Source organism: Myotis nattereri (assembly GCF_964212035.1).
Source record: "Myotis nattereri genome assembly, chromosome: X".
Taxonomy (NCBI): Eukaryota; Metazoa; Chordata; class Mammalia; order Chiroptera; family Vespertilionidae; genus Myotis; species Myotis nattereri.
The window spans coordinates 100,390,693-100,462,781 of record NC_138078.1 but is presented as its reverse complement, the minus strand read 5'-3'; the positions used below and the strand labels follow the sequence as shown (position 1 = coordinate 100,462,781).

Sequence of the window (72,089 nt, the reverse complement as noted above, 5' to 3'; positions counted from 1 at the left end):
GTCTGAGATTTTGTTGCCTTTTGGAGTCTTCTAGTATTTTTATGGTTTCCCATCATACATTTAAGTCCTGTATCCATTTTGAGTTTATTTTTTTGTATGGTGTAATTTGGTGGTCTAGTTTCATTTTTTTGCTTATCTGTCCAATTTTCCCAACACCATTTATTGAAGAGACTATCTTGACTCTATTGTATGTTCTTGCCTCCTTTGTCAAATATTAATTGAGCATATTGGTTCAGGTTGATTTCTGGGCTCTCTAGTCTATTCCATTGATCTATATGTCTGTTCTTGTGCCAGTACCAGGCAGTTTTGAGAACAGTGGCTTTGTAATACAGCTTGATATCTGGTATTGAGATCCCACCAATTTTGTTCTTTCTCAGGATCACGGCAGCTATTCGGGGTCTTTTTTTTATTCCAGATGAATTTTTGGAGAGTTCGTTCTAGGTCTGAAATATGCCGTTGGTAATTTAATGGGAAGTGCATTGAATTTATAAATTGCTTTGGGTAGTATGGACAATTTAATTATGTTGATTCTACCAATCCAACAACATGGTATGTTCTTCCATCTGTTTATGTCTTCCTCTATCTCTTTTTTCAACTTCCTGTAGTTTTCTGAGTAGAGGTCTTTTACCTCTTTAGTCAAGTTTATTCCTAGGTAGCTTAATATTTTTGGTGCGATGGTAAATGGGATTGTTTTTTTAGTCTCTCTTTCTGTAAGTTCACTATTGGTATATAGAAATGCCATAGATTTCTTGGCATTAATTTTGTATCCTGCTACATTGCCAAATTCATTTATTAAGTCTAATAGTTTTTTGATGGAGTCTTTAGGGTTTTTAATGTATAATATCATGTCATCTGCAAATAAGGACAATTTTACTTCTTCTTTTCCAATTTGGATGCCTTTTATTCTTCTTGTCTAATTGCAATGGCTAATATTTCCAGTACTATGTCGAACAGGAGTGGTGAGAGTGGGCATCCCTGTCTTGTTCCTGTTCTTAGGGGAAATGGTGTTAGTTTTTGTCCATTGAGTATGATGTTGGCTGTGGGTTTGTCATATATGGCTTTTATTATGTTGAGGTATGGTCCTTCTATTCCCACCTTGCTGAGAGTTTTTATCAAAAATGGGTGTTGGATTTTGTCAAATGCCTTTTCTGCATCAATTGATATGACCATGTGGTTTTTTTTCTTTCAATTTGTTTATGTGATGTATCACGTTTATTGATTTGTGGATACTGTACTATCCTTGCATCCCTGGGATAAATCTTAATTGATCATGGTGTATGATTTTCTGATATACTGCTGGATCTGATTTGCTAAGATTTTGTTGAGGATTTTGGCATCTATGTTCATGAGGGATATTGGCTTGTAATTCTCTTTCATTGTGTTGTCTTTACCTGGTTTTGGTATTAGGGTGATGCTGGCTTCATAGAATGAGCTTGGAAGTGTTCCTTCCTCTTGAATTTTTTGTAGTAGTCTGAGTAGGATAGGTTTTAGTTCTTCCTTGAATGTTTGGTAAAACTCCCCTGTGAAGCCTTCTGGTCCTGGGCTTTTGTTTGCTAGAAGCTTTTTGATGACTGCTTTAATTTCTTCTATAGTTATTGGCCTGTTGAGATTTTTAGATTCTTCCTGATTGAGGTTTGCAATGTTGTATTTTTCTAGGAATATGTCCATTTCCTCCAGGTTGTCTAGTTTGTTGGAGAAGAGCTGTCCGTAGTATTTTTAAACAATCATTTGTATTTCTGTGGGGTCTGTTGTTATTTCGCCTCTATCGTTTCTGATTTTGTTTATTTGGGTCCTCTCTCTTTGCTTCTTGGTGAGCCTGGCTTGAGGTTCATCAATCTTGTTTATCCTTTCAAAGAACCAGCTCATGGTTTCATTGATTTCATGTATTGGTTTTTTTTTTGGTCTCTATGTCATTTATTTCTGCTCTAATCATTATTATCTCCTTCCTTCTGCTCACTCTGGGCTTTTCTTGTGGCTCTCTCTCTAGTTCTTTGAGATGTAGAGTTAGATGATTTACTACCATTTTTTCTTGTTTTTTTTGAGATAGGCCTGTAGAGCTATAAACTTCCCTTTCAGGACTGCTTTCATTGTGTCCCATAGGTATTGGACTGTTGTGTTTTCATTTTCATTAGTTTCTAACATGTTTTTAATTTCTTCTTTGATCTCATTGGTAATCCAATCAACATTTAATAACATGCTATTCAGGTTTCAAGTGTTTGAGTATTTTGGGTTGTTTTTATATTTATTTCTTTATTTATTTTCTTTCAGTGGTAGGTTTTATTTTTTTATTAATTAAATCTTTATTGTTCAGATTATTACACTTGTTCCTCTTTTTTCCGGCCAAAACTCCCCTCCACCCAGTTCCCACCCCACCCTCCTCCCTCACTCCCATCCCACTTTCCTCATCCATAGGTGCACGATTTTTATCCAGTCTCTTCCCGCATCCTTCACACCCCTTTCCCACCCAAAAATAGTCAGTCCACCCCCTTTCTATGCCACTGATTCTATTATAATCACCAGTTTATTCTGTTCATCAGATTATTCACTTGATTTTCAGATTCACTTGTTGATAGATGTGTATTTGTTGTTCATAATTTGTATCTTTACCTTTTTCTTCTTCCTCTTCTTAAAGGACACCTTTCAGCATTTCATATAATACTGGTTTGGTGGTGATGAACTCCTTTATCTTTTTCTTTTCTGTGAAGCTCTTTATCTGACCTTCAATTCTGAATGATAGCTTTGCTGGATAAAGTAATCTTGGTTGTAGGTTCTTGGCATTCATCACTTTAAATATTTCTTGCCACTCCCTTCTGGCCTGCAAAGTTTCTGTTGAGAAATCAGCTGACAGTCGTATGGGTACTCCCTTGTAGGTAACTGACTGTCTTTCTCTTGCTGCTTTTAAGATTCTTTCTTTGTCTTTTGCTCTTGGCATTTTAATTATGATGTGTCTTGGTGTGGTCCTCTTTGGATTTCTTTTGTTTGGGGTTCTCTGCACTTCCCGGAATTGTAAGTCTATTTCTTTCACCAGCTAGGGGAAGTTTTCTGTCATTATTTCTTCAAATAGGTTTTCAATATCCTGCTATCTCTCATCTTCTGGCACCGCTATAATTCAGATGTTGGTACGCTTGAAGTTGTCCCAGAGGCTCCTTACACTATCTTCGTATTTTTGGATTCTTTTTCCATTTTCCTTTTCCGGTTGGGTGTTTTTTGCTTCTTCGTATTTCAAATCGTTGACTTGATTCTTGCGATCCTCTAGTCTGCTGTTGGGAGTCTGTATAATATTCTTTATTTCAGTCAGTGTATGCTTAATTTCTAGTTGGTCCTTTATCACAACCTCAAGGGTCTCATTAGATTTTTTGTAGGTCTCATTAAGTTTATAGGCAGTTTCTAGAAAATTCTTGAAAAACCTTAAAAGTGTGGTTTTGAACTCTATATCCAGTCGTTTGCTTTTCTCCATTTCTGTCATTTGTGTCCTTTTTCTTTGTCTCCACATTTTTTATGCTTCCCTGTGTTGATAAAGTGTTTTTCTGAGCTAAGTGTCGTCTAGGGCCCTGTGGTTCAGCCTCCCCAATAATCTGAGGAGGACACTCTTGGTTCACCCCCTCGTGGTCTTTGTGCACAGTCTTGTTGTAGTTAAGCCTTGATTGTTGTAGGTATCACTGGGAGGAATTGACCTCCAGGCCAGTTGGCTGTGGGAATCAGCTGTGTCTGCAGTGGGAGAGCTTCTGTGGTGGAGACACCCCTCTGGGGCAAGACTTGCTTCAATGGGGCTTTGGTGCTCACTGAGTCTGCCCCCTGAGTGTGTCCTTTATGGTTCTACGGAGTTGAAAACTGGATGGTCCCACTCTGACCTCTGGGTACACTGGCTCCTGGATCTCTAGGGAGGTGCTAATCTAGCCTCTCCCTGAGGCTATCCAGAAAAAGCCTGCATGCAGGGCTTGGGCGGGGCAGGTCCCACAGGATCAACAGAGCAGGGCTAGCAGTTATGGCTGCTCTCAGAAGCCCAGCTTCTCAGTGTCTCGGCAATCGTTGCAAGCCCCTCAGAGAGAAAGCTGTCCTCGAGTTCCCACTGATGCCAGACAGTCCCGCTTCTCCTGTATGAGTCTGGGTTCCCAGAGACTCGCCTGGAACTGGAGCTCAGAGCCTGAGACTCCCTCCTGATTGAAAACAACAACCACGCCCTCAGTCGCCAGGCCGCTCCGTTTGCGCCTCTGTACCTTAGTATTTTACTTCCACACTGCACCTCCTCTGAGTCTTGGTATGCTTTTCTCTTTCCTTCTAGTTGTGGAATTTCCACTCAGCCAGCCTTCCTGTGGTTCTGGATGATGTCCGTTCCATCTTTTAGTTGTATTTTTGAAGTGGTTGTGAGAGGCAGCAAACTTCGGTGTTTACCTATGCCGCCATCTTGGTGTTGTTGTTTTTTCTGGGTTGTTTTTATTGTAGTTTATTTCTAATATTATGCCATTGTGGTCTGAGAAGATGCTTGGTATGAATTAAATCTTCTTGAAATTTTGGAGACTTTGTTTGTGACCCAATATGTGGTCTATTTTTGAAAAAGTCCCATGAGCACTTGAGAAGAACGTATTTTCCATGGCTTGGGGGTGAAATGTTCTGAAGATGTCAATTAAGTCCATCTGATCTAGTGAGTCATTTAGGATTTCTGTTTATTTGCTGATTTTTTGTCTAGAGGATTTATCCAGTGATGTCTGATGGTCTTAGGCGACCCCTGTGAAAGGGTCGTTTGACCCCCAAAGGGGTTGCGACCCACAGATTGAGAACCCTGCTTTAGAATATTTTTTTTTAAGTTCCAGAAAAAAAAGTTAGGTTTTTTTTTTTTTTAAATGAGGTGGTTATTTTAAATTTGTATGGGCATTGTAAATTCTGTAACTAATCAGATTTCTATCCTTGCCTTGGATGCCTGAAAGCTTAGAAATAAATTTGTGGCCTACCTCTTCTAGGAGCAAAAGAATCCTTTAGCAGGGATTTTTTTTAAAAGGTCAATCTTGCCTTCCTGGATTTCTCTGGTTTTTTTTTTTCTCTAATTCTGATTTTCTTTTTGCTATGATTATTATCATATATTTGTGGTGGTTTTTTTTTACCCTTTTATATTTTGAAAACTATCACAAATACTTTTCATAATAAAGTATAATATAAAAGTAGATTAATTATGAGACAATGAAACTTGAAGTAACCTTGAAAGGATGAGTTTATCAGATGGAAACAGAAAAGGACATTTGAGGTGACATGAGAAGAGGAATGAAGCCATGAGAACTGATGGTGTGCACTGGAGAAATAAGCTGGACTAGAGAGTGGCTTCAAGCAGAACCTGTGGTCAAACTGGTTGGTGTCTCAGCTACACAATTTTTACGACATTTATTTAATGTAGCCAAGCCTTGGTTTCATTCCTATAAAATGCAATTATAGTTACACTTATTTAATAGAGGATTAAATTCATTCAGGCATAAAAAATACTTATTGAGGGCCCTCCATGTGCCAGGCACTGTGTTAGACACAGTGGTAAATAGGTAGAAATGGTGGTCTTGCTCCTCATGCAGCTTATGCTCTGGTGGAAATAACAGATGTAGGATGTTTAGCATATGGGAAGTGCTCAATAAATAATATAATCATCCTATCTAATAAAAGAGAAACATGCAAATTGACCATAACCCTGACACCCTTCCCATTGGCTAATCAGCAGGATATGCAAATTAACTGTAAACCAAGATGGCGGCCGGCAGCCAGTCAGCTGAAGTGAACAGGAGGCTTGCTTGCTCCAGTGATGGAGGAAGCCAACGTTCCCGGCCTGCCACTGCTGGGCTCTGAGCTGCACTCTAAGCAACTATGTTGCAATTATAGAAGCTAAACAAGCTCCAGAGACCTGCTTTCAGCCAGCTTTGGCCTCAGAGCTTAGAACTGCAGTGATGCCAACAGAGTTTCAATTATAGAAACCAAACAAACCTAGAAACCTGCTTTCAGCCAGCTTCTGCCTCAGAGCTTAGAGCTGCTGTGATGGCAACAGAGTTTCAATTATAGAAGCCAAACAGACCCAGAACCTGCTTTCAGCCCTCAGAGCTGGAGCTGGCTCTCAGCTCCAGTGACAGCTATAGAAGGTAAATAAATCCCAGAATAAAAAAAAAAAGAAAAAAAGGAGAGGCTGGGATCTTAAGTTGCCCTCCAGCCTGAAAACAGCTCTCAGGCCCTCACCCAGACTGGCCAGGCACCCCAGTGGGGACACCCACCCTGAAGGGGGTGTGGCTAGCTGCAAACAGCCATCATCCCGTCATCCAGGTTGGCCAGGCACCCAAGCGGGACCCCACCCTGATCTGGGACACTTTCAGGGCAAACCAGCTGGCCCCCACCGGTGCACCAGGCCTCTATCTTATACTACAGGCAGGGCGGGACAGCGCAAGCTGCCATCCGGGCCCCATGTGCAGCCCTGGGAAGCGGGGCATAAGCCCCGCCCCCAGCCAGGACTCCTGTATGCCACCTGAGCCCCCAGCCGGGACCCCTGTGCCGCCTAAACCGCCTCCCCCCACCCCCTCCTACCCCCCCCCCCCCCCCCCCGCACTGCTAAGCCCTGCCCCCAGCGAGGACCCTATGACTATTGGGAGCAGGAAAGTGCCGCTGGGCCCTGGGTTGCTGTGGTGATCCAGCGATTGGTAAGTAGAAAAGTGCGGCCTGTAGGCAGCCCCCAGCTGCGCCTGATCTGGGAGCAGGAAAGCAAGCCCGGCCTGCGGGCAGCCCCAAACTTTGCCTGCTCCCCAGTTGCCATGGTGATCCGTGGGCAGGAAAGCAAGCCTGGCCTGAGGGCGGCCCCCAGCTGGGCCTGATCGGGGATCAGGAAAGCAAGCCCAGCCTGAGGGCAGCCCCCAGCTGTGCCTTCTCCCCAGTTGCCATGAGGATCCGGGAGCAGGAAAGCAAGCCTGGCCTGCTCCCCGGTCACCATGGGGAACCGGGAGCAAGAGAGCAAGCCCAGCCTGTGGGCAGCTCCAAGCTGGGCCTGCTCCTCAGTTGCCATGGAGACCTGGGACCCGGAAAGCCCAGCCTGTGGGCAGCCCCCAGCTGGGCCTGCTCCCTGGTCGCCATGGTGATCCAGGAGCAGGAAAGCCCAGCTTGCAAGCAGCACCCCCATCCTGGCCATAGCTCAAGGGGGAGTACAACATGCAGTGGAGGCCAGGAGCCTGAGAGATCAACACAGAGGGGCTCCTGCTCCAAGCCTCCATGGTGTGGCTGGGGGCAGGCCCCCAGCAGACAGACAGACACACACACAGTGCCTGCTCTGAGCCTCCAATGTGGCTGGGGCAGACCCCCAGTGGGGACACACACACACACACACAGCAACTGCTTCAGCCTACGTGGCGCGGCTGGGGGCAGGCCTTAGCAGACACACACACACACACACACACACACACACACACACACACGGGACGCCTGCTCCGAGCCTCTGCTGCCAGACTGTGGCCATCAGTAGGACATCTACTGAGGGCTGCCGGACTGTGAGAGGGGCAGGCTGGGCTGAGGGAACCCCACCCCCCAGTACACGAATTTCGTGCACTGGGCCTGTAGTCTATGTAATAAAAGCCTAAGTGATCATTACAGTGGAACAACCAGAACGACCTGTCACTATGATGTGCACTGACTACCAGGGGGCAGATGCTCAATGCAAGAGCTGCCCCCTGGTGGTCAATGTGTTCCCACAAGGGGAGCGTTACTTAGCAAGAAGCCAGGCTCACAGCTGGCGAATTCAGTGGCTGTGGTGGGAGTCTCTCCCGCCTCTGTGGCGGCGATAAGGAGCAGCAAGCAGAGCAGTAAGGAACAGTGAATAGGTGGGTGGTAAGGAGCGAGGGATCCTGGACTGCGAGAGGGATGTCCACCTGCCAGCTTAAGCTCACTCCTGGAGGGGAGCAGGCCTAAGCTGGCAGGTGGACATCCCCCAAGTGGTCCTTGACTGCGAGAGGGCACAGGCTGGGCTGAGGGACACCTCCCAAGTGCATGTATTTTGTTCACTAGGCCTCTAGAGCAGGGGTCCTCAAACTACAGCCCACGGGCCACATGCAAATACAAATATTGTATTTGTTCCCGTTTTGTTTTTTTACTTCAAAATAAGATATGTGCAGTGTGCATAGGAATTTGTTCATAGTTTTTTTTAAACTATAGTCCAGCCCTCCAATGGTCTGAGGGACAGTGAACTGACCCCCTGTTTAAAAGGTTTGAGGACCCCTGCTCTAGAGTAATAATAATAACAGTATAAATAGTGCTTCATGTTCAGGGCATAAGAACTATGGGAAGTATAGAGGAAGGGGATGGGAAGACAATGACTCTGGAAAAATATGAAGGGGGTAGAATCTTAAAAGGCTTTGAATGCAATACTGAGGAGTTTGGAGTTTATTTTTTTATTGAGGCAATATTGATATATGACACTGTATTAGTCTGAAGTATATAACATAATGGTTCAATATTTGTGTGTATTGTGAAGTGATCACCACAATAATTACATCAACATTCAGCCCCATATCTACACTAATAAAAGACAAAGATGCTAATTTACCGTACCCTCGCTATTCCCATCAGCCAATCAGAAGAGTATGCAAATTAACCCAACAAAGATGGCCATTAAATTTGTATACTGCAGGTAGGGGGGGCAGCGCCATCTGCCATCTGCCCTGACGCCATCCCAGCCTGCCATGGGAGACCCGGGGTGGCGGGGCGGGACAGCGACATCTGCCGCCCTCCCCACCACAGGATCGGGCTTGCTGGGCGCTGACCACCCCACCACGGGATCGGGCCTGCCGTGGGCGACCCGGGGAGGCGGGGCAGGCACCATGGGATAGGGCCTGCCATCTGCCACCCGGGGAGCAGGCCTAAGCCTAGCAGGAGGTTACCTCCTGAGGGGTCCCAGACTGTGAGAGGGCACAGGTCAGGCTGAGGGACACCCCCCTCTGCCAGTGCACAAATTTTTGTGCACTGGGCCTCTAGTTTAGTTATAAAATCCACTTGTGATGATAATTTTCAAGATTTACTTTTTTGAGTCACTCAGTTCTTATGCCTGAGCCAAATCTCTCTTCCTGTAGTTTTTATTTACATTTCCATCCCAGCTCCTCCTCCTTCTCCTCTTCCATTACTATACCTACTCGCTCTCATTTCTTGAATGATTACTATACTAGGCACAGTACTAGGTTCTTAGCATGTACACATAGGGTTATGAAGATTATCTTCATTTCAAAGATGTGAAAACAGAAGTTCAAAAAGGATAAGTAACTTGCCCAAGATCACATGGTTAAGTGAATAGTGGAATTAATTTCTGAACTCTGTGTATCTGCAATAAGGATCACTATTTAATGGGTGCTAGGCACTCACTGTGCATAACTTTTTCTCATTTTATCCTCATGACAACTTTGCTAGATGATTTAATTATCCTCATCTTGTAGATCAACTGAGTCTCAGAGAAGTTAAATAACTTCTCTAAATTCACACAGCTTATATGTAGTACTAGAGGCCTGGTGCATAGGTAGGGTCCCTAGGCCTGGCTGGTGATCAGGGCCAATCAGGTTCCCCCCCTCTGTACCTCTTCCTTCCCTTGCCGCCTCAGCACCCGCTGCCACCTCTGGTTACCTGTCATGTTCTGCACCTCTCGCTGGTGGTCAGCACACTTCATAGTGAGCCATCAAACTCCCAGTCTCCTGGTTGAACTCCCGAGGGGACTATTTGCATATTAGCCTTTTATTTTATAGGATAGTTTTACATTCAAATTTTTGAGAGTACTACTATTTAAATCGGCATATTTATAGATTATACTTAAATTCTAGATACTATAGCTTACATACTTTAGGTCAACAGATAGACTAACTGAACAGTCATTCTTATTTTAATGGGGCCACCATTTCCTGTGTGTCCTGGGAAAGAATGATAAGCAATATCAAAGTTGGCTTCCCATTGAAACAGCATTACATCAGTTCCGAGGTGTCTACCTTTTAATAGAGGTCATAAACCAGAGCTCATTACCAAATCAGCCTTGTCCCCCGTCTTACCTACAAATAACACCTTCCCCCAGATATCCTGATACCATAAAACAAACTGAAGAAGGGAGGAGTTGTGCACAGGAAGTTCTGGCTTGACTGTTTATCAAAGAATCCAACAGAGACAGAAACTAATGAATCTGAATTTGACAGGTCTCTTTCCACCAAAAAATAAAATAAATAAATCATTATAAAATGTTGTTTCTTGAAGCCTCTCATCCCAGCTCCTGATTCATGGGAGATAAGCTCAGAGTTGCAAGCCTGCCACCTTATTGCCACACAAAACATTAATCTTTTGTGTGTGTTTTTCACCACCCTTCCCCCAACAGCACAGAGTAATCAGATAGAATTATAGCTCTGAGACATTCATGATGATAGGATTTGCACCAAATAAACTGCTCAGGTGTTGACATCAATGGCCAACTACAGCTTTTTCTTTTCCTATCTTTTTAAAAAAAATTTCTGCATCTAGAAGACCAAGGGCACCTTTCTACAATTCTATTTCACATACATTTTAAAAAGCTTTGACTCTCCATGAGCAAAATAAGTTCATTTTTATTGCCAGAGCTAGCATTTGCAGATATTGGGACAAACTGGGGTCTGGTTGTAGCCCTGGTTTATAGGAGCTTACCTTCTAGGCTCTGTTTGCTGAATGTGTGGACAAGGTGTCAAACAGGAAAAGAGAGCAGAGTTTGTGCTGAGTAAACACAAGGCCTGTGTACAGGCAGAATAGGAGATATGACTGCAGAAGGCTCAGGAGGCTCCTTCTCCCTCTCTCTCCATGGACTGCTGCTGCCTGAAATCTCACCATGCATGTCTGATTTCTTTGGCTTCAGGTTCACTTTCCTGTTTGAATGCATATGTCTTTGGGAAAAGCACATTAATACAGCAGTTTTGCCCCTGCCCTGAATTACAGTTGTTCATATGAAAAATAATATAATAATCCTATCTAATAATAGACAAACATGGTAATTGACCGTATCTTCGCTACACCTCCCATTGGCTAATCAGCAAGATATGCAAATTAACTTCCAACAAAGATGGTGGTTAATTTGCATACATAGGCATGAAGCAGCGGAGCGAAGACTGAAGGCGGCTCCAGCCAGAGCAGCGAAGGCTTGAAGGTGGCTCCAGCCGGAACGAAGGCCTGGGTCCCGGGTGCTGGAGGAAAACCAGTGCCAGCAGCCAAGGAAGGGAAGGCCTGGTGCATGAATATTCTCGTGCAACAGGCCTCTAGTTAATAAATAATAATCCTATGTAATAAAAAGATAATATGCAAATCGACCCAATGGTGGAATGACCAGTTGGTATGATGTGCAATGACCACCAGGAGGCAGACGCTCAATGCAGGAGCTTCCCCCTTGTGGTCAGTGTACTCCCACAGGGGGAGCACTACTTGTCCAGAAGCTGGGATGAAGGCTGGCAAGTGCAGCAGTGGTGGTTGTGGGAGCCTCTCCTGCCTCCGCTGCAGTGCTAAGGATGTCTGATGCCCCACACGGAGCAGGCCTAAGCTGTCAGTTGGACAGCCCCCTCCCTGAGTGCTTGCTGAGGGACAACCCCCTCCCCGAGTGTACAAATGTCGTGCACTAGACTTCTAGTACAAGAATAAACTCTGTGATCACGTGCTCACAACCCTAAATCTACTTTTGCCCCACGCTGTATGTTTCAGGGAATGAGTTTGTCTTTTCAGATGTGTAACTAGCTAATTCTTGTAATTTAATGTTTTTAAATAGGTAGTACATTAACATAATTCAAAATTAAAAACTATTTAAAAGGGAGGCATTAAGACATCTTCTTCCCCCCCTTTTTAATTTACTCCATTCTTTGTCCAATCCTCTTGCCTCTAATTGGTAACCAATTTTATTAAGTTCTTATATAATCCTGTAATATACAGTGTATGTGCAAAGATATGCTTATTTCTTTTTCATATTTTCCTCCATTCTTCCATGAAGGTAGCATACTGTATACTCTTTTCTGTACTTTGCTTTTTTCACTACTGTCTATATCATAAAGACATTTCAGTGCCAGTACAGAGACGGCTTGTTCAATCATCTTTTTAGCACTTATACAATAAATACTACATGGTATAAATTGTCATAGTTTATTTACCCAGTTCGCTGTACATGGACATTTGGATTGTTTTCAACTTTTCATTATTATAACAACAAGGCAACAAATACCCCTGTACATGATGTTTTATAAATGTGGAAGTCTACCTGTAAGATAAATACTCAGAAGGGTAAATATTTTTATTTTTTAATATTTTTCTGGGAAATATAACTATGGTTGCTGCTTTGTTTAAAATGAAGAAAAAAGTTTTTAAAAAAGAAAACTCCCCAAATGTGACCTAGAAATTACTCTGGGAGAAAAAACAGAAGGAGATTCCCTTCAAATATCTAAAAACTTGTAATTAAAAATGAATGTATTAGGCCTCAAAAAATTTTTTTTGTTTATTATTGATGGTATTACTGGTGTCCCCCAGTTTCCTCTCCTTCCCCCCCACCTCCACCCAGCCCCTGCCCTACCTAAGGCCTTCCCCACGTTATTTTCTGTGTCCATGGGCAATGCATATATGCTCTTTGGCTAAACTCTTCCCATCCCCTCTAGAGATCTGTCATTCTGTTCCACGCATCCATGTCTCTGGACCTATTATGTTTGTCAGTTTATTTTGTTCATTAAAATCCACATAGAAGTGAGATCATGTGATACTTGTCTTTCTCTGACTGCCTTCTTTCATTTAACATAATACTCTCCAGGTTCATCCATGCTGTCTCAAAGGGAAAGAGCTCCTTCTTTTTTACAACTGCATAGTATTCTATTATGTACCACAGCTTTTTTATCCACTTATTTACTGATGGGCACTTAGGCTATTTCCAGATCTTAGCCATTGTAAATAGTGCTGCTATGAACCTAGGGGTGCATATATTCTTTCTGAATGGTGTTTTGGATTCTTAGGATATATTCCCAAAAGTGGGATCACTGGATGAAATAGTTCCATTTTCAAAATTTTCTTGAGGAAATTTCATACTGTTTTCCACAGTGGCTACACTAGTTTGTATTCCCACAAACAGTGCATGAAGGTTCCCTTTTCTCCACTTGTTGTTTGTTGATTTATTGATGGTAACCATTCTGGCAGGTGTGAGGTGATAACTAATCATTGTTTTAATTTGCATCACTCTGATGATTAATGACTTTGAGCATTTTTTTATGTGTCTATTGGCCATCTCTATGTCCTCTTTAGAGAATTGTCTTTTCAGGCCCTTTGGCCATTTTTAAAATTGGATTTTTTATCTTCCTGGTGTTGAGTTGTATGAGATATTTGTATAGTTTGGAAATTAACCCTTTATTAGATACTAGAGGCCCAGTGCACGAATTTGTGCATGGGTTGGGTCCAGCCGGCCTGGGCTGACTGGAGCCTGGCCGGTGGGGGAGAGGGGCCATGGGAGGTTGGGGATGGCGATAGGGGCCCCAATCTGGCCAGTTGGCCACCGCAGTGCATATCATAGCAACTGGTTGTTCCAGTCGTTCTGGTTGTTCCATCGTTCCAATAGCTTGGCTTTTACATATATATAGACTACAGGCCTGGTGCACAGATTTGTGCACTGGTGGGTCCCTCGGCTTGGCTTGTTGGGATCGGGCTGAAACTAGTTCTCTGACATCCCCTGAGGGGTCTTGGATTGCTAGAGGGCTCAGGCCAGGCAGAGGGACTGCACCAGTGCACTATTGGGACTGGGGAGGGACCACAGGAGGGCTCCTAGGCATGTCCAGCCCATCTCACCCAGTTACGATTGGCTGGACCCCAGCAGCAAGCTAACCTACCAGTCAGAGCATCTGTCCCCTGCTGGTCAGTGCATGTCATAGTGACCGGTTGAATGGTCAAACGAACGGTCAGACATTTAGCATATTAGGCTTTTATGATATAGGATATCATTGGTGAATATGTTCTCCTATACAGTGGGTTTCCTTTTCATTTTCTTTTGCTGTGCAGAGCTTTTTCATTTGATGTAGTCCCATTTGTTTATTTTTCCTATTTCTCTTGCCCTAGGAGATGTATCAGTGAAAATTCTGCTACATGAGATGTCTGAGATTTTACTGCCTATGTTTTCTTCTAGTATTTTTATGGTTTCACGACTTACATTTTGAGTTTATTTTGTATATGGTGTAAGTTGGTGGTCTAGTTTATAACTTTTTGCATGTATCTGTCTAATTTTCCCAACACCATTTATTGAAGAGACTATCTTTACTGCACTGTATACTCTTGCAGTCTTTGTCAAATATTAATTGACCATATTGGTGTGGGTCAATTTTGGGGGTCTCTGTTCTGTTCCATAGGTCTATATGCCTGTTCTTGTGCTAGCACCAGGCTGTTTTGATTACAATGCCTTTGTAGTATAGTTTGATATCGGCATTGTGATCCCTCCAACATTGTTCTTCTTTTTCAAGATTGCTGAGGTTATTTGGTGTTCTTTTTTGTTCCATACAAATTTTTGAAATGTTTATTCTAGATCTATGAAATATACCATTGGTACTTTAATAGGGATTGTGTTGAGTCTGTAGATTACTTTGGGTAGTATGGACATTTTAATGATGTTAATTCTCCCAATCCATGAACATGGTATATGATTCCACTTGTTTGTATCTTCCATTTTAGTTTCCACAGTCTTTCTGCAGCCAGGGTTCAGAAATCTGGAGAAGGGGCTGATGCATAAATGGATAGAGACTAGACAAGACATATAATTTGGAAAGCATGGGGGAAAGCCAGTCAGAAACTTAGCTCTAGTGACAGAGCTCCCCGAATCTCCAGACTCACGGCTTTTTATTAACACATTTTGCCCTTTAGCAAAGCAGATATACATGTCAAAGGTAAGGTTTGGTAAACAATAAAGGATTATCAGGTTAGAGGAATTACCCTCAACTGTTTGGCAGCAAGCGATAATATGCAGATCTTCAGCCCTGCTGAAGATGTCCATCAGTCTTCTGATGAACTTCTCGCATTTATTATGCTAACTACTGTACTTAGCCTGCAGCATTTAGTGACCTATAATTTTCTGAATACAGGTTTTTTTTACCTCCTTGGTTATGTTTATTCCCAGGTATCTTCTTTTTTTGTTTGTTTTTGCATTGGTAAATGGGATTTTTTTTTTTTTTTTTTTTTTTAGTTTCTCTTTCTAGTGCTTCATTATTGGTGTATAAAAATGGCATAAATTTCTGGATGTTAATTTTGTATTTTGCTACTTTGCCAAATTCATATATTAAATTTAGCAGTTTTTTGGTGGACTCTTTAGGGTTTTCTATGTACAATATCATGTCATCTGTGAATAATAACAGTTTTACTTCTCCTTTCCAATTTGGATGCCTTTTATTTCTTCTTATTGCCTGATTGCTGTGGCTAAAACTTCCAGTACTATGTTGAGTTAAAGTGGTGAAGGTGGATATTCCTGTCTTGTTTCTGATATTAAGGGAAACACTTTGGGTTTTGCCCATTGAGTATGATGTTGGCAGTAGGTTTGTCATATATGGCCTTTATAATGTTGAGATATGACCCCTCTATTCCCACTTTGCTGAGAGTTTTTATCATAAATGGGTACTGGATTTTGTTGAATGTATTTTCTGTGTCTATTGATATGATCACGTGATTTTTATACTTCATTTTGTTATGTGATTTTTATATTTATTGATTTACAAATATTGTACCAGCTTTGCATCCCTGGGGTAAATTCCACTTGGTCATAATGTATGATCTTTTTAATATATTGCTGGATCTGATTTGCTAATATTTTGTTGAGGATTTTAGCATTTATTTCATCAGGGATATTGTCCTGTAGTTCTCGTTCTTTGAAGTGTCTTTACCTCGTTTTGGAATAAGGATAATGCTAGCCTCCTAAAAAGAGCTAGGAAGTCTTCCCTCCTCTTGAAATTTTTGGAATAGTTTCAGGAACATAGGTGTTAACTCTTCTTTGAAGGTTTGACAAAACTTCCCTGTGAAGCCATCCAGTCCAGGGCTTTTGTTTGCTGGGAGTTTCTTTTTTTAACTATTGCTTCAATTTCATTAAATATTATCTGCCTATTCAGGTTTTCTGATTATTCCTGAGAGAGTTTTGGAAGATCGCATGTTTCAAGGAATTTGTCAGTTTTACCCACATTGACCAGTTTGTTGTCATATAGTTGTTCATAGTATTTTTTAATAATCCTTTATATTTCTGTGATATCACTTGTTACCTCATATCTTTCATTTCTGATTTTATTATTTTTTCTTTCTGATTTTATTTACTTGGGTCTTCTCTCTTTGTTTCTTGATAAATCTGGCCAAAGGATCATCAATCTTGTTTATCTTTTCAAAGAATCAACTCTAGGTTTCTTTGATTTTTTTTTTTTTTGGTCTCTATATCATTTATTTCCACTCTGATTTTTATTGCTTCCTTCCTTTTACTTATTGTGGGACTTTCTTGTTTTCTTTCTAATTCATTTAGTTATCGGGTTATATTGCTTATTTGAGCTGCTTCTTATTTTGTTATGTAGGCCAGTAATGCTATGGATTTCTCTCTCAGGACTGCTTTCACTGTGTCCCATAGATTTGGGTTGTTGTGTGTTCATTTTAATTTACTCCCAAGATTTTAAAAATTTATCTCTTGATCTCATTGGTAACTCACTCATTATATAACAACATGCCATTTAGCCTCCAGGTGTTTGAAGACTTTTGAGTTCTTTAATTATAGTTGATTTCTAATTTCTTGCCATTGTGATTGAAGAAGATGATTGATATGATATCAATCTTCTTGGAGTTCTTAAGACTTATTTTGTGTCCCAATATGTGGTCTGTCTTTGAGAATGTTCCATGTGCACTGAGAGGAATGTATATTCTGCTGCTTTAGGGTGAAAAGTTCTGTAGATATGAATTAAATCCATCTGATCTAGTGTGTCATTTAAGGTCACTGTATCCTTGTTGAGCTTTTACCTAGATGATTCATCCAGTGATGTCAGAGGGATGTTAAAGGCTCCTACTAAAACTGCATTGTTGCTGATCTCTTCCTTAAAGTCCAAAGGTTTTTAATATATTTAGAAGCTCCTATATGGGCAGATATGTTTATATACCTGCTTACAAGTGTTATAGCTTCTTGTTGGATTGTTCCCTTTAGTATTAAGTAGTAGTTACCTTCTTTGTCTCTTGTATGGCCTTTGTCTTGAAGTATATTTTATTAGATATAAGTATTGCTACCCAGCTTTTTTTTTTGTTGTTTGTTTCTATTTGCATGGAATATTTTTCCATACCTTCACTTTAAGTTTGTGTCAGTCGTTTGTTCTTAGGTGCATCTCTTGTAGAAAATATATATATAATGTTTTCTTATCCATTCAGCTACCCTATGTCTTTTGATTGGAACACTTAATTCATTTACATTTAAGATTATTGATAGGTACTTATTTATTGCCATTTTTTTCTTTATACCTATGTTCCTCTGTCTCTCTATTTCCTCTTCTTATAGCAGTCCCTTTAACATCTCTTGCAATACTAGTTTGGTGGTAATGTACTTTTTTAGCCTTTTTGTTTGTTTGTTTGTTTGGGAAACTCTTCATCTCAAATGCAATTTTTAATGATATCCTTGCTGGATAGAATAGTCTTGAGTTCAGGTCATTGCTTTTCATTACTTTGAATACTTCATGCTAATCCCTCTGGTCTGAAGATTTTCTATTGAGAAATCAACTGACAGTCTAATGGGAACTCCCTTGTAGGTAACTTTCTGTCTCTCTCTTGCTGCCTTTAAGATTCTTTGTTTGTCTTTAATGTCTTTCATTTTAATGATGATGTGTCTTTTAGTGGGTATCTTTGGGTTCATCTTGATTGGGATTCTCTGTGCTTCCTGAACCTGTGTGACTTTTTCCTTCACGTGGGTAGGGAAGTTTCTTCAAACAGGTTCTCTATCCTTTGCTCACTTTCTTCTCCTTCTTGTACCCCTATGATGTAGATGATGTTGCATTTCATGTTGTCCCAAAGTTCCCTTAAACTATCTTCCTGCTTTTTAATTCTTTTTTATTTTGCTGCTCTAATTGGGTGTTTTTTCTACCTTGTCTTCCAAATCAATGATTTGATCTTATGCTTCCTTCTCTCTAGTTTTAATTTTTTCCAGTGTGTTTTTGAGGTCAGATAGAATATTCTTCATTTCTGACTGCTTCTTGTTCATGGTTTCTATTTTCTTTTTTATGTTGTTGTAGTTATCAGTAAGTTCCTTGTAATGCTCACTAAGTTTCTTGAGCATCCTTATAAGCATTACTTTGATCTCTGTATCTGATAAATTGCTTGCCTCCATTTTATTTAGCTCTTTTTGTGGAGATTCCTCCTTTTCTCTCATTTGGGGGTTGTTTCTTTTTTTACTAATCATTGCTGTTTGTGTTTGTTTCTATGTATTAGATAGTACTGCTATGACTCCCAGTCTGGGTGGGCTTATGTAGTTAGCGTCCTGTGGGACCAGTGGTGCAGTCTCTTTGATCTTCTGAGCTGGATTCTCTAGGAATGTCCCTTGTGTGGGTTATTTGGGCTCTCATGTTGTAATTGGGTCTTGATTGTTGTTTTCCAGTTAGTGGCTGGGATCTCCCCTCAGGCTGGCTGGCTGTGAGGCTCAACCCCCACTTTGTCATGTGAGCTCATGTACAGGTGCTGATTTTTTCAAGATAGTTTCTGCTCTTTCTTGTTAAAAGTCTCCTATTTGGCTAGTCTTCAGTTGGTAACTTGGGATGAATGTTACCCAATTTAGTTTTATTACCAGTTTGATTCTGGGAGGAGGTGCAAGAAGAATCCACCTAGAGGAGGAACCAAGATGGCGGCATAGGTAAATACCTGCCTGAACTTGCTGCCTCGCACAACCACATCAAAACTACAACTAAAAGACAAAATGGATATCATCCGGAACCACAGGAAGGCTGGCTGAGTGGAAATTCGACAACTAGAGGGAAAGAGAAAAGCGTATCTAGACTGGTAGGAGGTGCAGAGGTGTGGAAGAAATGGGTTGGCAATTGGGTATGCTGTGGTCTTTTTCAATCGTGAGGAAGATACAAACTCCCAACTGCTCTGAACTCCAGTTCTGGGAGAGACTCTGGGGACCCAGACTCATATGGGGAGAAACTGGACTGTCTGGCATCAGGCTGGAACATGAGGGCGACTTTTTCTCAGAGGTGCTCACAGCATTCATTGTTCCTGCACCGGGCCGCAGGACACAGAGACCCAGGGACCTATTTGGGACCTGACTGGCAACCACTGCTATTTGCACCACCCTGTGATTCCCTGTGACCCTGCCCCAATTTACAACCCCACCCAAACTGTGCAGAGAGGCTTTTGCATATGAATGGCCTGTCCTTTTGCAATCTAAAACCTAACAAACTGCAGCTTGCCAAAGAATCCCAAAGCTTCCAAAAGAAGGCCTAAGGCTCGTCAGCAGCCTGCATTGATTCACAGCTGCACCTCATCTAGGCACCTCCAAACCACAAAAAATTGGAGGAATCTACAGATCTCTGTAGCTACTGCTGGGTGGCCTCAGGCAGTGGCTGACTTTACACCTTCTAGAAAATCCAAGAGCCAGTGTATCCAGTGGTCAGAGAGAGACCACACCAGATTACAACTCTTCAGATCCATAAGAGATACACTCAGGGGGCAGACTCAGTGAGCAAGTCCTGCCCCATAAGGGTGTTTCCAGCAGAGCAGTTCTCCTATTGTAGACACAACTAGCCCTCACAGCCAATTGGTGTGGATGTCAATTCCTCTCAGTGATATCAACAGCAATCAAGGCTTAACTACAACAAGACTGTGCACACAGCCCACAAAGGGGTGCACCAAGAATGTCCACCTAAGGTGACTGGGGAGGCTGAGCCACTGAGCCCTATAGGACACCTAGCAAACAAAGCCAGTCTATCAACACAGGGAAGCAGCCAAAATACGGAGACAAAGAAACATGTCACAGATGAAAAAAAATGGAGGAAAGCAAACTACTGGATATAGAGTTCAAAACCACAGTTATAAGGTTACTCAAGAATCTTCTAGAAACCTTTGAGAAATTTAGTGAGACCCTCAAGGATATGAAAAAGGACCAATTAGAAAGGGCGGGAAGAAAAAAGGACACATATATAATACCCTTTGTAATACTTTAAGCAATAAAAAAAAAAGCCAAAAAAAAAAAAAAGAAAAGAAATGGAGCATACACTGACGGAAATAAAGAATAATATACAGAGATCCAACAGCAGACCAGAGGACCCCAAAAATCAAGTCGAAGATTTGAAATACGAAGAAGCAAAAAACACCCAACCGGAAAAACAAAACGAAAGAAGAATCCAAAAATAGGAAGATGGTGTAAGGAGCCTCTGGGACAACTTCAAGCGTACCAACATCTGAATTATCGGGGTGCCAGAAGAAGAGAGAGAGCAAGATATTGAAAACCTATTTGAAGAAATAATGACAGAAAACTTCCCCTACCTGGTGAAAGAAATAGACTTCCAAGTCCAGGAAGTGCAGAGAACCCCAAACAGAAGGAATCCAAAGAGGACCACAACAAGACACATCATAATTCAAATGCCAAGGGAAAAAGACAAAGAGAGAATATTAAAGCAGTAAGAGAAAAACAGTTAGTTGCCTACAAGGGAGTACCCATATGACTGTCAGTGGATTTCTCAACAGAAACTATGCAGGCCAGAAGAGAGTGGCAAAAAGTATTCAAAGTGATGAATGCCAAGAACCCACAACCAAGATTACTCTACCCAGCAAAGCCATCATTTAGAATTGAAGGTCAGATAAAGAGCTTCACAGATAAGAACAAGCTAAAGGAGTCCATCACCGCCAAACCAGTATTATATGAAATGCTGAAGGGTATTCTTTAAGAAGAGGAAGAAGAAGAAAGAGGTAAAGATAAAAATTATGAACAATAAAGTGACAACAAATACATATCTATCAATAAGTGAATCTAAAAATCAAGTGAATAAAAATACGATGAACAGAATAAACTGGTGAATAGAATAGAATGAGGGGCATAGAAATGGAGTGGATTGACAATTCTCAGGAGGAAGAGGGTGTGGGAAGAGACTGGACAAAAATCGGACACCTATGGACAAGGACAATGGGGAGGGGTAAGGGCATGGGGCGGGGGATGGGAACCGGGTGGAGGGGAGCTATGGGGAGAAAAAAAGAGGAACAACTGTAATAATCTGAACAATAAAGACTTATTTTTTAAAAAAGAAAAGAATACTAAAATTTAAAAAATCCAGTTATATGTTGTGTAAAAGCTAAAATAAAGTTTTCTGAAAGACTAAAGGGAAAATACATATATGTATACACACATATACGTTATGATGTGCGTATTTTAATAAAGATCAAATTGAATATGTTATACATATATACACATCTATTAAAAAAAGGGAAGAAGAATCCACCTACTCCACCACCATCTTGAAAACACCCAAGGGTAAATATTTTTGAGATGATAGATATTGCCAGATCGCCCTGTATGATGTAGTACCATTTTCCATTCCCAACAGTAATGTGTGAGAGTGATCATTTCAACAGTGCTGTCAATCATTTAGATTTTGGCAAATTGACTAAGAAGGAAAAAGTATATAAGTTTTGTTTTAATTTATACTTATTATGAATGTATTTGAGTACCTTTTCAAATGTTTAAGGGCTGTTTGCTCTGTTTTTGTTTCTTCATTAAATCTTCTACAGCATTCAACAGACACTTATTGAGCACTTATGTAGCAAGCAATGTGATAGACTTTTGGGGTACATCAGTGAACAATGATCTCTGGCCTCCCTAAACCTTATATTCATTCACCCATTGGTTCATTCATTCTATGAAGCCTCTAACAGGCACTGAGGATTTGTCGATTAGTAAGACATAGTTTCTCCTTCAAAGTTAAGTTTGGTTGGGCAAGGAAAAGATTTATGATACTATGGTGACGTAAATGTTATGAAAGTGGTGTGTACAAAGTGTTAGTGAAGCACAAGGATCCAGCATATAACTCGTATTTGAAGCAATTTTCCACCTTTGAGGAAGACTGTGAGTGGTCAGTACAAGAGAGGAAGAGGATAATTCTGGCAGCACAAACTACAAAAACATGAAAACTCATGTCACCTTTTGGGAATTGAGGGATAGTTTCTTGTGGTTATGGGGGCAGAGGGGAGGGAATTAAGAGAGGGTAGGCAGATGTGCAGTTCTCATATTTTGTACTCATTACATAGTTATTGATTGGTTGAATGAATGAAGTTTGAGTAAATATACTAGAGTGGTATATTAGTTATCTACCAGTGTGTAATAAGTTTCCTCCAAACTTTGCAGCTTAAAGCAAACAAACACTTATTATCTCAATCTGGAAGTGGTTTATCTAGGTAGTTTGGGCTCAGGTTGTAATCAAGTTGTTGACTGGGCCAGTCATCTCAAGGCTCAACTGGGCCTGGAAAATCCAGTTTCAAACTAACTCACATAGTTGTTGCAACATCATTGGATGTTGGTAATTTATATTTCAGAGGAATACCTAACACATATTAAGTACTATATAAATAAAAGCTATAATTATTATTACCTAAAAACTATAAGGAGTTGTCACAATGTTTTAAGCAAATGAGTAACCAAATGATCTTTGTGGGGAGTGGACTGGGGAAGAAGAAAGCAGGATTAAGGGAAGTCCATTAGAAAGTTATTGCAGGTGAGAAGTGATAATAGCCTTGATTAGGGTGGTAACAATGGAAGCATAGAAAAGTAGATGCATTCAATACTCTAGGAGTAGAATTATCAACAACTTGATTAGATGTAGGTGATGAGGAAGACAGAGAGATAGGGAACATAGGAAGAGGAGCAAAGTTTTTTTTATTTGCAGAGGTAAGGTGGAGGTGGTAAGTTGAATTAGGACCATGTAGAGTTTGAGGTACTTGTAAAACATCCATGAGGAAATGTCAAGTTGGCAGTCAGAGTTACAGGTATAGAGCTCAGAAGGGAGATCTGGGCTAGAGATTTAAGAGTCATCAACATGTGTATCACTGAAGCCATGGGTGTGGATAAGATTATCTAGGGGAGTATATGTCCAGTAGGAAGAGAAGGGTGCTCAGGAAGGAACCTTGATGGTCAACAGCAGTTAAGAGGTGAATGGAGGAAGAAGTGACTGAAAAGAGTGTCAGAGGAATGGCTAAAGAGATAGGGGAAAACCTGGAGATTGTGGTGTCATATAAATAAACACAATGTTTCATGAAACAGAGAAGGAAGACTCAACAGTGTCAACACTGACTGCTAAAAGAAAAAGGTCACAGAAGATAAGGGCTGAAAACCATCTGTTGAAATTACCAAGAAAAAAGTAATTGATGATCTTAGTGAGAGTTATGTCACTGGAATGGGTGCCTCAGCCTCTTTCTGTAATCTGTGAGTGCACTCTCATATGATTTACAGACCTTGGTGTTGAGTACCAGCTCTTTTTCTTTTTTAAAAAAATATATTTTATTGATTTTTCACAGAGAGGAAGGGAGAGAGACAGAGAGCTAGAAACATCAATGAGAGAGAAACATCGATCAGCTGCCTCCCACACACCTCCCACTGGAGATGTGCCCGCAACCAAGGCACATGCCCCCGACAGGAACCAAACCTGGAACCCCTCAGTCCCCAGGCCGAAGCTTTATCCACTAAGCCAAACCGGTCAGGGCCCAGCTCTTTTTCTTAAACAGAAGCTTTAACTGCACTGTAATTAGATTCTTAGAGATATATATTCAGGGGTGGAATTCACTAGAACTGGGATACTCCTTGACCAAGGTGATAATAATAAAAAAATAGGAGCTAATATTTATTGAGTGCTTATCTCTTTACATGAGTAATCTGATTTAATCCTGAAACCAATATTATGAGGCAGGCACGTAACTACAGTATTTACTGTGTGCCAAACAATGTTTTAAATACTTTACACATGTCAACTTCTTTATTATTCCCAGATAAATATCTAGTGACCCACATCATAGTATAAACCCTGGGTGAGCTGGTTTAGGGTAGAATCACCAAGAACCAAGGGCACTGAAGAACTTCTACTGCCTTTTAACTCCAGGAAAACTTTTCTCTGAGGAATGCAGAATTTTGAGGGCATTTTCTTGTGTGGATTATTTGGGCAGTACTGTCTGGAGCAGGGATGACAAGACAGGGAATCTATAATAATAAAAACATAATATGCAAATCAGCCAAACAGCAGAATGACAGTCTGGATGACCTTCCGGATGACCACGCTATGACACGCACTAGCGCTAGGCCAGCCAAGGCTGGTGTGATGTGATTGGCTGGGGGGCCGCCATCGCCCCATAATCGCCCCGCAAAGGGAGGCCCAGACCACCAGCCAGCAGGGTGATAATCAGGGGGCTCCGGGATCTCCCCAAAAAGGAAGGCCCAGGCCACCTTATGTGGGGCAATCGATGCGGGGGGGGATCTGTGATCAATCTCCCCACAGAGGGAGGCCCAGGCCACTGGTGGGGGGATGACAAGTAGGGGGGGTCCGCGGAACTGGGGAACTGAGGGTGTGTGGTGGAGGACATGGGCAGTGCCAGGCCAAGGCAGGTGTGGGCAGGAGGTGGGGCTGGGAGGCAGCCGGGGCCACAAGGGCCCTGGCAGCTGGGGCTGTGAAGGCCTACCCTTGCATGAATTTCATGCATCGGGCCTCTAGTATTTTAGAATATCATCCAGGAGACCATTGTAACTTGCCTCAAGGGGCCATATAAGATGATACTTATTAAGCACTAGAAGGCCCCTAACTGCAGTCTTCCATTGCCCTCCTTCTTGAGCACAGAGGAAGTTCTGGGTATGTTAGGAATTTAATTTCATGAGTATCCAAGCTCCCATAGGTTAGGAAGTAGCAAGAGCAGATTGCCATTTTCAATTGCAGCAGTGTGGTGACTGCAATAATTCCAGCTCCGCTCTTAAGAGCACCAAGCACGTACAGGTGTCCATATGCCAGAGAATGTGCACATCTGCTTAGAGGTTTCATTGCCCTTGGTGCCGCTCCTGTGGCACTCAGCCTATTAAATCATAGGAAGGTGTGAGCAGCTCATCCCTTCCACCAGACCATGAATTTGTCAATAGTAGAGATGAAATTTTGCTTACCTCGTACTTCCCATGGTTTCCTAGCTTCTAACATGGTGCTAGGTTCATGGTAATCCTCAATAAATACTTGTTGAATTTACTAATAAAAGAGTAAATTAATTTTCCCTAAGACCAGCCATTGTTACTGCTTAACTATTATTTATATTAAAAATCATACTAACCTCCCTAACCAGCAGAGCATCTGTTCCTTTTCCTAAGGCAAGGATAACAAATAATGAGTGTCGGAGTGCTATATCAAGTTTATTCAATTCAATAAGAATTTAGTAAGCCTGCTATGAACTTAGATCTGTGTCATCTGCCCTGTCAGAATAGACATGAGCTTATGCAATTAGAAGGTTTCAAAAAATTAATATTTAAAATATATAAGAAATTATAAACCATAATATAACAAACACTCAAGCACCCATAACCCATAGTATAAACCCTGGGTGAGCTGGTTTATACTGGTTAACACATAAGCGGTATGCATAGTTCAAAAGAGCTTTGAAAGTTAAGAGGTTTTTTCTTTTTTTAAAAAATACATTTTTATTGATTTCAGATGGGAAGGGAGAGGGAGAGAGAGACAGAAATACCAATGATGAGAGAGAATCATCGATCGGCAGCCTCCTGCATGCCCTCCACTGGGGACTGAGCCTGCAACCCTGGCATGTGCCCTTGACTGGAATCGAACCCGGGACCCTTCAGTTCACAGCTGACACTCTATCCACTGAGCCAAACCAGCCAGGTCAAGAGGCTTTTTTCTTTTTAAGTTTGTTGTCAAAATTCTTTTGACGGCAAAACCTAACCCGAACTGTTTTTCCTTAAGCAGGAAGGATTATCACCCATTCTCCACTAGATGGCAACATTAAAAAAAAATCCTATGTTCAAAAGGTTTATTAAACAACTTTCCCACAATCATTTTTAGTATTGCCATAATTAATTTTAGCTTTACCATAGTATACTACTATATACTCTTTTCATTATCTTTTAAAGGCTATTTCTTATGACAAATCATACATTTTGCTACAGAAATATTAATAGGTTTGATTATGTGGTGTTATCTCAGACCACACTGGGTATGCTACTTAATGCCTGGTATATATTTACATTACCTTTCTAAAATCCAAACAATTCTAAATTCCAAAACATACATGGTTACAAAGTTTGTAGGTAAGGCATGATGAGTCTGTGGACTATTGGGTCAGAATTTAGGGCTTGGTTACCAAACAGTATTACACAATGCTCACCAAAGCAAGGAAGAAAAGGAGGGGGCATGGAAACTGGGTACACAACCAAGAGTGTCTGGTACGCCCCCTCATTATTCTCCTCAGCCCCCATTTTCATATCTCTTCCTTAGGCTCTATGCTTCTTTCAGCCTCCAACTTGCTTAACTCAGTGGCAACTTCATCTTATATAAACTTCTTATGTCAACAATTCCGTATTCTCTTTCGGTTTTGTGATTCCTTTTTTCTCACCTCCATCTTTCTGATGACTATTGATCCTTGAGTCCTGGATCACCAACTCCAGACGCATTATTCCTTCCCATTAATTTTTGGTGCATCTCTTTCTCTCAGGGCCATTATATTTTTAACCTATATATACCTCTTTCTTTCTTCCCCATCTTCAAGTTTACTTCTAAAATAGGTATATTTAAGTAAAAAATTAAGTCAATTTAAAGGAAGATATTAAAAAGAGTATATAGTAGTATACAGTGATATTGTTAAAATTCATGATGGCAATACTTAATGATTGCGAGCAATTTCTTTAATAAAACCTTTTTGAACGAAAGAAATTTTAAATGATGGGCCATCTAGTGGTGAATGGAGGATAACAGTCCTTCTTGCCTGAGAAAATACAGTGTATCTTTATTTATTTATTTATTTATTTATTTATTTATTTATTTATTATTTTTATTTATTTCTTTACTTACAATATACAAAATAAATCTATTACCAGATTGTAGATACAAATAACCATTTACATGCAATAAACATTAATATTTCAAGAAAAACAATTTAAATATAATACTATTACATGCAATAAACATTAATATTGCAAGAAAAAAAGATTTTTAGTATAATAATATTACCAAAACTGTACTAACATAGTATGATATCACAAAAGTTGTAGAAAATATTAAAAATCTGGAAATAACAGGATTACTTCTATTATACTGTAAAATATTTTTTCTCTGGCTCTATTTTTGTTCATCAATTTATGTTGTTCATTATATTCTACAAATGAGTGAGATAATGTGATATTTATCTTTCTCCTACTGACTAATTTCATTTAGCATAATGCTCTCCAGGTCCATCCATGCTGTTGCAAATGGTAAAAGTTCCTTCTTTTTTATAGCAGCATAGTATTCCATCGTGTAGATATACCATAGTTTTCTAATCCACTCATCTGCTGATGGGCATTTAGGCTGTTTCCAAGTCTTAGCTATTGTAAATTGTGCTGCTATGAACACAGGGGTGCATATATGCTTTCTGACTGGTGTTTCTGATTTCTTGGTATATATTCCTAGAAGTGGGATTACTGAGTCAAATTGAAGTTCCATTTTTAATTTTTTCAGGAAATGCCATACTGTTTTCCACAGTGGCTACAACAGTCTGTATTCCCACCAGCAGTGCACAAGGGTTCCTTTTTCTCCGCATCCTTCCCAGCACTTGTCATTTGTTCACTTTTTGATGATAGCCATTCTGACAGGTGTGAAATGGTACCTCATTGTCGTTTTGATTTGCATCTCTCAGATGATTAGTGACTTTGAGCATGTCTTCATATGTCTCGACCTTCTGTATGTCCACTTTCAAAAAGTGTCTATTTAGGTCCTTTGCCCATTTTTTTTATTGGATTGTTTCTCTTCCATTTGTTAAGTTGTATGAGTTCCATGTAAATTTTGGAGATTAAACACTTATCAAAGATAACATTGACAAATGTGTTCTCCCATGCAGTGGGCTTTCTTGTTGTTTCGTTGATGGTTTCTTTTGTTGTGCAGAAACTTTTTATTTTTATGTAGTCCCATTTGTTTATTTTCTCCTTAGTTTCCATTGTCCTAAGAGCTGAATCAGTAAAGATATTGCTACGACATATGTCTGCCATTTTGCTGCCTATGGAGTTTTCTAAGATTTTTATGGTTTCCTGTCTTACGTTTAAGTCCATTCATTTTAAGTTTATTTTTGTATGGTGTAAGTTGGTGGTCTAGTTTCATTTTTTGCATGTATCTGTCCAATTTTTCCAACACCATTTATTGAAGAAACTATCTTGACTCAATTGTATGCTCTTGCCTCTTTTGTCAAATATTAATTGAGCATAATGGCTTGGGTCGATTTCTGGGTTCTCTGTTCTGTTCCATTGGTCCATATGTCTGTTTTTGTGCCACTACCAGGCAGTTTTGAGAACAGTTGCTTTGTAATATAGCTTGATATTTGATATTGTGATTTCTCCAACTTTGCTCTTCTTTCTCAGGATTGCTGCGACAATTCGGGGTCTTTTTTAAAATTCCATATGAATCTTTGGAGAGTTTGTTCTAGTTCTGTGAAATATTCCGTTGGTATCTTAATGGGGAGTGCATTGAATCTATAGATTGCTTTGGGTAGTATGGATATTTTAATGATGTTGATTCTACCAATCCATGAACACAGTATATTCTTCCATTTGTTTATGTCTCCCTCTAGCTCTCTTTTCAACATCCTGAGTATAGGTCGTTTACCTCCTTTTTAAAGTTTATTCTTAGTTATCTTAATTTTTTTGTTGCAGTGGTAAATGGGATTTTTTTTTTTTAGTTTCTCTTTCTGTGAGTTTGTTATTGGTGTATAAAAAATCCATAGACTTCTGGGTGTTAATTTTGTATCCTGCTACATTTCCAAATTCATTATTTAAGCCTAGTAGTTTTTTAATGGAGTTTTGGGGGTTTTCTATGTACAATATCATGTCATCTGTGAATAATGACAGTTTTATTTCTCTTTTTCCCATTTGGATGCTTTTTATTTCTTCTTCTTGTCTGATCACTATGACTAGCACTTCCAGTTCTATGTTGAACAGGAGTGCTGAAAGTGGGCATCCCTGTCTTGTTCCTCTTCTTAAAGTAAATGGATTTACTTTTTGCCCATTGAGTACGATGTTGGCTGTAGGTTTGTCATATATGGCCTTTATCATGTTGACATATGCTCCCTCTATTCCTACTTTGCTGAGAGTCTTTATAAAAAATGGGTGTAAGATTTTGTTGAACACTTTTTCTGCATCTATTGACATGATCATGTGATATTTGTCTTTCAATTTGTTTACATGATGTATCACATTTATTGATTTGCGGATATTGTACCATCCTTGCACCCCTGGAATAAATCCCACATGATCATGGTGTATGACCTTCTTAATATATTGCTGGATGTGATTTGCTAATACTTTGTTGAGGATTTTATTTTTTTAATTAAATCTTTATTGTTCAGATTATTACAGTTGTTCCTCTCTTTCCCCCCCATAGCTCCCCCCCCCAGTCCCCCCCCCACCCCCACCCCCCACTGTCCTCATCCGTAGGTGCACGATTTTTGTCCAGTCTCTTCCCGCATCCCCCACACCCCTTTCCCCCCAAGAATAGTCAGTCCACTCCCTTTCTATGCCCCTGATTCTATTATAATCACCAGTTTATTCTGTTCATCAGATTATTTATTCACTTGATTTTTAGATTCACTTGTTGATAGATGTGTATTTGTTGTTCATAATTTGTATCTTTACCTTTTTCTTCTTCTATCTCTTCTTAAAGGATACCTTTCAGCATTTCATATAATACTGGTTTAGTGGTGATGAACTCCTTTAGCTTTTTCTTATCTGTGAAGCTCTTTATCTGACTTTCAATTCTGAATGGTAGCTTTGCTGGATAAAGTAATCTTGGTTGTAGGTTCTTGGCATTCATCACTTTGAATATTTCTTGCCACTCCCTTCTGGCCTGAAAGTTTCTGTTGAGAAATCAGCTGACAGTCGTATGGGTACTCCCTTGTAGGTAACTGACTGTCTTTCTCTTGCTGCTTTTAAGATTCTCTCTTTGTCTTTTGCTCTTGGCATTTTAATTATGATGTGTCTTGTTGTGGTCCTCCTTGGATTCCTTTTGTTTGGGGTTCATTGTGCTTCCTGGACTTGGAAGTCTATTTCTTTCACCAGGTAGGGGAAGTTTTCTGTCATTATTTCTTCAAATAGGTTTTCAATATCTTGCTCTCTCTCTTCTTCTGACACCCCTATAATTTGGATGTTGGTACGCTTGAAGCTGTCCCAGAGGCTCCTTACACTATCTTTGTATTTTCGGATTCTTTTTTCATTTTGCTTTTCCGGTTGGGTGTTTTTTGCTTCTTTGTATTTCAAATCTTTGACTAGATTCTTGCGATCCTCTAGTCTGCTGTTGGAACTCTGCATAATATTCTTTATTTCAGTCAGTGTATGCTTAACTGCTAGTTGGTCCTTTTTCATAACCTCAAGGGTCTCACTATATTTCTTTAGGGTCTCACTACATTTATTGGCGGTCTCACCAGTCTTTTTGAGGGTCTTAATAAATTTATCGGCGGTTTCTAGAAAGTTCTTGAAAAACCTTAAAAGTGTGGTTTCGAACTCTATATCCAGTCATTTGCTTTCCTCCATTTCTGTCATTTGTGACCTGTTTCTTTGTCTCTGCATTTTTTATGCTTCCCTGTGTTGGTAGAGTGGCTTTGGGTGCTAGGTGTCCTATAGGGCCCAGTGTCTCAGCCTCCCCAATTACCTGAGGTGGACACTCTTGGTGCACCCCTTTGTGGGATGTGTGCACAGTCTTGTTGTAGTTAAGCCTTGATTGTTGTTGGTATCACTGGGAGGAATTGACCTCCAGGCCAATTGGCTGTGAGAATCAGCTGTGTCTACGGTGGGGAACTTCTGTGCTGAAGACACCCTTATGAGGCAAGACTCGCTTCAATGGAGCTTTTGTGCTCACTGAGTCTGCCCCTTGAGTGTGTCTCTTATGGATCTGAGGAGTTGTAATCTGGATGGTCCCACTCTGACCACTGGGTACACTGGCTCTTGGATCTAAGGAGGTGCTAATTTAGCCTCTTCCTGAGGCTACCCAGCAGGAGCTACAAGGAGATCTGCAGATTCCCCTTCCTTGTTTGGGGTTTGGAGGTGCCCAGATGAGGCCCAGCTGTGAAGCAATGAAAGCTGCTGTGGGGCCTTGGGCCTTCTCTTGGAAGTTCTGGGTCTGTCTGGCCCAGCTGCAGTTTGTTAGTTAATTTTCAGATTGCAAAGGGCCAGGGCATTCATATGCAAAAGCCTCTGCACAGCTTGGGTGGGGCGGGGTCTCAGGGAATCAACAGGTTGGAGCAAGCAGCTATGGCTGATCCTCAGCCCTGCCCTAAGCAGTCCTGGGTCTCAGTGTTCCGGTAATCGGTAATCGCTGCAAGCACCTTTGAGAGAAAGCCTCCCTCGAGTTCCGAGTTCTGCCCGCTGCCAGACAGTCCAGTTTCTCCCCGTATGAGTCTAGGTCCCCAGAGACTAACCCAGAACTGGAGTTCAGAGCAGTCAGGGGCTTGTGACTCCCTCCCGATTCAAAAAGACAGCCGCGTCCTCAGTTGCCAGCCCTTGCCGCGTGCGCCTCCGTACCTCTGCACTTCCGCACCTCTGAGCCTCAGTGTGCTTTTCTCTTTCCTTCTAGTCGTAGAATTTCCACTCAGCCAGCCTTCCTGTGGTTCTGGACGATGTCCATTTTGTCTTTTAGTTGTATTTTTGAATTTGTTGTGGGACGCAGCAATTTCTGGTGTTTACCTATGCCACCATCTTGGCTTTCTCTTGTTGAGGATTTTAGCATCTATGTTCATCAGTAATATTGGCCTGTAATTCTCTTTCTTTGTAGTGTCTTTATCTGGTTTTGGAATTAGGATAATTCTGGCTTCAGAAAAAGAGTTTGGAAGTGATTCTTCCTCTTGGATTTTCTGAAATTGTTTGAAGAGTATAGGTGTTAGTTCTTTTTTGAATGTTTGGTAAAACTCCTCTGTGAAGCCATCTGGACCTGGGCTTTTGTTTGGTGGGTGTTTTTTGATTTCTGATTCTATTTCATCAGTTGTTATTGGCCTATTCAGTTTTTTTATTCTTCCTGATTTAGTTTTGGGAGATTGTATTTTTCTAGGAATTTGCTTATCTCATCCACATTGTCCAGCTTTTGGGCATATAGTAATTTATTGAATTTTCTTACAATCCTTTGTATTTCTGTGGTGTCAGTGGTTAGTTATCCACTTTAGTTTCTGATCTTATTTATTTGGGTCCTCTATCTTTGTTTCTTGATGAGTCTGGCTAATGGTTTAACAATTTTGTTTATCCTTTTAAAGAACCAGCTCTTGGTTTCATTGATTTTTTTGTATTTTGTTTAGTCTTTATGCTATTTATTTATGCCTCTAATCTTCATTATTGCCTCCCTTCTACTTACTCTAGGCTTTTCTTGTTGTTCTCTTGCTAGTTCTTTAAGTTGTAGGGTTAAATGGTTTATTGCTGATTTTTCTTGTGGTTTGTTTTTTTTTTGGTTTTTTTTTTGAGGTATGCTTGTAGTGCTATGAACTTCCCTCTCAGGACTGCTTATGCTCTGTCCCATAGATTTTGGTTTGTTGTGTATTCATTTTCATCTATATCCTAAATAATAAAAGACTAACATGCATATTAATCGAATGGCGGAATGACCTGTTGCTATGACACGCACTGACCACCAGGGGAAAGACGCTCAATGCACAGGATCGAGCTGCCTCCTGTCTGGATTGGGCCTGCGGGGATTGGGCGAAACTGGCTATCCAACATCCCCTGAGGGGTCCCAGATTGTGAGAGAGTGCAGGCCAGGCTGGGGGGACCCACCAGTGCACGAATCTGTGCACTGGGCCTCTAGTCTATATATATAAAAGCCTAAGTGACCATTATGACCGGACAACCAGAATAACTGGAACGACTGGTCAACCAGTTGATATGATGTGCACTGACCACTAGGGGGCAGACACTCAATGCAGGAGCTGCCCCCCGGTGGTCAGTGCACTCCCACAGCCAACTTCCGGTGGCCAGCCAACCACCTGCAGTCCATCCCCCTGGGGGGCAAGCCCCCATCGGCCCCTGGCGCTAAACCATTTAGAGATGACCTGCTTCTGGGTCGAGGTTTCGTACACAGCAGAGCAGCTTCTTCACTGCAATCTATTGAAAGTTAGCCCTCAACACAAGGTTTTGTCTTGCTCCCATCCTCTACCTTCCCTGGGGGCTGCCTGTCCGCCATGGTGGCAGTGCAGTGACAAGGGAAGGAGGAGGGGGGGTGGCAGGGAATCGTGTGGTGGCAGGGCAGTGTCAACGTCTGGCATCTTTTCCTTCCACTCCTGGCCCAGCATCCATTGCCTCCTCTCCCAACCCCACTGGAGCCTTCAGGGCCTGGCCTGGGACGGGGAACCAGGGGTGGGTGGTAGCGGACACAGTGCCTTTCCCAGGGGGCTGAGGGCCAGCTCCCTCCTTGGAGCTGGCAGCCAACCTCCTGCAGTTCCCTTCCCCCTCCCCCCTTCCTGTGCACAAATTCTTGCACCAGGCCTCTAGTGTGAATATAATTAGCTCTACTGAGCTATACACACAGAAATGGTTAAAATGGGCCCAGCCGGCATGGCTCCGTGGTTGAGCATCCATCTATGAACCATGAGGTCAGGGCACATGCCCAGGTTATGGGCTCCATCCCAAGTAGGGGCATGCAGGAGGCAGCCAATCAATTATTCTCTCTGATCAATTGTTGTTTCTATCTCTCTTTCCCTCTCCTTTCCTCTCTCAAATAAATAAAAAAAAAATTTTAAATGGTTAAGATGATAAATTTAATGCTATGTACTTTTAACCACAATAAATAAAAAAAGAAAAACACAGTTCTGAGCCTTACCCCAGAGCTTTTGAACCAAAATATCAAGCATCAGAGCTGTGAGTATGCAATAGTTCCCTGTGTGATTTTTATCTCCTCAACTTTGAGAACCACTGACAAAATGTATAGTAAATACCCTCTTCACAGCTATAAATTTAATATCATGATCTTAGTTTCCCTTTTTCCCCCCCAGAATATTTATGTGCACGTTCGCTTGCTTCCAGCTAGTGTGCTTAGAGAATATAAATTCATTTTATTATTCGCCGAAGTAGAAAAAAATCCAAAAGGCATCTGTACTCCAAAAGAAGGTCATCCAGTCCATTTCCAAACCAAACATAGATGACTTTGAATCCAGCATGGTTTTGGATTACCCATGACTGATTTTCTCCATTAGAGTGAGTAATTGAAAGTTGTCTATGTGTATGCTTACAGATATTATTTTAAATTGTTCACATTAGATAAATCTCAGTCTCTGGTGCTGTCTATAAGAAATAGTGTTAAGAATATCAATGAGAACTGTCCTTAGAATGAAATTTTATAGTTTTAATAACACTATGAAGATAACTGTTTTTATTGTCACTAATTAGGGAGCTGCTGAGAAAGGGCTTGCCTTATTATTCAAGGTCAGTGTCAGGCAAAGGATAAGAACATTACCTCACATTTACGGGACACTTACCATGTGCTGGGCACTGGGTTCAATTATTTTCATGGATGAGTTCATTCAATATTTACCCGAGGCATATAGATATATGTCATTATGACATTCTTTGTTTAAATGGAGGCTCAGAGGGCCTCAGTAATTTGCTGAAGATGACACAGCATGTGAGACATAGAGCAGGCTTGAAACGTAGGGTGTTCTGTCTCTAGAGCCCATCATTATAACCATAATATGATGACACTGCTAGTACACAGTCTTCCTCTTCTCATACTCCCTACCTATTGGTAGTTTCTGCCCCAGACAAATAGTACTGTCAGACAATAGGCATTAGATAAGGAGCTTTAGTTGGCTGGTTAGAAGTTAACTTTTCACCTTATCTGTAACATCTGGACTTTGTTCCTAAGACAAGTACACCTTGAAGGCCAGACCTGATACTTCTGTCCTTGTCTTGTTACCTGGCCTGTTCTATGCCTCAGTTCTTAAAGCTAGAAGCCTGTCTTTCTCTTGCCAGTCTTTCCCTGATTCTCTAATTTCATCCTGTCTTGGATGTTCTTGCTCGCTTGCTTGGACATTCCTAGATTCCTTGTTGCTGTGCTATTCATGGGGTGGGTGCCTTGTTGCCTCAAATAAAGTTCTTTGATGCTGACTTCATGGACTCTGAAAATTAAAGTACCATTGGAATCACAGCCCACAAAAGTAGGCTACAACCTATGTGCTAAACTTAAACAGGGTAGCTGACTGAAAAATTAAAATAATTAGTACACAGAGTCTCCTAACATAACAGACAAACTGTTCAGGATGCAATTGAATATCACCTGTCATGCCAAGAACCAAGAAAACTATAGCTTGAATTAGAAAGGTAATTAACTTAAGGAAACACTGAGATTAATCAGATGTTTGGATATTCCGTGTCTGTATGACACATTGGTTTCTATAGTATTCAAGGTTGGGAAGTTCAAGATCAAGGCAAATTCCATGTATGGTGAAATCCTCTTTCTTCACTAATAGCTGTGTTCACACCATAACTTCTCATGCTGGAAGGAGAATGGGATCTATTTGGGGTTTCTTTTGTTTTCTTTTTAAAATTTATTTTTAATTGAATTTATTGGGCTGACATTGATAAATAAATTATATAGGTTTCAGGCATACAATTATATAATACATCATCTGTATATTGTATTTTGTGTTCTCCACCCCAAGTCAAGTCTCCTTCCATCACCACTTTATCCTCTCCTACCTCACCTGAACCCCATTCCCTTTGGGAATATGTTTTATCCATACTGTTGTCTGTCTATGAGCATGTTTTTTCTTTGCTTAATCCCTTCCTTCATCTTTTTCATTCCTCCTTCCCTTCTTCCCTCAGACAGCCATCAGTCTGTTTTCTATATCTATGAGTCTGTTTCTACTTTGATCCTTAGTTTATCTTGTTTATTATATTCCACATATAAGTAAAATTCTATGGTATTTGTCTTTCTCTGACTGATTTATTTCACTTAGCATAATACTCTCCAGGTCCATCCATATTGTGGCAAAAGGTAAGATTTCCTTTTTAATTTATTATTATTAAAAAATATATTTTTGTTGCTTTTTAAAAAATATATCTTTGTTGTTGAAAGTATTACAGATGTTTCCCTTTTTTCCCATTGACCCCTCCATCCCCAACCCAGTCCTCCTAGGTTTTCACCACACTATTGTCTGTGTCCATGGGTTGTGCATATATGTATATAGGTTCCGTGGTAAATCTCTCCCCACAACCCGCCTATCACCGCCTTCCCTCTGAGATTTGTCCATCTGTTCCATGCTTCTATGTCTCTGGATCTATTTTGTTCATTAGATCCCACATATGAGTGAGATAATGTGATGCTTATCTTTCTCTGACTGGCTTACTTTGCTTAGCATAATACTCTCTAGGTCCATCCTTGTTGTCTCAAAGGATAAGAAATCCTTATTTTTTATAGCTGCATAATGTTCCATGGTATAAATGTACCACAGTTGTTTTATTCACTCATCTACTGATGGGCACTTGGGCTGTTTGACTGGTGTTTCGAGTTTTTTAGGGTATGTTCCTAGAAGTGGAATCCCTTGGTCATAAGGCAGTTCCATTTTTAATATTTTGAGGAAACTCCATAGTGCTTTTCACAGCAGCTGCACCAATCCACGTTTCCACCAGCAGTGCATGAGGGTACCTGTCTCTCCTCATCCTTGCCAATACTTGTTGCTTGTTGATTTATTGGTGAAAGACATTTTGACAGGTGTTAGGTGATATCTCATTGTAGATTTTATTTGCATTTTTCTGATGATTAGTGACATGGAGCATCTTTTCAGATGTCTATTGGCCATCTGTATGTCCTCTTTGGAAAAGTGTATATTCATGTCCTTTGCCCATTTTTTAATTAGATTGTAGGGTTGTTTTTTTGGTGTTGAGTTGTATTAGTTCTTTATAAATTTTTCATATTAATCCCTTATCAGATGTATTAATGGTGAATAAGTTCTCTCATTCAGTTGGTTGTGTTTTTATTTTGTTGATGGTTTTTTTTGCTATGCAAAACTTTTTAGTTTTATGTAGTCCCATTTGTTTATTATTTTTGTTTCCCTTGCCCAAGGAGATATATCAGAGAAAAATGTCGCAATGAGAGATGTCTCAGATTTTACTGCCTATGTTTTCTACTAGGAGTTTTATGTTTTCAAGTCTAACATGAAAATCTTAAAAATATTTTGAGTTTATTCTTGTGTATTATGTGGGGTTGTGTGTATTGTGTGGGGTTGAGGGGCTTCAGGATGAGAAGGACAGGAGCAGCCACTGGATGCAGGGTATTCGCCAAGGCTGCTGAGCATCACTGCAGGGGCCAACTTAATGGGAGCCACAGCCAACAGACAAGTAGAAGTAAAGGGCATCTAAATTGGAGAGGAGGTAGTCAAACTGTCACTATTCACAGATGACATGATATTGTATATGGAAAACCCTAAGGACTCCACCAAAAAACTAACTAGATTTAATAAATAATTTAGGCAATATAGCAGGATACAAAATTAAGACCCAGAAATCATTGGCATTTTTTTCCCATTGGCATTTTTAAATAATAATAATGAACGCTCAGAAAGGGAACTTAAAAGAAAATAATTCCATTTACAACTGAAACAAAAAATTAAGATACTTAGGAATAAACTTAACCAAGGATGTAAAAGACCTACAGTATACTTGGAAAACTATAGAACGTTGAAAAAAGAAATAGAAGTTATAAACTAGTGGAAGAATATACCGGGTTCATGGATTGGTAGAATCAACATAATTAAAATTCCCATATTACCCAATGCAATCTACAGATTCAAAGCAATTCCTATTAAAATGCCAATCTTTGTCATTTTAATCATGATGTGTCTTGGTGTGGGCCTCTTTGGTTCATCTTTTTTTGGATTTTCTGCTTCCTGGAATTTTGTGTCTATTAGTAGGTATCCTGTGGAACCCAGTGGCACAATTTCCCTGATCCTCTGATCTGGGTGCTCCAGGAATGTCCCTTATGGGGGTTATGTAGGCCCTTTTGCTGTGATTGACTCTTGATTGGTATTGGCTCATTCGTGTGTGGGTGTGATCCTTAAGAAGGCTGACTATGAGGATTGACCTCAACCACAGTGTACGAGCTTCTGTGTAGGTGCTGAACACTCAAAGTGGAATTTCCCTCAGTAGGGGCTTCGGACTGAAGAGATTTCCCTTTGGATGTGCCACTTGTGAAGCTAATTGGATCCTGCTCTAATGTTGTCTGAAGCTGACCACTTGGTGTTTTGGTTCTGGGGCCTCTGGGGAGGAAACCTGATGTAGAGCAATGTCAGACGTTGCCTGTGACTGGCCCTGGGCAACCTGTTAGGTGGTACAATGTGATCTACAGTTTTTGACTGCCTCTGATGGGCCTGACTGTACATGGAAAGAACTAATCTATGCACCAAGGCTGCCTATTACCAGCACCAGGCCTGGGGGAAGTTCAGTAAAAGTCCCAAATTACCCCAAGATTCACCTCCACCTGAAAGCAATCTCTTAGGTTCAATCACTGAAATAGCCTATGGAATTATTTGAATTGCATGAGGTTTGTTCTCAGTGAGTCATCAGGCAGGGTGAGTGGTGTTCACCAGATTGATACAGGTTCAAACTTGGTTTCAGAGAAACCAAAATGGCGGCATAGGTAAACACCGGAGATTGCTGCCTTGCACAACCACTTCAAAAATACAACTAAAAGACGGAATGGACATCACCCAGAACTGCAGGAAGGCTGGCTGAGGGGAAATTCTACAACTAGAAGGAAAGAGAAAAGCATACCAAGACTCAGAGGAGGCGCAGTGCGGAAAATACAAAGGTGCGGAGGTGCATGCAGAGCGGGCTGGCGGCTGAGGGCGTGGCTGTCTGTTTCCATTGGGAGGGAGTCTCAGGCTCTGAGCTCCAGTTCCGGGCGAGTCTCTGGGGACCCAGACTCAATCGGGAGAAGCGGGACTGTCTGGCATCGGTTGGAACTCGAGGGTAGCTTTCTCTCCAAGGTTTGCAGCAGTTGCTGGGACTCTGAGAGGCAGAGCCTCTGGGGATGGGACTGAGAGCAGCGATAACTGCTCGCTTGGCCTGCCCTGTTGATCTCCTGGGACCTGCCCTGCCCAAGCCTTGCACAGAGGCATTTGCGGGATAGCCTTAGGCAAAGGCTAGATTAGCACCTCCCTAGAGGAAAGAAGTTCTCCCACTGCAGACACAGCTGATTCTCATAGCCAGTTGGCCTGGCAGTCAAATCCCCCCCAGTATTACCTACAACAATCAAGGCTTAACTACAACAAGACTGCGCACAAAGACCACAAGGGGGTGCACCAAGAAAGCATAAAAAATGTGGAGACAAAGAAACAGGACACAAACGACAGAAATGGAGGATATAGAGTTCAAGACCACACTTTTAAGGTCTCTCAAGAACTGTCTAGAAGCCCCCGATAAATTTAGTAAGGCCCTCGAAAAGACTGGTGAGACCGCCGATAAATATAGTGAGACCCTTGATGTTGTGATAAAGAACAACTAGAAATTAAGCATACACTGACTGAAATAAAGAATATTATACAGACTCCCAACAGCAGACCAGAGGAGCACAAGAATCAAGGCAAAGATTTGAAATGCGAAGAAGCAAAAAACACCCAACCGGAAAAGGAAAATGAAAAAAGAATCCGAAAATACGAAGATAGTGTAAGGAGCCTCTGGGACAACTTCAAGCGTACCAACATCAGAATTATAGGGGTGCCAGAAGATGAGAGAGAGCAAGATATTGAAAACCTATTTGAAGAAATAATGACAGAAAACTTCCCCTACCTGGTGAAAGAAATGGACTTACAACTCCAGGAAGCACAGAGAACCCCAAACCAAAGGAATCCAAAGAGGACCACAACAAGACACACCATAATTAAAATGCCAAGAGCAAAAGACAAAGAGAGAATCTTAAAAGGAGCAAGAGAAAGAAACTCAGTTACCTACAGGGGAATACCCATACGACTGTCAGCTGATTTCTCAACAGAAACTTTGCAAGCCAGAAGGGAGTGGCAAGAAATATTCAAAGTGATGAATACCAAGAACCTACAACCAAGATTACTTTACCCAGCAAAGCTATCATTCAGAATTGAAGGTCAGATAAAGAGCTTCACAGATAAGGAAAAGCTAAAGGAGTTCATCACCACCAAACCAGTATTATATGAAATGCTGAAAGGTATCCTTTAAGAAGAGGAAGAGGAAGAAAAAGGTAAAGATACAAATTATGAACAACAAATACACATCTATCAACAAGTGAATCTAAGAATCAAGTGAATAAATAATCTGATGAACAGAATGAACTGTTGATTATAATAGAATCAGGGACATAGAAAGGGAATGGACTGACTATTCTTGCGGGGGAAAGGGGTGTGGGAGATGCGGGAAGAGACTGGATAAAAATCGTGCACCTATGGGTGAGGACAGTGGGTGGGGAGTGAGGGCGGAGGGTGGGGTGGGAACTGGGAGGAGGGGAGTTATGGGGGGGAAAAAGAGGAACAAATGTAATAATCTGAACAATAAAGATTTAATTAAAAAAATAAACACAAAAAAAACTTGGTTCTAGTGCTGGGCCTGAGGCCACTCAAAAAATGTTCCAGGTTATATCAAGTCTAGCTGCCACCCACAGGGCGCTTGCATACTTTCTGGTGGGGCGGGGTCTCAGGGAGTCATCAGGGTGAGGCCAGCAGAGTTTATCAGGTCAAAACAGACCAAGTGTTGGCCGTAGGAAGGGAGGGCTCCACATGGTCAAGCATGCAGGGGGAAAATGGCCCTGTCCTAGAGCCACCCAACTCAGTCTATTTCAGATTCTGCAAGGAACCCAATCTCAGCAGGACAGGGCTGCCAGAAGTTAAAAGGGTGAGGCTAGTAGGTCTCCTGTGAGGGGGAGTTATCCGTCAGCCCCCAGAACCACGTAACTCAATCTTTCCTGGATTCTGCCTAGACCTCGGCAGGTTGGAATCACCAGAATTTGGGAGGGTGGGGCCCCTGTGTGCCTAGAGCAGCCGTGGGCAAACTACGGCCCGCAGGCCGGATCCGGCCTGTTCGGCTGTTCTATCCGGCCTGCGGAGCTGAAAGAGCGGAGGGTTCTCTTGCTCTCCCCTCCGCTCCTTCACCAGCAGCAGTGTTAACATGTATTAGTTCACACAAACACTCCATCCATGCTTTTGTTCCGGCCCTCCGGTCCAGTTTAAGAACCCATTGTTTGCAGAAACCAGTTTGGCTCAGTGGATAGAGTGTCGGCCTGCGGACTGAAAGGTCCCAGGTTCAATTCCGGTCAAGGGCATGTACCTGGGTTGCGGGCACATCCCCAGTAGGAGATGTGCAGGAGGCAGCTGATCGATGTTTCTCTCTCATCGATGTTTCTAGCTCTCTATCTCTCTCCCTTCCTTTCTGTAAAAAATCAATAAAAAAATATTTTTTTTAAAAAAAGAACCCATTGTGGCCCCCGAGTCAAAAGGTTTGCCCACCCCTGGCCTAGAGAGTTGAGCTAGTGGATCATCTGTGAGGGACTGGCACCAGTCAGCTTCATAGGAAAGTGGAGGGAATGGCCTCCATCCCAAAGCCACACAATTCAGCCACTGACAATCCCTGAGTCTGCCAAACCTCTACACCTCTGGCCTCTGCAGGTCGTGAGCTCTGTAGGATAGGGGTAACAGGAAGCACAGAGGGTGGGGATATTGCATTTCCCTAGGATGATTCCACATGGAGGGAAGTGCTCCACCCAAGAAAAATGGTGTTTGTAATGTGGAAGAAGGACTCAGCACAGATATTGTGGTGACCGTCCCTGCAGTTCTCTCCTCAGAGCCACAGACCCCAGTCTTTACTGACACAGCTCTAGTCCACTCTGACCTCCTCCTGCTGGAGCCCAGGGTGAATGGTTGCAAACTAGATTTTGTGCACTGGCCTTTTAAGAAGGTGTCTGTTTCTCTAGCAGACTCCTGTCTCTCCCTGGTGGACAGAATCCCCACTGATTTTCAGAGCTAGTTATTATATCAACATCTCTTCCTGGCTCTGATGATCTGGTCTTGGCTTGGTGTTGAGACCATTGGCTTGGTGTTGAGACCATTTGCTTCTAAGGAGGGACACCCTAATGCTGAGGTATCTCTCGGGAATCTCAGCCACCACCCATAAGAGCGGAATCAGTCCCTTTCACGTCTCTGCCCTTCCTCCTAGTCTCAATGTGTCTTCTTCTGTAAATCCTTGGTTATAAGACTTTTCTTCAGCTAATCTTCTATTGAATATTCAGGTTGACTGCTCTATATTTTAGTTGTAATTCCAGTTTGGTTTTGGAAGGAGGGGAGAGTAACATCCACCTATTCTGCTGCCATCTTGGATCTCCTATCTCTGACAAGGATTTTAAAACAATAATCATAAAAATGCTTCAACAATGCAAATTATATTAAAATAAATAAAAAGTAGGAATTTGCAGCAAAGAAACAGAGGTTACAAAAAGAGCCAAATGGAAATAATAGGCCTGAGAAATACAAAGCAGAAATGGAAAACTCACTGGATAGACTCAATTGTAGAGTGGAAATGACAGGATAGGATTAGTGAAATTGAGGACAGATCAATAGACTTTGCCCATTCCGTATAACAGAGAGAATAGACTGAATAAAATAAGACTGAATATTGACCTATGGGACAATAACAAAAGATCCAGCATTTGTATTATCAGAACTCCAGAAGGGGAAGATAAGGGAGTAGAGCTGAAAGAGTATTTGAAAAAAATAATATCTGAAAACGTCCAACATTGGGTGAAAGACAAAAAGCAGCCAGAGAAAAACAATGCATTACTTATAGGAGAATGCCAATTCAAATTATATCAGATTTCTCATCTTAAGCCATGAAGACAGGATGAAGTAACACATTTTTCAAGTTCTGAGAGTAAAGAACTGTTAACTACAAATTCTATACTTTCAAAAATATCCTGCAAGAATGAAGGAGAAATGAAAGAAACAAAGGATAACCAAAAGAATGTCTCACTAGCAGACTTTCTTTTAAATAATGATTAAAGGAAGTTCTTTAAGCAAAAAAATTATAAAAAAAGAAATCTTGCAAAATCAGGAAAGAATGATTAAACTGAGGCACATCCATACCAGGGAATGCAACTCAGCAATTTATTTTTTTAAATTTCTTTATTGGTTAAGGTATTACAAATGTGTCCTCATTTCCCATTAACCCCAAGCTTCCCCGCCCCCCCCCACCCCCACTCATGCTCTCATCCTCCTGTTGTCCGTGTCCATTGGTTTGGCTTATATGCATGCATACAAGTCCTTTGGTTGATCTCTCCCCCTTACCCAATCCCTCCCCTACTTTCCCTCTGGGGATTGATAGTCTGATTGCTGTTTCTCTGTCTTTGGATCTGTCCCTGTTCATCAGTCTATGTTGTTCTCTATATTCCACAAATGAGTGAGATCATGTGGTATTTATCTTTCTCTGACTGGTTTATTTCACTTAGCATAATGCTCTCCAGTTCCATCCATGCTGTTGCAAATGGCAATAATTCCTTCTTTTTTACCACAGCGTAGCATTCCATTGTGTAGATGTACCACAGTTTTTTAATCCACTCATCTGTTGATGGACACTTAGGCTGTTTCCAAATCTTAGCTATGGTGAATTGTGCTGCTACGAACATAGGAGCGCATATATCTTTTCTGATTGGTGTTTCTGGCTTTTTGGGAGCAACTCAGCAATTTAAAGAAACAAATTATGGATACATAAAAGTGGTTCAACTCTCCTGGCCTGGACTGAGTTTTAGGTTCTGCCTTAGCTTCTCTAGGATGGAGTGATCTAATGGCAGAGTGTTGAGCTTTTAATGGGTATGGTCCTGGAGCTCAAAGGGGGAGTTAATCACTAATAGGTCTAATTTCCACACTAGGAAATTGGCTTTTACTGGCATCAACTTCCTGGAGGTAGGCCTAAAGGTGGTTGTCATGAGGCCTGGATTCTTCTTGGGCAAGATGACAGGTTAGGCTTTGATTTTGAAGGTGTATGTTCTGGCTATATTGGATTCACCAAGATTTTGGTGTAAGGGAGTAAGTTTTTGGAACCTGGGATGCCATAACTGGTCATCAGGCATATAGTCTTCCTTTTTGAGATGACTTATTAGTGTTAGCTTGGTGAAAAATAGAACGTGAATCATTGGGATCATTTTTGAAAAACCTAAGAATTCCATGACAACTTAGCCTAAAAACCTCCAAGCCTAGGACCTTGCTTGGCATTACTCTTGTCATTTAAACAATCCCACTTTGTGCAGTTAGTCATTTTCCCCCCAAATGGCCCAGAAGTGGCACTGTCAGAGTTTTTCCAGATTGATTTGAGGCCAGATTGGGTGACATACACCAAAATATTGCCTAGGTGGATCACTACTACTCTGTTCAGTATTCATACAAAGATCTCTTCATTGTTCACTATGTTAATTAGGATAACTCTTGGTTGCTGTAACAAAGGAATCCAAAAATAGTTCAATGGCTTAAAAATTTATCTCTCTTAAATAACAATGACAGTGAGTCGTTCAAATTTACAGAGCACTCTGTCCCAGGTGCTCATTCAGGGACCTATGGTCAATCTATTTTATTTCTCCACAACTCCTTGAGCATTGAATTTAACAGCATAGTTGCAGCCAGATCAGATGCACCTGTGTGCATCAGCTCATGGGAGGGTCAAGGCTACAGAAAAGCACGTGGCAAATTTTTACAGGCTAGGGCTGGAAGTAACATACATAATTTCCACTCATATTCCAGTGGTGAAAATAATCATAGCACTACTCTAATTACATAGTGTTTTAGGACTAAAAAGAGGAATTCCTAGCCTGGCAGCTATGTCCCAGCTACAGTTCTATTATTATAGAGGAAGAGGAGAATAGTTTAGATGGACTGTATGCCACATGCAATTACGAGTATACTCTAACCAAGATGCAACATTTACCTTCTTTGTTCTCCCTGATTTATGTCTCAGAAGTCATTAACTCAAATGTATGTAGGAGCCAGGCAGGTAAAATAGTGAAACAGCCTTGACTAGCCAGAGAGCATGGGACCTATATCAAAGTTGTTCCTGCTTGGCTCTAGCCAATTGTTGTCATTTAGGGTTTTTAGGTTTAGGGACACTGGCACTCTAATAGAGACAAACACTGGTGGTGTCCACCCATGCAAAAGTGGGAAGTGGGTTTCAGTCAGATGTGCACCAGAGGTGCTGAAATAAGGCTTGGTACATGATATGTCCCTAAGCTCCTGAGTGTACCCATGGTGTAAGAGAAGATCTAGACATTTTCTGTTCCAACACCTCCCACAAACACCCCTGAGCTATTCTGATAGGACAAGTGAATTTTCAGAAATGGAAATGAAACAAAGGTTGAGTACATACAGACTGTATGGTCTATCATATAGGGCTGATAGTTGCCTATATGGTATCTTTAGAAATTAAAAATCTCAAGCAATGTGGAGATTTCTAAATTAGGATTAGAAAAAGATGGTCCTTTGGGGTAGAAAAATTAGAAGAAGATGCCAATATCCAGACGGACGCAGCCCTTTGCAGGGCAAACAACTTAGTGAAAAAAGAACGAACTGAATTTTAGTCCCACACCACGTTGACCTGGAACCTTTATGCTAGTCATAAACCCCGCTGCCCTGCTGCCATATCTAGTAGAACTTTAACTATTCTGCCTGCTGTTGTTGCTGCCTGTGAACACCAGGGGGCAGCCAACTACATAAATTGTATCTACTCTTGAGTCTCCAAGGGAGAATCTGATGTGCTCTGGAGATGTCGGGCAGCCTTCACATTCAGGTAAAATCTGTTAGCTCCCAGAGGCTACCGGGATCAGCTGATTGAGGAAATTCATTGCACATTGATCTCTTTGAGACTTTGAAAAGTTGGGCTACCAGTTTGTTTCACCCTACCCGTGGCACCTATTGCTTAAGTAAGCAAAACAAATCCAGTTTCCTGCAGGTGGAGCCGTGAAGTGTTTTTTTCAAGCAGTTTGTGAATCTGAAAAATTCTAGCATAGTACACATTATTCCAGCATAATTTCAATGTATTCTTGTTTGCAAAAAGAGCTCTGCTGTATTAATGCCTTTCTGCCAGCTAAGAGGCAAGGAAAATTAGGACTATTAAAACAGTATTGCCAGCCCTAACCGGTTTGGCTCAGTGGATAGAGTGATGGCCTGCGGACTCAAGGGTCCCAGGTTCGATTCCGGTAAAGGGCATATACCTTGGTTGCGGGCACATCCCCAGTGGGGAGCGTGCAGGAGGCAGCTGATCGATGTTTCTCTCTCATCAATATTTCTCTCTATCCCTCTCCCTTCCTCTCTGTAAAAAATCAATAATATATTTATACACATATATACATATGTATATATGTGCATATATACATATATATGTATATATATATATATATTATTTAAAACATCATTGCCAGTTATAATTGTATCTGAGCAACCTGTGTCTAGTGGGTTCCCTTGTTAATCTCTTAGGTGGCAGCACCAATGGTGATGATGGGACAGGTCAAGTTGATTGTGAGAAGAGTTCTACAACCTCCTTGTCTGGCATTGAAGCACAGGGCAGAGTACAGTTGCCCTTGTGTCTGTGGGTTTTGCACCTGTGGATTCAACCAACTGCAATAAAAACAGTATTTTCGATCCACAGTTGGGAATCTGTGAATGCAAAGGGCTGACTTTGGGTATACAGTCTTTGACACGGTTTTCTGTAAGGGACTGGAACATCTGTGGATTTGGGTATTTTGGGGGCTCTCTGGTGTCTCCAGCCTTAGGGAATAGGTCAGCTCAGTCCAAGGGAATGGGCAGAAGCTGAGTGTGTGATACTATGGGGAAACTAACAGAATCTGAGAGCACTTGCTGAGACCCAGATGGAGGAATATGGCTAAAATGGTCCTGGAAGCAGGAGATAAAGGAAAACATCAGGAGCCTAAGTACTGAGTCAATCAGGGCTGACAGAACCGAGGTGCATGGAAACAAGCTTGCTTCAGTGGAGCTGAAGGAGGCTAATCAAGAGCACTGGCATCCAATGCCTCCAGCTGGGTTGTTAGGTTTGTATTTCTCAGAACAGAGCAAGCCTAGTTAATGAGGCTAAGATGTGGAAAATAGCAGTAAGGCAGGCTTTCAATACTTCTCCTCTAGGCTGTAATAGGCACTGTTCATGCTGTGTAGAGAGAATAGAGGACTTGCCCTGCCTTGTGTCCTGGCAAGGTGTTCTACATGTTCTCTAAGGATAAATGCACTTTGTTGGACAGCCTGGCACCCTGAATAGTTTTTATTAGAAGCATGTGTTATGAGCTTAAAACCATTAACACACAAAAGGAATTTTTGCAGTGAAGTCTTGCTGTGAAGTTTCTGATGAGGCCTGGCTTTCCAACAGATGGCAACAGCTGCTGGTTATATTTCTTCATTCTGGGTCAAGTCTGGTGACAGCTTTAGGGAAATTGAGGGGATGAGGGCTGTGGTCTGAAAAATGGGAAGGAGAGCAGATTTCCTCATGCTTCATATTTTCTTACAGTGTCATGGTATATCTGAGGCACAGCTATCATTGAGGGTTCCTTCTCTCCATTGGGTATGTGGAAAAATCATAGAGGGACCAAAGAGGCAGACAGGAACTTTAGCTTCCCTTCCAAAGAATCTTGTGCAAAAGAGTGATCACTCTGTAGAAAAGTAGCTACCAGGATTGCTTGTGATGTGGGTTTCTTGTCTGTGGTATGTGAAAACACTGTATTTCCTTTTAACTGAAAATGGTTTATCTCAATATGAGCTCATCTTCCTTCCCATTTCCAAGTAGGCCCTCCTCAAGTCTTACTTCCTTATAAAATTTTCCACCCAGTAGCTGCCACACTTTATTTTGGAAAAAGGAGTAACCAAGACCATTATTGGCTCAAACCTTAAACTACCTCAAAACTTGATTGCTCTCCTTGTCAGGGACTCACAGCTGCCTGAGGTCCCTTCTCCCCAGGCCAGTCAGTAATGTAACCAGGTCCTGTGTGTCTGCAACTGATGGGAACCCTTGAAGAGGGGCTTGCATGGAACTTGGTTCCTCTTTCCACTGAAGAAAACCCAGACAAGTCTTAGTCACTCACTGATAACATAAGTAAGAAGCAGAAGTGGTATTTGAATACAGGATCTTTTGACTGCAAATCTAGCCCTTGTTCTAAGACACTGAAGAGCATTATGAACAATAGAAACTCAATTAATGTTCATTGAGAGGCAGTATATATAACACAGTGGTTAAGATTCAAGCTTTTGACAACTGGCTTGTTTTTATTTTGTATGTCTGGTAAAATATACCATTCAGTGGCATTAGGCATATTTGCAATGCTGTGCAGTCATTTCCAGAATTTTTTCATCAACTCTAACAAAAACTGTACTGACAACTGGTTTTAAATTCAGGTTCTTCCACTAAGTAGCTGTGCAAATTTGCACAAATTTCTTAGAGGACTTCAATTTCCACATTTAGAACATAATAATAATAAGTGCACCTGCTTCACAGGATTGTGTGTGTATACATAATACATTGTGATATTAATTATTATTATATTTTTAAATATATTTTTATTGATTTCAGAGAGGAAGGGAGAGGAAGAGAGAGATAGAAACATCAATGATGAGAGAGATAATTGATTGGCTGCCTCCTGCACACCCCCCACTGGGGACCGAGCCTGCAACCTGGGCATGTGCCCTTGACTGGAATTGAACCTGGGACCCTTCAGTCCCCAGGCCCACACTTTATCCATTGAGCCAAACCAGCTAGGCCCTAGCTGCTAGGGCAATTAACATTAATTATTACTATCAATTGATTGGACAATTGATTGTTTACTTCATATTTATTGAGTTCTTACTCTGTGTTAAGCACTGTGCTTGAGCTACTAAGTGACAGGGTTTACATTTCTTTTTTGTCATTAAAAAAAAAACCTTTATTTACATTGCACTCTCACCCAAATTAAGGGAAAAACTAAAAAAGGAAATAATAAATCCCAATAAGAGCCCCTCAAGACTTCATAAGCTATTAATATAGAGCTCGTAATTAATACAGTAAAGGCAGAATTTTCAGGCTTGTATAAAAATTCCTATAACTTAGGTAGATGTTTTTCTCACCCATTACACATCTTTGCACCACAATGTGAAGTTGTGCTACTCTGAAATTTTTACTCACTGTACAAAAACAAAAGCAAGAGACCATGAAAAAAAATTATATATGTTCTTCATGGCCTGAGAGCACAAACAATTTTGAGTAATAAAAGGGTAACTATGAGAGCCTGACATTTTTTGTATCTCACCTCTTCTGCCTAGCTGTTTAAAAGTCAGTAAGTTCTGTGTGTGTGTGTGTGTGTGTGTGTGCTTTATGGATTTGAGAGATTGAGATTTTGTTGTTCCACTTATGAATGCATTCATTGGTTGATTCTTGTGTGTGCCATGACCAGGTATTGAACCCACAATTTTGGCATATTGGGACAGCATTCTAACCAACTGAGCTATCCGGCAAGGACTGAAGTCAGTAAGACCTTAATAGCAGAGGTCTCCTCTGTCTGACCTCTTCTTTCTTCACTAATCCTACTCAATTTTTTCTCTTCATCCTGAGCATCTTCCATGAACAGCATTGCAAGTTGGTTAAAAAATAATAAGTAAAACAAAGAAGAAAAAGAAAGCAAATTTTACAAGGGTTTTGTAATTATTATTATTTGTCATATTATGTAATTAATTTCTTGTAATTAATTATTTACCAATGTAGTCACTGTTCAATTTCATTGGCTAGCAGGTGGTTCATGTTGAATAGGCCCCCTGGGAGCTTGGTGCTTTCAGGGGTGCTGTTGGCAGAGCTGGAACTTGCGCTCATTTTGGCAGTAGTGCTGGCTGTGGGACTCAGCTCCTTCTAACTAATTTCACTGGCTGGGGACACCACGAAGAGCAGCAAGATATGACACCACAAACAAAAATATACACCCAATGAGCAAGCCAGAGGGCAGAAGGGAGGACGCATAATCTGCTATGATACCAGCTACATCTAGATTACAAACTTTATCAAAGGTGATGAAACCTACATTTTCATTGGCATCAGAGACACAGAGGCACTATCCTCTTCCATCAACAGGTCAACACCACACACATCCATCCCCAGAATATTAGACACCAGGATAACTGGCTGCTTCCCTTGTTCACTCAATTTGCACATCATCCCCACACCACCTAATGAGCAGTTGCTTTACATCCTCCTGTCTGTTGAACAACATACCACAGTGCCAACCACACGGCCTCCCACAACAATGACATGTACACCCCTTCCATGAGACTTTAGCATACTTCTGGAACAAGTATGGAGCCACACGGATAATAAAAGGGCTTAGATCAGTCAAATGGTGCTTATCTCGAGTTAAGAAAATAGCTTTGCCTCTATGACCCCGTGTATTCTTTATTTTCTATTTAATTTTTTTGCTGCAAAAAAGTTTATTGTTTCCATTTGGTCCAATGCATGGGAGAAGGCTCCAGGGTGGTTAAAAGAATGGCTAGTGGTTTTGGGGAGAGGCTCAGGCTAAAACTAGACACCAGGGAAATGCAAAGGGGCCCCTCAAAGGCCTCTGGGCTTCAAAGGTTGCTTGTCATGCTTGAGGGTGAGCCTTTTGAAGAGATACTCGCTGAGCCCAACCTGGGGGCTTGCCAGCCTGTGGAGATTAGTCAGGTGTTGCCCATTTTCTTGATGAGTTTCACCTCCTCATCCAGGAAGTGGTTCTCCAGGAAGTCACAGAAATAAGGGCCTGTGCGGGTAGAACACAGGGCATCCAGACCCAAAAGGGCCTAGTTCAGGTTCCTCTCCAAGGCCATGGCAGCTTCCATGGCATCCTGAGTTTTGCCCACTCATCTTGGGAAGGCTTCAGCACATCTTAGAAGAGAATGCAGCCACCACGCTGGCTTTGCAACTTTCAGACACCCTTGCGCTCAGCGCCCTTGCGCTTCTTCTCTGCCAACTTGTGGAAGAAGTGGCCCATGCACTCCAGAGCCACATCGCTGCAATCGAAAGAGAAGCTCGGAGAGAGGTCAAGTGTAGGAGACCCACAGATGCAGGTTGGCCAGGCAGTTGACGGCAGCCTCCGCCTTGGTGGAATTATTCTGGCAAATTTGGGTGTTCATAGTTTGTCGGCAATAAGGAGTTAAGGTTAACACACAAACACACACACACACACACACACACACACACACAACGGAGTTGGCTGGTCTCCGATGCTGAGGATCGCTGAGGTGGTTCCAAAGGTGGTGACTAGAAAAAGAGGTTGGACGGTGGTTGGAGGCTGGAAAAAGGGGTGTCCCTGGGTTTGTTCTGTCCAAACATTGTTGAAGCAAGAGACAGATTGGGGGAGGGCACTGCCTGACCCCATGTATTCTTTACTACTAATGGTACCTCCAGTACTTCTGCTTCATCAATAATTTCATAGAAAAATTTTCATGACCACTATAAGAGAAAGTATCTGGGATAGGAACACCATGGCCAACCAAACCTTAAAATGTCCAGAACTTATTAACACAGTTCATGATGGCTTGAGATCAATTCATCAACCAGCATTTTATCTTCTCTAGATGGTACAAAACAGTGATGTCACTATTACTTTGCAACTAAGGGGTTGGTACTCTCAGTACCACTTATGGGTGGGCAGGAATTAATTCTCCATTGATCCACAGACCCAGGTTTCCTTGTTCAGTTATCAGCACCACCTCATCCATCAACATGGCCCTAAAATCCAGTTTCTCCTCACAACACTTGGCCTTTAATGTTCATAAGATCTCTTTTCAGGGATAGTCTTCCCTGATTGATTTAACAATCTGTCAAAAATCATACCTTTGCAGCCACAGCGCTACACATCTTGATCTGCTTGTTCTTCCTTTACCTGGAAGATTTCTTCCTGAATGTAAACTATTTGATTGCAGGAGCTAGCAAAAGCAAGTCCAAAATCTGAGAGCAGGAGTCTTCAGGTGAAACATCTTTCAATAGGGCTAAGATTTTAAACTCAGGTTGGTTTGAGCTCAGGGCTTCCATTTATATTGATTATACTGTGAGGATTAAATAAGGTAAGAAAAGTTAGGTGCCTACCACATAGCATTCTCTTAAAAAGTGTTAGCTATTTCATTGTTATCATTACTGTTATCAAATTGAGTTTCAAACTCATGCTTCCTTAGCCTCTCTGATGATGATAGATTGCTCTCTTCTGCTACAAAGGAATGTTCCCAACTTAACAATAAATTTTCCTCCACACTTAAATAGAAAAAAAGAGGCTGGGAGTCTCTTTGATGTATGTAAGACTAACTACATATGGCTGCCACCGAGGAACTGCCACCCTAGCTACAGGATATCCATTTCTCTTGACGACCAAGATCAACAGTAATTGATATAAATGTGAGGAGTCTGGCAGAAGGCTGACCAGGACGCCTTTTGATAATTCACAGGATGAATATCTACATTTTGTTACCTGCTGCTGACTCAATGGCCTAAGCAAACTCCCCCAAGACCTGGCAATCTTACTGTTTGCTAAACATTACCATTGATATGTCTGTTTGCATTCCTAAAGGCAACTGTGTATTCTAGCTAATAAAAGCAGCTGGGACAGGAGCAACAGGGAGAACTCGACTTCTTTAGTTGAGTTATTCTCTGGTTCCGCCAGTAGTTATAAAAATTAATATTCCGTCTTGTGTGTATCATTTGTGCGTCAGCCCTCCCAAGTCTTTGAACCCGCGAAAGCCATGCTGGCCGTGGACTCTCGCACATTTCTATCTCAATTTCTCCCTCCTGGCAAGCCCAGGGCAAGAGTGACAAAGACCAACTTCCAGAAGGTGAAGAGGAATGAAGGAAAAATCCCTTTTTAACCACTGCCTTCCACAGCTACTCTCAACTCCCCACCACTCCACCCCCCACAGAGACCACCCAACCCCTCCCCAAAGTAAGTATCAGTGTCAGCCCCAATTGACAACTGAAGTTTTCCCATCACACTCTCTTATTATTTCAGTGTCAAGTCTCTTGGGCTGGCCAGAGGTGGAGAGGAGAAAGCAGAAGAGGGGCAGAATTGGAGGAAATGGGGGCAGCTCTTGCTCATTTCTCAGCCCTAACCAGAGCTTCTCCTCCAAGTGCACGAGTGTATTCTATATCCCAGAGTCCTTTTTCAAAAAACTTGCAACCTTCAACCTGCTGGATTCTACATCTTAACACCCTTAGTGTGCCTTACTTGAACTAGAGGAGTCATTGTCCAAACAGGGGGTGGGAGGAAGAGGTTGTTTTTGTACCTGCTGCCAAGGATAGTCTGGGATTTTCAAGTTACATATCTGGATTCTTCCCTAATACTCTGCAATATTTGCCATTTTCTAGCACATTTCATATCTTCCAATTTCCATGCTTTTGTTTTTGCTGTTCCATCTCCTTGAAACACCCTACCCCTTTAACTTTCACCATTCATGTCAAATTCCACTGCTGTCTGTTTTTTAAAAATATTTTTTTTATTGATTTCAGAGAAGAAGGGAGAAGGAAAGAGATAGAAACATCAGTGATGAGAGAGAATCATTGATCGGCTATCTCCTGCACATCCCCCCACTGGGGATCGAGCCCACACTGGGAATCAAACTGTGACCTCCTGGTCGATGCTCATCCACTGACTCTCACTGGCCAGGCTCCACTGCTTTCTTAAAGCCTTCCATGGTTTCTCCTTCCCAAATGTGGTATCTTCCTCTTTTTAATCTTGACTATTCTCCATCTGCACCACTCCAACTGGCACTTCAAATAGTCTGTCTCTCATTGTCACTCATGCTAATGTCTTATCTCCCCTTACACAGGAGATACTTGGTAAACACTTGATCTTAATTGAAAGCATTTTCCAAAGAAACATAGGTAAATTTTGATTACTTTATGGATTTGGAGGGATGACCCTGGGGGATCAACTACTATGTGAAACAGTGCTTGTGTTTATAGAATAATGCAGGCAAGCTATAAACAATGGATTTCAACATGCACATGGTGTTTATAAATTGGGGGTGGCCTAGATTGATAGCAGGAAAGGCATGCAGCAAGTGGTCAACTACAAGTTGAATATTCTGCCAGCAGAGGTCAGCATCAGTAGCATCCAAGCCAAAACAACCATGAACACACTTTCCTTTTCCCTGTGTGGCAGTCCTGACAGTGTAGATAGAAGACAGGATTCTCTGGCAACCTGCAACAGAGGCTCCTTATTAGCTATGTTGAAATTCAGGGTTGAGCTGAGAAGTGGCTACAGAAAGAAAAGGGCAGGACTAACCCCCTGCCCCACCACCATCACTACCATCGCCATCACCACTACCACCGTATACATTAAATTCCCTTCTATTGGCTCCAAGTCACTACTGGCATATTCTTGCACTCCATAATGCCTGCTGGGGCTCTCTCCCCTCCTGGTGATTTTCCTGTTATTCTCATTGTAGGTTTCATGATTAACGGCCTTTGGCTTCCAGTAAACCTCCTCACCCAGTTTCCAGTGACCACCTACACCTGTCCCCCACCTGCACCTGGTCCCACTTATTACTCTCACTGATCTTTACAAGAGACAAAAATATCTTGCTCCCCCTACCTCGCCCTGCTGATGCCATTTTGGCCTCAGCCCTTCTGCTAGCAGATGTAATAATAAATTTATAACTCTTTACCCCTTTTGGCCTCATGCATTCCTTCAGCAACCTTAACAACTACAACTCTTTACATTTTTGATATTATAGTATGTATTATCCTAAATAACAAAGAGGTAATATGCAAATTAACCCTCACGCCCTCACAAGATGGCTGCCTACAACCAGGCCAGCAGGGGGGTTAGTGAGGGACGACCAAATGACTGAATAAGCAGGCTGTGTGGGGCGACCAGGCCGGCAGGGGGGACAGTTAGGGGCTATTAGGCCAGCAGGGGGAGGGCAGTTAGGGGTGACTAGGCAGGCAGGCAGGTGAGTGATTAGGAGCCAGCATTCCAGGATTGTGAGAGGAATGTCTGACTGCCGGTTTAGGCCCTATCCCTGGAATTGGGCCTAAACTGGCAGTCAGACATCCCCCAAGGGGTCCCAGATTGGAGAGGGTGGAGGCTGGGCTGAGGGGACCCCTCCCACGCACAAATTTCATGCACCGAGCCTCTAGTAATGATATAAAATGAAAAAATGGCATAACTTATGGTAATTATAGTTTTTAACTCATTTTGCCCTAAGATCCTACTTTTGGTTGGATTTTCAAAGGCTTTACAACTGATAAGGAATTTAAAGGATTCGTAGTCTAATACTTGTGGAGTTTTCTTTAAAAATATTTAAATTAAATATTTTCAGCATATGAAAAATACAAATATTATAACCAATATTCACATACCCACCACCCAGATACAGACACAGCACTGTTTATACAGGTATGCTCACACTGCAAACATTTATTGAACTGTACTCTTTTATTTTTACACATTATATTTCAATAACATTTACCAAAAAACTGATAGATACAAGTGTAGCTTTTGTGTATTTTCCTAATCTTATCCTATTTGTAGAGGTCCTGAATGTAGAGATTCTCATTCCTAAGCAAGTTTTTGCACATTTACTAAATACATATGCATCTATAAACAACATATGGTAGGGTTTTTTTTTTGCATCTTTTTAAACTTCATATGAATGATGATCTGACTATATCCTTCTTCAATTGGTTTTGCTCCTCACTGTTTTGTGTATTATTACAGTCACTAGGAATGCATTAGAAAAGAAATAGTTGTGAGATGTTTATCTGCGTTTATATATGTCATTGATTGTCTTCTGCTCTTTGGGACTATCTACTTAAAACTTGATTATGTGATTAGATTTGGAGAATCACTCAACTTGAAACCTCTACAAAACAGCCTCCTCTCCCCCTTTCAGGCCCCTAGTCTTCATCAAAGGCTACTATTCATTCAAGGCTTAAACATATTCAATGAGCAATTTCAAACATCTCTGAAATGTAAAGTTCTGCAGAAAGGTATTAGCATGCATATGAAAATGTTATATAAGCAACTCTGTTTTTTTTCTGAAATGCTAGTGAGTTATCTTGAAATTTACACCTATTAAATTCTGCATCTTGATATTTTTTAAACCTCCATCCTCAAACAAGGGCATATGAAGGCAAATGGAAACAAGTTAAGAAAACGTTTTTTCATACAAATCTTGATCTTATTTTTCTATTAAGACCTGAGAGGAAAAATCCCTCAGATAATATTCCCTCTCCCATTCTCCTCAACACTTGTATCATTTGTTTTATCCAAATAATTGATTAACAAGATCAAATAAGGTTATCATACAATTTATCTGTCATTTCCCAGATAAGATATAATGGACTCATACTGTTCTTCTTAGAAATTTTTTTTTTAGTTTAGAGCCATGTAAATGTTACAAAATATACATTTTATCTAAAGGTTGAAAAAGTCTAGTCATTTTTAAAGAGTGTCTAATTTTTCAAAGAAGAAATCCTCAATTTATAACTCTGCAAAGTTGGGCATTTCACTTGTCACTAGAAAACTCACTAGAGTTTTCTTTCTTTCAACACCCCCATCTATTGCAATCTTATGGAATTGCCACTAAAGGCATATGGCTTTGTTTCTGCAACTCCTGGGGTGGGGGTCAGAGGGTGGGGTGGGAGGTGCAAATCTAAGTCAAATGATCCACACATTCTTGGCTACAGCCACTTCTTTTTATAATTTAAATGGGCAAGTTTTTACTTTTCCCGAAGAGCAATTAAGGAAATGGGAAAGCACTAAAATAGTAATAGATTTGTGGGTAGGCCCTGCAGTGGGAAAGAAAAGAACAAACATTTCATCCCTATAGTCAACAAATAGTTATTGAGTTCATACTGTTTGCTGATAATTGTCCTAGTTGCTGAGAGAATAGCAGCGAGCAAGACCAACAATGCCTCTTTCCTTGCAATTAATGGTCTAGTGTGGAGCCACAGATGGCAAAAAAAGTAAACTAATAAAATAAACATGACTTTAGACATTGGTAAGGGCTATGAGAAAACAAAATAGGGTAAAGGTGATGAAGAATGGCAATGGTGGTGTGATTATTTTGGATGGAGTGTCAGGGAAGGGCTCTCAAAGGAGGTCACATTTGAGCAGTGTCCTGAATAGGAGTGAGTCCACTGACAAAAACATGGAGTTGCTATATGACTAAGCAATGTAACGTCTATATATACCCAAAAGAAATAAAAACAGACCCACACAAAAACTCATACATGGATGTTCACAGCAGCATTATTCACAATAGCCAAAAAGGGGTGTTGCAGTGGAATTTTTTTCTTCTTCTAACCTTCTAGTATCTTTGGCTGGTCTAATAATCAAATTATCATAAGACAGTTTAGAAAGAAGGAAGCAAATTTAATTATCTATGTACAGGGGCCTCATAAGAATTTGAGACCTATAAGTGGTCAGGTAATTGAGGCTTATATGTCACCCTGAGCTAGGAGAAGGTTGCCTGATTCTGAACTTTAAAAGGGTGGAAGACAATTTAGGAAATGAGAAAAGCAAATGTTAGAAAAGCAAATATTTTCCATGCCATGCAGAGACGATGGGACACAGAGAATAATTTTATTTCTAAGTCCTGCCAGCTCCTCCACAGCCCACCACACCAAGTACATATTCTGTGTAGTTATCTCTGGTGATAGTCTCTTCCTAGACCAGGCCTTCTATAGAAATTCCTTTAGGCAGTTAAGAGGGAGGTAAAACAAACAAACATACAAAAAAAAACCCCACCAAAACACTTTTCCTGAGTTTTTGGCCTTGATCGTCTTTAGCTCAAAATACTCCACATGCCAAAGTAACATATTCTGGGGAGACTTCTTTTGAACCTCTTTAGTGGTAACAGCTCAAAGGCCCATCAAATGATGGATGGATAAACAAAAAGTGGTATATTGATATAATGGAATAATATTCAACCATAAAAAATGTTGAATCACTTCTATTACAGGAGTGAACTTCAAAACCATTATTTTAATAGAAAGAAGCCAGTTACAAAAGGCCACATTTTGTATTATTCTGTTTATATAAAATTTCTAGAATAGGCTTATATATAGAGAGAGACAGTGCCTTGTTGGTTGTTTAAGGCTGAGGAGGAAATGGCAGGTGTGAGGGGATAATAGCTATAGGGTATACAGTTTCTCTTTGGGGTAATAAAATGATGTAAAATGAGGTAATGGTGATGATTGTATAGCTATATGAATTGTGGACAAAAGAAACATCCAAACCTGTAGAGAATTTTTATAAAAGTTTATTTGAATCAACCTTGTACCATATGCTGGCAAGCAAGATATCAAATGCTCTGAAGAATAACAGTTTTGTGTCTTTTGTGCATTTGCAATTAAGGAGGGGGCATAAAGAAGATTGGAGAAAGCAAGGTGGGGACTAGATTACAGAATAGTTAACAAGACTATGTGTTCTCTTAAGGGTTAATATCCCCTTTGAGGGGTTTTACTTGTAATATTTCAAAGGTGTGTTAACCTAGATGAACAAGAACAATGAACAGCGCTGGCCTAAAACTTTCACTAAAGAAGTTACAGGCCTGGAGCTTGACTACTCACCATGACCTGCCCAGTTAGGAATTTATATTCAGATCACCCTGTTAGGTTACTTTCTGTATAACCCCTTTTTTCATCCACAGGATATACTACAAACCATGGAATTGTCCACTTTAAAATGGGTGAATTTTATTGTATGTGAATTATAACTCATTTTTAAAAAGAAAAATTGCTTCATGGATGTGTGAGAAATAATACTTTCTTACTCATTTCAAAATAATAGTAAAACATTTTAAAAGAAGAAAAAAGGAGTGAGTCAGCCACATGCTTTGTAAGGAAAAAGGGTTTCAGGCAAATATGTAGAATCTAATGAACAAAATAAACTCATGAACAAAATATATCCAAAGACAGAAGCATGGAACAGACTGACAGATCTCAGAAGGAAGGTGGGGGTGGGAGTTTTTTGGGGGGGGAATTAACCAGGGAATTTATATGCATATAAGCAGATAAGCATAGCTCATGGACACAGATAATAGTGTGGTGAAGGCCTGGAAGTGGAGGATGCAGGGTGGAGGGGTAAATGGGGGAAAAAGGGGAACATCTGTAATACTTTCTGAAAAATCAGATGGAGGGCGAAAACCAGGATTACAGGCTTTATTAGAGGAAAAGCACCTGCCGGGCTGTCTCGCAAGGGGAGAGCAGCAACACGTGCAGGGGTGGGCACACCTTTTGAGGGGCGGAATGGGAAGGGGTGGGGGGCTTAGTGTACTCAGCGCACACTGATTGGTGGCTTACTGCATTGTCCATATAGGATAAGGGCTTAGGGTATTTGGCAGGTGTGGATTGGTGGTCCAATGGATAGTCCATATAAGGTACCTGGTTAGTCACTCAGGTATTTCTGGGCTGCAGGTTACGTCATACCCTGCCCACCAGTTGGGGGAAGGGAGGATCTATCATTCCAGGCTTTTGGTAATATTAAAAAAAATTGAGAGTCCGGGCAAGGTCAGGGGGCGAAGGTCTGTCTTCCATAGCTACTTCCTGCTGAGAGGGGACGTCGTCAAGGGCATCTACCTGGGGTCTCAAAGATTCCAGTGACATAGGTGTCTCTAGGTTCTGAATTCAAGGCCAGATAGATTTCTCCCACCTTCTGGTTGGCGAATGCCTGCATTCTGTTCTGCAAAAAACTAGTGAAACAGTGCATGAGACAGCGGCCAAAGAGCAAGATTAAAAGAATAAACACCAGTGGGCCTAATAGTGGGAGGAGCCATGGTATAAGTGAGCCAAAGATGTCATATCCCCCTTCTAGGTGGTTACGGTGTCTTTGGTCAATCCTGTCCCGGTGGGATTTAATGTGATCTTTGACAATTCCTGATTCATTTACAAAGTAGCAGCATTCTTCCCCAAGAAAGACACAGGTACCTCCTTTTTCTGCTGTCAAGAGATCTAAAGCACGCCAGTTCTGTAGGGCTACCATTGCTAAGGAGTCTACCTGCCTTTGAAGGGATTCAAGAGAATTGCTAATGATGGAGATGTCTTCTGAAAATTCAGCAGACAATTTGTGGTAGAAATGAACAGAGGAGGAAATGCCTCCTATGCCTGTCCCTACTGCAGTGAGGACTCCGTACCCAATAAGAGGGGGACAAGGGCTGCCCTTTTGTGGCGAGATCTGAGAAGACCAAGAGAGGATTTGAGTTCTCCCTCTGTTCTGATAGAAAGATCTGGGGTTAGGAAGACATAAAGGCAGAGCGAGTGTGACAGGTCCTGGGGGACACAGGTGTAGGCTGTAGTCCCACAAAGGAGAAAAATACCCGGTGGAGGGCAGGCTAAGGGAGGGAGTAAATTTATAGATTGTGCACAGTAGTAAGGTGCAGGAGTAGTTGCGGTAGTGATTTGAGAGGTATTTGTTAATCGAGTAGTGTTTTCCGTATTAAAGAGAGAGATGTTGTATAGGGTGCGTTGAAGTCTGGTATAGGTAAGAGTTAAGTTAGTGGTCCAATAGTTTGGGATTGGAGTGGCTATGATGAGGGTTCGAGCCAGTGACAGACAAATCCAGCAGGATGTAGAGAAGGAGGGATTGATGTTAGAGAGTAGATAGAAAGTTGTGTTGATGAGGGTGGTCAGAGTAGGTCCAAGGTTTGCAGGGCGAGAGAGAATGTCCTTTAGTGAGGGAGGGATAGGTCGGGATTAATAAAGACAATTATAGTAGAATTGATGACTCCCTCAACATCCCAAGTCCGTTTCATCTGAAACTATTAAAAACCTGAGCTTCTTCCAGAGTAAAAAGTTGGAGGGTCCCTTGCCAGGTAAGAGCCTGTGAAGAGTGAGGAGTCATCGGGTCCTGGATGGTGTCACCGAGTCTTCTTCGGGGATGGTGGGAGGCATTTGGTGAGCCTGAGAAAGGTAGGTATTGCAGTGAAAGTGGGAAGGAATGTTAGAATGGGCTGTATCCAAGGGAAAAGAAAATAGGAAGGAAAGGAGCAGTGGAAGCCAGGGACCTGGATGGTTGGATAAGAAATAAGACACTGTGCTGGCTTAACTTCTTATTTTTACTGAACCTTAGTCCTTGCTGTTTTTCTGAATATTCTGGTTTAGCTTAAGAAGTATGCAACTACCTTGTCCTGCCAGGCTTGGAGACTGAAACCTCACTTTCTTGCTCAGAGTAAAATGGCCCTTTTACAATTCTTATAAATAGTTAATTTAGAATCTTTCTTTGTTTCTTTCTTTCTTTCTTTCTTTCTTTCTTTCTTTCTTTCTTTCTTTCTTCCTTTCTTTCAACATTTCTCTTTTCCTTCTCATCACATACACAACCTTCGTAAATTTCACACTTTCAAATTAGCCTTCAAACCTTCTTTCTATGTCCTTCAAAAATGCATAACCATGCCTCAGACCTTCCATTACTTTCAATAAAGTATACATTCTAAGAGCAGGCGAATTCATTTAACCCAGCAATGCTCCAAAGTCTTTAAGTTAATAAAGACTTTGGAAAATTATGAATAGGTATATGAGGCTGGAGAAAATGCAGGGGGAGGAGGGAGCAGGCCGTGCAGCCTGTTCCAGGCCTCTAGCCACTTGGATTTTAAAACTGCCACATTTTTCCTAGAGATAACGATCTCAGTTTCTGATAGTAGCCAGACTGTTGAGTAAACCTGCCCAGTCAAGGAAGTTGTTTTTTTTTTGGGGGGAGGGTGGAGTGGGTGAGGGGAGCAGGGCGAATAGACGCTGAGGTCAGAGAAGTTTTCAGAGCATTAAAGGGGTGAGAATGTTGGCCTTGGGACCTAAAGGCTCAGTGAGGGGGGTCCCTTTGCCATGTCATGTCATCTCATGTCATGGAGGAGCTTTGCAAGAACACTACAGTTGTGAACCCAGAGGCAAGAGTACCCAGTGAGCCTGAGAAAGAAGATTTCTTGTTCAGATGAGGGGACAGTCATGGAGGAGATAAGGAGATAAGGCCTATACAGTCCCAGGAATGGCGCAGCCTTGTGGGGTGAGACAGTGAAACTGAGGTAGGTGACTGTGGTTTAGGACAACTGGGCTTTATGAGGGGATACATGGTAGCCCTGGCTGGGCACCGAGGTAGAATGAGAAAAGAGGGAATGGGGGGATTTAGTAAGATGCAGTGTAGATGTGAGGTGGCTAATGGCTGTGAGACTAATCCATCAACCCCCATAATAGAGACCGAGGAGAGGACAAGGGTCCCAGCGAATTTGGAGAGGGCAGAATAAGTGGCCCAGTGTCAATTAAAAAGGAGATCTGCTTACCTGTCGCCACAATCCTTACCCGAGGCTCTGTCCTGGTGATGTAAGTCTGTGGGGCCCTGTTGGGGCCTGGGCAGCTTTTTCAGTGGCCAGTCCCAGGAGGTCTAGGAGCTCCAAACCAGATTCAGAGGGCGGCCATGCTGGACTGGCTGAGGCCTGACCCGGAGGGCCAGACTACAGTCTGCTTTCCAGTGGCCTTCCCTTCCACACCTTGGGCAGGGCCCAGGCGGGGGTCTCGGGTTTGAGCAGGACTTGGCTCACTGTCTTTCCCTGCTGCATTTGAAGCATGGTTCCAGAGGAGGCTTAGCCCCTGACTTACCCACAGTTGGAGGACCGGCACTTCGTTTGGGGTTCATGAGAGCAGTGGCTAGGACAGGGGTGGGCAAACTTTTTGACTCGAGGGCCACAATGGGTTCTTAAACTGGACCGGAGGGCCGGAACAAAAGCATGGATGGAGTGTTTGTGTGAACTAATATAAATTCAAAGTAAACATCATTACATAAAAGGGTACGGTCTTTTTTTTTTTAGTTTTATTCATTTCAAATGGGCCGGATCCGGCCCGCGGGCCGTAGTTTGCCCATGGCTGGGCTAGGAGCTGGAAGGCTCCTAATGGGCCTCAGCCTTGGCCTGATCTCGTCTTTGATTTTGGATATGGGTTTCCTCATCTCTATTATTAAAGACCTTAAAGGTTAACGAGGTCTTCTTGAGGGGTTTGTGGAAGTTTGCTGTGCATGTTGGGGGGAGTAAAGGTGGTCAGGTCAGTGGAAAAAGAAACCTAAGATGCCTCTCAATCTGTGAGGCTGGACACAGAGAATGGGGCATGGACTCAGACTATGTCCTCAGTTCCTGCTGCCTCCCTCAGGGGTAGAATGGATGCAGGAATAAAAGAGGCTGTTGAGGAAGGCAGTCTTTGGGTGGCCTGAGAATGAGTGTTAGTGGGAAAAGCTGTTTTAGAGCTCACGTTCTCAGGATTTGGACTCTCAGAGACTGGGGAGAAGGTGGCTGCTGGTTAAAGGGTCTGAAGAGAAAGAGTCAAGATATTTTGAGAAATATCAATTTGAGAAAGATCAGAGAGCGAGAAGTGAATGGCTACCCAGATAATACCCTCCCCCCTGCGACTTTCGAGCAAAGGGAACTTGCCAGCCACCTGAATTCGGTTGCTGGCGGTCACGGGGGGGGGGGGTGGAGAGCACCCAGGGGAAGACAGGCGGTTAGAGGTCTCAGAGAGCGTGGAATGCAGGTTTCTATGGCAGGGCTGTAAGGGTCAGAAGACAGAGAAAGGAGCTGAGAATCAGTTTGAGAGGGCAAAGAGGACTTTGCGAGGAGGATCTGATGAGTGGAACATGAGGAGTAAAGAGAGGGGTGAGAGCGGAGGGAAAAGGAAGCCTGTTCGTAGGGATTTCGAACGCTTTCTCTGTCCAGTGGCAAAAATTATCTAGATCTTGGAGGATATTGGAATCGATAGTCCCGTTTTCAGGCCACTGAGAGCCATTGTCGAGTTTATATTGTGGCCAGGCAGTGTTACAGAAAAAACAAACAAACACGAGCTTCTTTGGTTTGATGTAGCCAGAAAGACCAAGGGTCGAGAGATTGGCGAGGAGACACCCTAAGGGTGTGTTTCGAGGGGGTTTGGACTGAGAGGTCCCTATGACCTGAGGGAAGGGCAATCAGAAGTTGGGGAAGGAAAAAGGAGCGTCCCCTCCTTTTCCCTCAGCCAACCTGTAGCAAGAGAGAGAGACGAGAAAAGGTTCCAAGGTCGTCACCCCGAGACCTTTCCCGCGGAGTAGAAGAGAATTCCCGGCCAGGTACCTGGGCTTTTGTAGAATGCACGAAATGTGTAGCCGAGTAGACAGGAAACTCTGTAGGCCCTAATGCCCCTCCAGGTCACAGGGAGCTACCAAAAAAAAAAAAAAAAAAGTAGGCGGGGGGAGTCCCTGAAGCCTACCGGAGAAGGGAAGCGACGAGATCCCCACGTGTCCTGGTGCGGCATGGTTCGAGAGGTGTCCGGAGCGGGCCAATGAACTCACAACCATACGACTGAGCAGAGCCAGAGCAGGAATCAGAAGCTCGGGCCTAGGTTCGAGGATCGTCCACGCTCCCGTTCACCTCTCCCGGGTTTTGGCACCAAAATGAAAGGTCAGACAGAGGCCTAAAACCAGGACTACAGGCTTTATTAGAGGAAAAGCACCTGCCGGGCTGCCTCACAAGGGGAAGACAGCAACACGTGCAGGGGTGGGCACGCCTTTTGAGGGGCGGAATGGGAAGGGGTGGGGGGCTTAGTGTACTCAGCGCACACTGATTGGTGGCTTACTGCATTGTCCATATAGGACAAGGGCTTAGGGTATTTGGCAGGTGTGGATTGGTGGTCCAATGGATAGTCCATATAAGGTACCTGGTTAGTCACTCAGGTATTTCTGGGCTGCAGGTTACGTCATACCCTGCCCACCAGTTGGGGAAGGGAGGATCTATCACTTTCAACAATAAAGATAAATTTTAAAAAATGGCAAGTGCAGAGGCCTGAGGGTGGGGAGAGTTTGGTTTGTTTAAGGAACAGAAAAAACACCATGTGATATGGTTTTTGTTGAGCAAATGAGGAATAGAATGATGAGAGATATGGTAGAGAAATAGTAGAGACCAGATAGTATGGGTTTTTAAGGCTGTTTTAGTGAATTTGGGGTTCTTTCTAAATACAATGAGAAGGCATTGCAGGGTTTTAAAGATGGGAATTATATGATCTGTGTATAATTTTGCAAAGATTTCTTTGACTGCCAGGTGAAGAATAGTTTGTGGAATGGGATTAGAGTAGAAGCAGAGAGACTATTTATAAAGCTACTTCAGTAATCCAAGCAAAAGTTGATAGTGGCCTGTACTAAGGTGGTAACAGAGAAGATGGAGAGAAGTGGGTGGATTCAGAACATATTTTGAAGGTAGAACTATCAGGACATACTGCTGTAGGGAGTATAGGGTGTAAAGAAAAGAGAGAAATAAGATATAACTTTTAATTTTTCAGTCTAAATTACAAATAAATAATTGTCCTTGTTTCAGATCTCTCTAGACATCTTTTGGTCTATGTGAAGCCATAAGACACTGTGTAGTTCTAACTCAAAAAAAGCAATGTGTAGATCTGTCCTTTTTTGCTATATTTCATTTTCAAATAATCCAACCCCCAGCTGTGTGATAATAACAATGAATAGTCTTTTAATCTTAATTTTATGCTTCATTGTTATTAGGTTATTACTTCCTCCCACTGTTTTCTCTTACCTCCTACTTACAATCTTAGACTTCCACAACATAAACTTTCCATGAAGATTACCGCCTGACAATTTTTATTTGCCAGTGAGGTCAACTCACGGTTCCGAAGAACTACAGGAGGCCACATTTTTTTCTGAATAGTTGCCCATGGAGCTTTGAATTGTCTGTGGTTTTCAATTACTTGTGCTAGTCTTCTTTCCATCAGCATAGCTAATTTAGTTGGCTCTAAGTCTCTGGAAAAAAAACAGCTTTATAATGAAGACTGAAGGAGTGGAGTATTTGTTTCATACAACACAGCTAAAAAGCTCTACAGGAGAAACTTAATAAGGTCAAGATAATCTATTTTTTCTCTTTCATTCCAGTTTTATAAAAAGTTTTGTTTCTAAAATTGTTTTTTAAATTGATGAAGATTCCTAAGTACAGTAGATTTTTCACTAAGAAATCAAGTAATTGGTACTACTTAATTTTCAATTTTATTAGCTATACAGAATCATGCAATTCTCATTAGCTTTTCCTTCAAGCATGATCTCTGCTGTGTTCCTGTTTTAATAAACAGCACTGCCATTCAAAAACTCAATGGAATCAGAAACCTTTTCCTTCATCTCTCTCATTTAATCCGTTACTAATTCTTGTCATCTACCACTTAAATAAATATCCCATTCATGTACCCAGTTGTCTATTTATATTCATCCCCATTATCTTGGTTTTGGCTCAAGCCTCTTTCCATTTCACCTAGAATATTGCAATATTTTTCTGACAAGTCCTCTTTCTATTACTTGTTTTCCTTTCCAAACCATCCATCCTGCTACTGCCACAGTGATTTTTCTAAATGTAAATCTGATTTTTAAACTTCTACCTAAAAGCTTTCAATGGCTTCCTATAGCCTGTTGGATAAAATCCAAACCCCGGAGCACAGCATACATGACACTTCATTATTTGTCCTCTGTTCACTTTTCCAACATCACTTCCAATTCTTTCCCTGTGCTCTAGGTATCCTGAGTTACTTACTGGACTCCTACATATGTTATGAGTTTTATGCCTCATTGACTTTGTACATGTTGTTCCTCTGCCCAGAATAATGTTTCCCTATTCATCTCCCACCCCATCCCCAGCATACGTCTATTCTTCTTCAAAATCCAGCTCAAATGTCTCCTCTATGAAACTTTCTGAGATCCATCCCATGGCCCTGATAGAAAGTAGGCATTTAATGAATGCTGATGAATGGGTAAATGCATTGAATGGATAAAAGGTAGTTCATAGGGCCAAGGGTGAAAGGGTCAGGAATAGGACTCCAGAGCATTGAAGCATGTGAGAAGCTGAACCAGAGAGCTTGGATTAGGGATGTGAAAGGAAGGAAAGTTGCAGAGAACAAAGGAAAGAACAAAGGAAGGTTTGTGGTATTCCTGGTTCAGGGTGATTTCCATATACAGTTAGCCCTACATATCTGTGGGTTTCACATATGCAGACCCAACCAATGGGGGATTGAAAATATTAAAAAACATATATTACATTGTTTTCAACATGTACTATGTAGTTAGGCCTACAATGGTTGCATCTGTCCAGAACATGTACAGACCTTTTTTTCTATTATTTTCTAAAACATACAGTATAAACAGTATTTAAATGGCATTTACATTGCATTAGGCATTATAAGTAATCTAGAGATTGTTTAAAATATACAGAAAGGTATGTGCAGGTTATATGCAAATCCTTTGCCATTTATATAAGGAAGTTGAGCATCTGTGGATTTGGGTATCTGAGGGGATCCTGGAACCAATCTCCCATGAACACTGAAGGATGACTGTGCTCAATTAATTCTTTCACAAAAAGTGAAACATGATAACTACTGAGCTGAAGCTGCCCAGAAAGGAAAGGCACTGACATAGAAAGGAGAAAGAAGTTAAGGTAATATTGAGTTACACATTGTTTTTGTTGCTGTTGTTGTTACAAATACACATATGTTTTCACATAGCCCAAAAGAAATACACACCACAAGCATCCCTGCATCTGTTTATTTTTCTATTATCTCCTCTTCCTGCTAACCTAATCTGGAAAGATTACTTTTCACCCGAGGAACTTTGGAAAGAATTTTAAAAGTCCCTGAGAGTCTATAGTTTCCATTACAACTTTTACAAATTTAACTTTGCCCAGCCAGCGTGGCTAAGTGTTTAAGTGTTGACCTACAAACCAGGAAATCATGGTTCAATTCCAGGTCAGGGCGCATGCCTGAGTTGTGGGCTCAATTCCCAGTTTGGGGCATGCAGGGGGCAGCTGGTTGAAGATTCTCCCTCATCATTTATGTTTCTATCTATATCTCCCTCTTCTCTTCCTCTCTGAAATCAATAAAAATATATTTAAAAAAATTTATTGTTGAAAGTATTACAGATGCTCTCCTTTTTCCCCCATTGACCCCCTCTATGCCCATTCCCACACCCTCCCCAGGCCTTTATTGTACTGCTATTGTCTGTCCATGGCTTATAGACATACTAGTATGCATATAAGTTCTTTGGTTAAACTCTTTCCACTCAAACCCTTCCCCTCTGAAATTCATCTGTCTGTTCAATGCTTCAATGTCTCTGGATCTATTTTGTTCATAAGTTTATTTTGTTCATTAGATTCCACATATAAATGAGATCATGTGATACTTGTCTTTCTCTGACTGGCTTATTTTGCTTAGCATAATACTCTTCAGGTCCTTCCATGCTGTCTCAAAGGGTAAGAGATCCTTCTTTTTTTAGAGCTGCATAGTATTCCATTGTATAAATGTGCCACATTAAAAAAAAATCTTTATTGTTGAGAGTATTACAGATGTGCCCTCCTATTTTACCCCCATTGCCCCTTTCCACCCAGATCCTTCCCCACCCTAGGGCGTCGCCACCCTATTATCTGTGTCTATGGGTAATATCCTATACTAGAGGCCTGGTGCATGAACTCATGCACCAGTGGGGTCCCTTGGCCTGGCCTGTGAGATTGGACCGAAATCAGCTCTCTGACATCCCCTGAGGGGTCCCATATTGCAAGAGGGCACAGGCTAGGCCAAGGGACCCCACTGGTACACGATCGGCGCCGGGGAGGGATGCAGGAGGTTGGCCAGCTGGGGAGGGACCGCAGGAGGGCTCCAGGGTGTGTCCAGCCCATCTCACTCTGTCTCAATCGGCCAGACCCCAGCAGCAAGCTAACCTACTAGTAGGAGCATCTGCCCCCTGGTGGTCAGTGCACGTCATAGTGAGTGGTTGAGTGGCCTTAGCATATCATTAGCATATTACACCTTGATTGGTTGAATGGCCGACCAGACGACAGGACACTTAGCATATTAGGCTTTTATTATATAGGATAATAAAAGAGTAATATGCAAATCGACCAAACAGCAGAACAACTGGTCACTATGATGTGCTCTGATCACCAGGGGGTTGACACTCAACACAGGAGCTGCCACCTGGTGGTCACTGCTCTCCCACAGGGGGAGCGCTGCTCAGCAAGAAGCCCTGAGCCGGGCTCATGGCTGGCAAGTGCAGTGGCAGTGGTGGGAGCCTCTTCCGCCTTCAAGGCAGCACTAAGGAGCAGTGAGCCCGGCTTATGGCTGATGAGTACAGTGGTAGTGGCAGGAACCTCTCCCAATTCCGCTGTAGGCAGGCGGTAAGAAGCGAGGGGTTCAGGACTGTGAGAGCCCAGATTGTGAGAACAATGTCTGACTGGACATCCCCCGAGGGGTCCCAGACTGCAAGAGGGCACAGGTCAGTCTGAGGGATCCCCCACAAGTACACGAATCTCGAGCACCTGGCCTCTAGTATGCATATAAGTTTTTGTTAATCTCTTCCCACCCCTTTCCCTCTGAGATTTATCAGTCTGTTTCATGTTTCTATGCCTCTGGACCTATTTTATTCATTGGTTTATTTTGTTCATTGGATCCATTGTTTGTTTATTTTTAGATTCAATTATTGATAGATATGTATTGATTGCCACTTCATTGTTCATATTTTTTATCTCTTTTCTTCTTCTTAAAGAAGACCTTTTAACATTTCATGCAATACTGGTTTGATGGTGATGAATTCCTTTAGCTTTTCTGTGTCTGTGAAATTCTTTATCTGACCTTCAATTCTAAATGATAGCTTTGCTGGGTAGAGTAATCTTGGCTGCAGGTCCTTGCTTTTCATGACTTTTAATATTTCTTGCCATTCCCTTCTGGCCTGCATAGTTTCTTTTGAGAAATCAGCTAGTCATGTGGGTAGTCATATGGGTACTCCCTTGTAGGTAACTAACTGTTTTTCTCTTGCTCTGTTAAGATTATCTCTTTGTCTTTAACCTGTGGCATTTTAATTGTTATGTCTTGGTATGGACTTCTTTGGGCTCCTCTTGTTTGGTACTCTGTGCTCTTCCTGGACTTTATGTCTATTTCTTTCACCATGTAAGGGAAGTTGTCTCATTATTTTTTCAAATAGGTTTACAATTTCTTGCTCCCTCTCTTCTCCTTCTGGTACCCCCATGATGAGAATGTTGGTGTGCTTGAAGTTGTCTCAGAGGCTCCTTATACTATCTTCATAATTTTGGACTCCTTTTTCTTTTTGCTGTTCAGATTTTGTGTTTTTTTGCTTCCTCATATTCCAAATAGCTGATTTGATTCTCAGCATCCTCTACTCTACTTTTGATTCCCTACAAATTATTCTTCATTTCAGTTAGCATATCCTTCATTTATGTCTTCCTTTTTTATGTTGTTCATGTTCTCATTAAGTTCCTTGAAGTTCTTACTAAATTTCTTGAGCATCCTTATAATCATTGTTTTGAACTCTGTACTTGGTAGTTTGCTTGCTTCCATTTCATTTAGTTCTTTTTTCTGGAGATTTCTTCACTTCTTTCCTTTGCAATATGTTTCTTCATCTCCTCATTTTGGCTGCTTCCCTGTGTTTGTTTCTACATATTAGGTAGAGCTTCTGTCTCCTGGAATTGGTAAGGTGGCCTTGTATAGTAGGTATCCGATGGAACCCAGTGGCTTAGCCTTCCCAGGCACCTGAGCTCACTCTAGGTGAGCCACTCTGTGAGCTGTGTCCATTGTCCTATTGTAGTTGAGCCTTGATTGCTGTTAACATCACTGAGAGGGATTGATCCCCCAGGCTGATTATCTATGTGGACCAACTGCAACTACAATGGAAGAGCTTCTGTGCAAGAGGCGCCCCTATGGATCAGGTCTTGCTTCAGTGGGCCATGGTGCTCCCTGAGTCTGCCCCTTGAGTGTTGTTGCTCTTGGTTGTGGTAGAATTATAATCTGTGGTGGTCTGAAGCTGAACACTGGGTGGACTGGCTCTGGGGCCTCCTAAAAGGTGCAAAGTCTGCTACTGCCTGTGCACTGCCTAGGGATACCCAGAATGAGCTACAGAGGGATCTACAGATGGCTGCTACTTGTGCTGGCCTAGTACCGTGGTCGGCAAATTGCGGCTCACAAGCCACATGCGGCTCTTTGGCCCTTTAAGTGTGGCTCTTCCTAAGCCTTAGGGGTACCCTAATTAAGTTAATAACAATGTACCTACCTATATAGTTTAAGTTTAAAAAGTTTGGCTCTCAAAGGAAATTTCAATCTTTGTACTGTTGATATTTGGCTCTGTTGACTAATGAGTTTGCCAACCACTGGCCTAGGAGGTGCCCAGGGAGGCTAGGCTGTGAACAAGGCAGGTTGCTGCTAGTGCCAGGCCTGGGGCCACTTATCAAGAGGTATGGGCATACTGAGGAAAGCTGCTTTTTTGAGATATTTTAGGAATCCTGAGCTAGGAGAGGCCATTCATATGGAAAAGCCACTGGAAACAGCTTGGGTAGGGTTGCAAATTGGGTGGGACAGGGTCTCAGGGAATCACCAGGGTGGGGCAAACAGTGTGGGTCAGGTTGATGGAAACTCAGATATGGCAACTGCATATTTGTTCTGTGGCAGGAAGGTCTTAGCAAAGGAACAATGACCTCTGTCAGTACTTTTGTCTGGGAGAAAGCTGCCAACCCCCCAAGTTCTTGCCCTGATGCCAGATAATATAGTTCCTCCCAATATGTCTCTGGATCCTTTCAAGCTACTTCCCAGTGCTGGAGCTCAGAGGGAGTGAGACCAAGGAAGTCCATGCATTGGCCCTTTAAGAGGAACTGCCTGGGACTTCAGCAGCCTTCATGTCTTTAAGCCACAATTCCCACAGGTTTTTTTAAGCCCAAAGTTACAGGGATTTCTCTTTCAGGCATTTGAGCCAGGGTCTGGGGGGTCTGGGACCTTGTGCTCCTCACAGGAGATCTCCCTAGCCAAGATATCCCTCCCAGTTAAAAAAACACCATACGTGTGTGCTGGACCAGCCCGTTCTGTACCTCCACCCTTCTTACCATTTGCAATGTGGCTTCTTCTTTAATTCTCTATTTGTAGGACTTCTGTTTAGCCAGATTTCAGGTGGTTCTGAATGATG

The 72,089-nt window shown here is 41.7% G+C and overlaps 1 pseudogene across 1 annotated transcript; it reads right to left on the bottom strand.

Annotated features, from left to right (window-relative positions):
* Positions 1 to 49,891: 49,891 nt before the first annotated feature.
* On the bottom strand, positions 49,892 to 52,058 carry LOC308511775 (beta-citrylglutamate synthase B-like; annotated as a pseudogene). The gene is made up of 2 exons: positions 51,545 to 52,058; positions 49,892 to 50,576 (listed from the first exon to the last, which is right to left on the bottom strand). The product of its transcript is annotated as a beta-citrylglutamate synthase B-like (transcript).
* Between the last annotated feature and the right edge of the window lie 20,031 nt (positions 52,059 to 72,089).